General features: G+C 25.6%; 3 protein-coding genes across 6 annotated transcripts in view; 1 reads left to right on the top strand and 2 right to left on the bottom strand.

Annotated features, from left to right (window-relative positions):
• Positions 1-12,436, bottom strand: part of LOC145835414 (uncharacterized) — a 15,458-nt gene extending 3,022 nt beyond the window's left edge. For 3 of the 4 annotated variants that reach the window (XM_082942989.1, XM_082942990.1, XM_082942991.1), the window contains exons 1-8: positions 10,233-12,436; positions 8,856-8,990; positions 8,223-8,345; positions 7,866-8,017; positions 7,353-7,396; positions 3,941-4,000; positions 1,969-2,020; positions 268-447 (exon numbers count right to left, since the gene is read on the bottom strand). In XM_082942989.1, coding sequence (XP_082799115.1) covers positions 268-447; positions 1,969-2,020; positions 3,941-4,000; positions 7,353-7,396; positions 7,866-8,017; positions 8,223-8,345; positions 8,856-8,990; positions 10,233-12,419 — 2,933 coding nt within the window. In that variant the 5' untranslated portion in view covers positions 12,420-12,436. The remainder of the gene's footprint in view (positions 1-267; positions 448-1,968; positions 2,021-3,940; positions 4,001-7,352; positions 7,397-7,865; positions 8,018-8,222; positions 8,346-8,855; positions 8,991-10,232) is intronic. The other variant, XM_082942992.1, reaches the window with a different exon arrangement.
• Positions 12,437-30,090: 17,654 nt separating this feature from the next.
• Positions 30,091-54,282, top strand: LOC145836611 (uncharacterized). The gene is made up of 8 exons (XM_082944400.1): positions 30,091-30,212; positions 33,209-33,370; positions 37,103-37,184; positions 37,591-37,649; positions 37,796-37,895; positions 38,254-38,318; positions 44,828-44,976; positions 53,839-54,282. Exons 1-8 carry the CDS (start codon positions 30,091-30,093, stop codon positions 54,009-54,011), a joined length of 912 nt encoding a protein of 303 aa, XP_082800526.1. The 3' UTR covers positions 54,012-54,282.
• Positions 54,283-61,459: 7,177 nt separating this feature from the next.
• Positions 61,460-69,974, bottom strand: LOC145837051 (eukaryotic peptide chain release factor GTP-binding subunit ERF3A-like). The gene is made up of 4 exons (XM_082944817.1): positions 69,731-69,974; positions 66,084-67,273; positions 62,705-62,792; positions 61,460-62,473 (listed from the first exon to the last, which is right to left on the bottom strand). The coding sequence occupies exons 1-4, from the start codon at positions 69,959-69,961 to the stop codon at positions 62,321-62,323; spliced, it is 1,662 nt and encodes a 553-aa protein (XP_082800943.1). The 5' UTR covers positions 69,962-69,974; the 3' UTR covers positions 61,460-62,320.
• Between the last annotated feature and the right edge of the window lie 2,115 nt (positions 69,975-72,089).

The raw sequence follows: 72,089 nt of genomic DNA, 5'->3' as shown, positions 1-72,089 counted from the left end.
ATTATAAATTGTGTTGACACATTTGCTTTAAAAAAAGAGTACAAATCTAATTAAACGACATTCTGATTACTATAAAATATTTTATGTTTCTGCAGAAATAAATAAACTGAAAAGTGTTTTTAAAACAAATAAAGAAACGATAACTCCAAATAGTCATCACGTCATTTCAAAAACTAAAAAACTTACTGCTTGAGGGTAATGTAATAAAGATTGTACTGCTTAAAAAAAAAGTAATCTGTTACATCAGCAAGTTGATACAGTACTTACCTTTTCTTTTTCAGCAACTTTTCTTTTTTCCTTTGTTTCTTAGGCACCGATTTATCTCTCTTTATTTGGTGACTGCCAGCGTGGGGACTGGAGTAGGTGTGTTCCTCGTTCACTGGATGATTGCTAATTACCAGCTGCTGGTTAAATCCACTCGATGATGATGTTTCTGTGCTTGACAACCTTCAAATAAAAACTCGATCAACTTTACTAAAGATTTTCCTCGCACTGAGTAAAATAATTCATCACATGGTAGTTCAAGGATTTTTTATATAGGAATTACTATAAACAGAGTTGCCAAAGGTTTTTCGTAAGCTTCTTCCATGTTTAAAAAAAAACAAGTTTTTGCTTCATTTTAGTATAAAATTAAACTTAAGGTCAGAAAATTGTCTTAAACAGTATAAAAATAATGAAAATACACTTTAAAACTACTTTAAGGGCATAGGGGGGAGTCCGACAATTTTTTTACTAAAAATAACATTGGATGTTATATGAAAGCTTAAAGTACATACACAAGCCAGTTTTTATAGAATTAAAAAATATTATTTAACTTTTGAGATATTATATTTTTTATAAAAAGCTTGCAATACAAACGTATGGACCGCAAGTTTTTTGGGGTCAATTTTCTCGGAAATTTAAAAAATCACTAAAAACCTATCTCCTCCTTCATTTTTAGAGATAGAGACCTAAAATTTTCAGGAAACGTTCCTTTTACAGTTTAAATGACTTTGAATGTTGGAATTTGAAAAATATTAAAAAAATAAAAATTTTATATATAAAAACCAAAAAAAATAGGTAGTTTTTTTTAATAAAAATTTCATTTTTCAAAATTAAAAAAAATCTTGCATTCAATCTTTTTAAAATTTAATAATACACTTTCTGTGAAAATTTGAAGAAGATTGCTTAAAAAACGAAGGAGGAGATAGATTTTTAGTGAAATGGTCTTTTTTCGCGTTTTTAGTTTGCGCCTTCCATTAGGAACCTATTGAGGTCACTGACTGAGACTGCTCATATCTCAAAAAATACTTTGAATTTTTTCAAGCGGATAAAAATGTCTGATAGCTCAGATAAAACTCTATAAAATAAGATCAAATTGTAAAAATCAAGGTGGACCTCCCCCCATATGCCCTTAAATGTGTTCTTTTATCCTTATTATAGGATAAATTTTTCAACTAATTGAAGTTAATTCATGTAAAAAAAGTTTAAAACTGTTGCTTTTTAGTGATTTCTGTTCAAAATCCATGTTTATCAAGGAATCAAGGTTTTATGACAACCCTATATGAATGTATTTATTGAGAAAAATGTTTTAATCATGAAACCGACAACTGTTTTTTCATATTAAATTCTTAACTTAACTCAAATTTTACAATTTAATTATAAAAGTTCCCAGAAATTAAACTTATTTACATTGTACTATTAATACTTAGTAATGATATTAGGACTTGATAAGTGTTATAAATATAATAGTAATAAACTAGATTTAAAAGTAAGTAAACGTTAATTATTTACTTTTAGTATATATTATTTTAAAGTAGATGGTAACAGATAAATTGGAAGCTAAAAATTTTATATAAAACGACTAACAACCACACTTTAGTATATTCAATCTCATTACAAAATCGAAATATATAATAATGTAGATAGTCCTAAAAATACCAAAAACTTATATTAGAATTCAAAAAAAAAACATATATAAAAACAAACCTGCCAGACGTATTATCATTTTCAGACTTTTCTCTACTCTGTTGTGCTAGACCTAAAATTTGCACAACGTTGTTAAATTACTTGTATATAATAATAGTGTTATACTGTATTATTAAGACCAAGATGACAATAAAATGACTCTAAACTGTTTCTGTATTAGACAAAAGTTTTCAATAAGTACATTAAGAACTTTAGATAAAAACATTTATCTAAAAATTTATTATGTTCCATTTCTTAAAAACAGTAAAGTATATATGATGAAGTTTTAATATACATAATTCTTTTAGTCAGGTATTATTGTTAAATATATATATCATTTTATGAAGTCATGTTGGTCAATTATAAAGGCATTAAATAGACAGGGTTGCCAAAAATGTTAGTTAATTTTTTTTAGGTTTTCTAAATTTGTTCCAGGTTAAAAAAAAAATTTTGGATAACTTTTGATATAATTTTGATAGTAATTAAATTTAAGGGAAAAACTGTCTTAAATAGTATGACAACATTAAAAATATACTGTAAAGCTACTTTAAACGTGTTTAAAGTAAGAAAAAATAAAGATTAATATTTTTTATTTATGATAGATTTTTCATATCTAGTCAAAAATTTTGCTAATTTACATATAAAAATAGTTTAAAATTAAAAGTTTTTTATGGTCTTTTGATAACTTTTGTTCAAAATTCCACATTTTTTCAATATTTTTTGCCTCTATTGTCAAATTTCAGAATTTTCATGATACTACGTTTTTTGGCAAACCTGAATATAAAATTTAATAAGTTCCTGCAAGTAAGCATAATAACTTTGTATCCTATACTTAAATCAATAAGATATATCTCTTTGAATTCAAATATTTAGTAATGTACAAAAATAAAGATTAAACTAGATTAGACATTAATTAACTACAAATATTTAATTTATTAAAGTATAAGTTAAACACTCTTTTGTAGATATTAATGCAATTAATATATTATCGTCAACTTTATATTTTAATACAAATTTTTGTTTATGGTTATTATAACATCATTAAGACTACTTCTAAACTAAAACTACAGTATCTAAATTGATCAATCAAGTCATTATGTATAATTCATTTTTTGAAACAATTATAGAAAATATTTTTATACATACTTTTATTTATGTATTATTTAAAAAGCATTTTTTAAATATACTAAAACTAAACATAATCAATAAACTTTACATAAAATGTCAAAAATTTTCTTTTTTTTTAATTTTGAAAGTATGTTTATTGATGTATAGTTTTCAATGACTTCTTTATGAGTTAGAAAATTATTATATTTTAATTCGCTACAAACAACTTTTGTCTATTCTGCAACAAAATACGCAACTTAAATTAAGTTACCAAAATTTAAAGTTCTTTAAAAAAATTACTTATCTTTGTAAAAATTTCTACATAAAAAAATATTATACTCAGTTTTCATAAATGTTTGAAGGAAAAACATATTTATTAGCCTTTTGATGTTAATACTCTAATGAAAATAACATATTTAAATCATAGTAGCATAGAAAGTTTATAGGTTTTAATGATTAGTTAGTTAAGCATTAAAATGAACTGTTTTAAGTATACTGTTCAAGTACAAAAAGTTTTAAGAAAACGTAAAGTCTTAAAAGCTAAAAGTTGAAAATTTAAAGCTCGAAAAGTTTTATTGCAAAAAAAAATATGTCTAACTTTAAGTAGAATATTTTATATAAATAATTGTACACAATCAGGAAAGGTTAAACATCAACTTTACGAAAAGAAAAATAAAAAAATTGAAAACTACTAAACAATAATAAATGAATAAACATTCGAAATAGAAAGTCAATCAACTTTTACCTCAAAGTTAAATAAATACAGAATACAACCAAAAATTATCCTTTTTTCTTTACAAATAAAATTCACAGATAAAAGTACAATAGAGTACAAACTGAAAATAAACGGAAAAATGTAAGTATAATAATATAACCAAACACTTACCACCAAAAGACATCAATATGTGCGCTGCATTTTGTGTAGTCTCTATATCTTCTTGCTTTTCTAAAACGTTTACAGAAGCAATGTGTAAAGAAAAAATACGCAGAAAAAAATGAATTAGACAATAAAACAATATGTGAATATGTTAAAATAAAAGATGTAATCAAAAAGTTTTATTTTTCTGTTATAAAAAAAGTATTTGATATAAAAACTAAATCTTAAATTCTCAAACTGTTCAAATCTTCTCTAAAGTTATAAAATCTGGTCACTGCAAAACTAATTTTATTATTGAAGCATGTTGTAGTTTGTGTTGAAAAATTAAGTGTTGTTATAGTTTTTGATACAAAAGATCTTCAATTATAGCCAGAGTAAGCAATTTATAAAATTATACTTTATTAATGATGTAATGAATATTTTTTTATATACTACTTTTTTTATATTTAAAAATTTATTAATCTTGCCAAAAAATTCCTTTTTAGCTAACCATTCTAATTTAGAAAATTTGAATTTATATTTACAATCAATATACACTTTTAAAAAAAGAAATAAAATACAAGTTATTTAGTATATCAAACCTATTTGAAAATTTATTAAAACAAAATGTTAGAAAACACTTCAATAACCATTACAGAGTTAACAAGAGCTCCTTAGTAACTGGTATGTTGCTATGTAAGCTCATATGCAAACTAAGCGCAGTCACCAAACATACAATGGTTGCTAGGTAACTATGTCATTAGTTATTAAAGCCAATCTGGTTAAGTTAATATATATTATACAGATACTCGAGTGTAGAATTTTATTTCATGTTGCATAAAATTTTTTTATATCTCAAAATTAATAAGAAGTGACTGATACTTACTTACTGTTTTCTTTAGTAGTTTATGTAACATGAAACAGAATTTATCTAATTATTCATTTTAAAAAATATTTATTTTTATAATATACGTACAATTTCAGTAGTTAATTTTATTAAAAACATCTTAAGTTGCATTTTGGGTATAATTGACTAGTATTTTATTTATAGAAGTAAACTATTACTTTTTCGACTAATGACTAAATTTATGTGATTAAGTTTAAAAACACTTCTTATTAACTGTTGAACAAATTTAAAATTCAAGGAAATTGCTAGAGTCTGACTTCAAAATAGTTATTTTATATGAAATATAGTTATAAAAACCTATGTAACTGTATTTCAGAAAAAAAAATCATACATCATGTAACTTACTGAAAAAATTGAAATACCTACTTTTTATGTTATTATTGTTTCCAAGCTTAAACTACAATTAGAAGCCACCAATAGATGTAACAAATTACAAATACATAACTATTATCTACAATATTAGTAAATACTTGCATTAATGTATATGGTTGTACTAGTCTTGTATGCATAATTAATTTACGAGTTACTGTTCCAGACAACAAGATTTACCGGCTGTATTGGAAAATAGAAATTCTTTTAACTTTAAACAATGATTAATATTTAGCATAATTTCTAAAAGTTTAGATGCAACTAAAAATAATAAATAAATCTATAAATAAGGGAATAGTCTTGTGTGTTGTAAGTTTGTTTGATGTGTACATGCTTCAACTATTTTTAATTGCTTCAAACTAAAACTCCACCAGAAAAAAAAAAGACAAAAATCTAAAAATGGAAAAAAAAACATTTATACAACACAAAAATAAAAAATGATTGAATTTGATGAAATTAGTTTAGCAATAGAAAACTCAAAAGTCAAAAAAAAAAAGAAACTGTATAATTATAACCATAGAATTTATCTTATTTTTAGTTTTTTAAACCTGAAAAATTTCAACTCTTTTTAATATTAATTTAACAAAACTTTTAAAAAATAAGATTTAATTAACTTAAAAACGATTTTGGAACCGTATCAGATAAACTTCAGATAAACATGTAAGCTAGTTTAAACAAATAAAACATTATGTAAATGATTTTAAATGAAACTAAACATATTAAACAAATACAAAAACAAGTAACTAAACAATGTAAAACTAATTAAACGGTTTAAAGTAAAAGTATACTCAAAATTTAAATCTAAATCATAAATTTAAAATCAAGTAAAAATTTAGAAGAACAAAACTTTTAAACAAAGCCAAGTTTTTCAAATTATAAAATTGTGTTAGTGAAGCAAAATCAAGTGACTACAAAGTCATACAATATATCTACAACACAGCAACAGCAAAAAAATCCATGCAAAATAAAAACTATTGTTTTTTTTTCTATAGCTGATCTTCTGATACATTTTTTTTTCTAACTAACTATTTTGTATACTATTCAACGAAAAGCTCTAACTGATATACTTGTGAAAACTAAATATGCATAACTAAATTTCGCTTTAATAAATAGGTAAACACATGCTTATAGTTATATTTCAGTCCAGAACAATCATGTTAAATATATATCTATATATTTATAATTAAACGAAGTATAGAAGTTACGTTAAAAATTGTCAAGTTTGAATAATAAAATATTTTAAAACTATTTAAATTTAATATATTTTAGGCAAATAAATTAAAATGTTTTGAAATTTAACAAACAAAGCTCAACTAAATTTCAACTCTGATCATAGAAAGTTTACTCTTTATATTAAAAATTATCAGAATATACTTTTACAACAGTGCTAAGTGACGTCAAACGTAGCGAAATCAAGTTAAATCAATAGTTATACTTCTTAATCACGATCTAATATTATTACTTGGTTATAAATATAGGTTTCATAACACTTTTATTATAAGTATGTCATGCCATACCATCCATTTATAAATTCAAAAAGCAATTAAAACATTAAACTAAGTAGCCTAAAGTTTAGATGATTTAGTTGTAACACAATAACATTATTGCCAAATGTGAGACGAACCTTGCAAGATCCAGAAAACATTTTTAAATAAAACCTAATTTAATCAAATTTAAGTTAGTAGTAAAAAATAGCCAGTAGTTGTTAAAACTTATGTTACTTTTTTTACTGCGAAAGTTTTATAGTAAAGTGTTCAAAATACTGAGTTTTTAAATGACGATTTATTTTTTTATCAATTTGCACCTAAAATTACACTTAATAATTGATCAAAATATAGCAAAGCCATAAATTATTTCAAAATTTGGATATTATATATTGTAGTAGTGCTTTTAATAAAAACAAAACAATAAGTTTAAAACAAATTTAACACTATTTTGTAATGTATACGAAATAAATACTATCGCTTGAGTTGAGTATATTAATAGCCTTTCTGTTGAAACGCTATAAACCAACTCATTAATTAAGCAGCTCTCAATAAAAATACTGTACTTTTCTATACAAAACTAAGCAACGAAAAATTTCAAAAAAAATCTTTATCTTTTCTGACGTACTAAGATTATTTATTTTGCATGCAAAAAAAAAAAACAATGTTATAAATAACTCACTAGTTTGAATTTTTGCTAGAAGTTTGTCATTCTTAATTTTTGCTCTGTAAAAATTTATTGATATTTTTAGTTAAAATTAAAAATGATAAAATAACAAATTATCAGATGTTAATTCAAATACATTTATATGCATGTTATACACAGAAACAACTGGACAAGGTATAAAATATGTTTTTTTGTGTACTAAATTTGTCAATATTTATTTATTTAGTAGTTATAAAACTGGAAATAAATATAATTAAATGAAAATCAAATATAAAATGCTTAAAAAATACCCATAATTTAAACTTTTAATGAACAATAAGTTATTATCTACCAATCTAAAATAGCTTTTACACTTGAAAAGCTGTATTGATTTAATTATTTAACAATAAGGTAAACTTACAAATTTATTTTCTCAGAAGAGCATATTAAAATAAATATCAACAAAATGAAAAACTGTTTGATGATGTAATATATATTTATAAAGAAGTTTTTATTTATGTTTGCAAATAACAACTGTTTTATACTTACCCCGGCAGAAGGTTGACAAGATCATTAAGTAGTTCATCACTCTCATACTTTTCAGGATGCAGAAAAGGATAGAAAGGACTTCTTTTCAGACTTGCCACCATGTTCATGCGGTATGCTGGATTGATGCACCACAACGCGCCTTTCACAGAATTCTGTAATAGTTCGTTTAAAGTATTCAAGACCTCCATAAAGAAAAATAAAATAGACTTTTATTGACAACAAACTCTTTTAATTTATAAAAGTTAGTCACTTTAGCATAAAATGTACTGTTTTATTTAAATTTATCAAGATAATAAATTTGACATTAAAATAAATTAATTCTATTATGTAAAAAAAAATTAATAAAATATAACTTACTTTAGGAAGCTCTGCTTTCATAAAACTTCTACCAAGCGAAAGATTGTGTCGAATTGAATTTTTCCAACCTGGTTTCTTAGTTTTAAAGTAAGGAAAATGGCGCAATACCCACTCATAAATTTTCTGTTATATAACTTCTATTATACTTCTTTCAAAATACATTTCATTTTATCAATACTTCAAATGTATTGTTAGTAATTACAACTAGGTAAAAAAACATATAAACATTTATGAAACTCAAAAAAACATAAAATTCTTTAAAATAAAATCAACTGTAAAAAAACTGCCATAATCAATCCCTATCTCCTTAATGTTGTTACTTTTAATTACAGCCTAATTATAAAATTTAGTTTTATATTACCTAAGTTTTACTTAATGTAGCTTATTTGTAAAAATGTTCTAAAATGACTCAGAAAACTAAAAACAATGTTGTCAAAATATATTTTTATGTACTCTATATCTGTGTTTTAAATTTAATTTATATTTGAAAGTTACAATAATCCTTTAAAATTATACCCTTATTTTAAGATTTTATTTCCTACCATTTTATATTTTGTGCATAATACACTACAAAATTATTAACTTCTGAAAGCATATTAAACTTATAAGATATTATCAAAAAAAACTATTAACCTTTACTGGAAGCTTTTTTTCAAATGAATCTTCAACAGCCATAAAAATTAACAAGCTAAAAGAATATGGTGGTTTAGTTTTTTTGGAATCATAGTTGTCATGTGCAGAATATCTGGAGTTCACATCATAGTACTCCTAAAATAGTTGAACAAATTAAGTCATCTATCAAAATTAATTGAAACAGTTTTAAAACATATTTATTCTGATAAAATTTTTAACTATCTAGAGTTACATGAGCTTACAAAATAAGCACAAAAATAATAAATTTCTAAATAGATGTGTAAGATATAATTTTCTTATGAACAGTTAAAAATTGTTTATCAATCAAAACTAAGGAAGTGCACAAGAAAAGAGTATTTATTTATGGCGATAGGAGGTATTTCACTATTTTTACAACTTGATAAAATTTGAAGAGTCTCAACTAAATTACAAGTTGCTTTTTACAGACACTTAACTTTCAAAATATTTTTTAGGTAATTTCTAGATTTAAGGGCATAGGGGGGGGGGGGGGGGGTAAACACCCTTTTTTGGTATTTGATCTTATTTTATATAGTTTTTACTAAGCTACAAGATGCTTTTTACAGATTTAAAAAACTCAAATAATTTTTGAGATACAGCCGGTCAAAGTTGGAGGCAACAATAGGATCCTTATGGGAGGCGCAAACTAAAACGGCAAATAACTAGAAATCACTAAAAATCTATCTCCTCCTACGTTTTTTGAGATAACTACCTCAAATTTTCAGGAAATTTTCCTTGCAATTAAAAAAAAAATTCTGTCAGAACAGAATAAAAATTTTATAAGAAAAAAACTTAATTTTTTTTATTTTTTATATAAAATTTTTATTTTTTAATTTTCTAAAAATTTCTTCCAACAGAATTTTCTAAATATATCAAGGAGAACATTTCCTGAAAATTTGAGGTGGTTATCTCAAAAAATGTAGGAGAAGATATATTTTTAGTGAAATAGTCTATTTTTGCCATTTTAGTTTGCGCGTCCAATAAGGATCCTATTGTTACCTCCGACTTTGACCGGCTATATCTCAAAAAAAAATTTGAATTTTTTAAATCTGTAAAAAGTATTTTATAGCTTAGTAAAAACTATATAAAATAAGACCAAAAACCAAAAAAGGGTGTTTACCCCCCTATGCCCTTAACATATTGTACTGTCAGACTTGAACCAGCTATTATCAAAAATTTGTTTTAATGTTAAAAATGTCTAAAAAGCAAGTTGTAGCTTAATTAAAATTCTACAAAACAGAATAAAGTTTAAAAATAAAAGATTACATTTTTTTATTACACTTTATGTAAACTTTAAAAAGTAAAAAACTAAACTGTATAAAAGTAATTTAAACTGTAAAGAATAGTAATATAACTCACTCGACCCCAAACTTTGGAAAATTTGCTTAATAGGTTAGTGTTATATTGATCCATAATCTTTTCTTTCAGATCTTCTTTGCACTTTAACTCTGCATCTGGATTACATTTTTTGAGCATAGCATTTACTGTTTTACTATTTTCAAAAAGCCAATCTAAATTTGTCAATTCACCAAAAGCATCTTTGAATGGTAGGGGTTTATTTGACATAGAAGAAAATTCTTCCTTAATATTTTTTGAAGTCCAACTATAATCAAAGTAGTTGTTGTGAGCATTTTTTAAGTTGTATGTACCAGGTTCTTTCTTTATTTTAAAATTTCCAGGTAAGCAAGCCCTAGCATGTTGAACAACTGTTGGCGCACCAACTTTAAAAGTATCTATCATTTTACTAGGTTTTTCTTTTAATTTACAACTTTTATTACCAATAATAAGCTTATTTGAAGCTGTGACTATACCAGGAAGGTGTGTAATTGTATTGTTGCTTTGGCCATTTATTATTGGTAAAGATACTGTATTTCTGAATGATTTAATTTGACTACCAGTTGTAAATAAACTAGAAGTTTTTTGTATATCAATAAGCTTTTTAGGAGGCACAGACCCAAAAGGTACAAAATTCTTTTTCTCTGTTTTAATTATTTTAAAATTATTAGTAGTATGAACTTTAGGAGAATTTCCAATTGGTGTACATAAATTATTTTTAGAAGCTGGTTGGATTTTTAAGGCATTAGTAGTAGAAACTTGACTTGTTTGATATTCTACTTTTATTATTTTTCTATTTGTTGGTCCTTTAACAGACTTACAAAGCTTTATACCAGGAAAAGTTAGAATTTTTTTCTTAGTTTGAGCTACTAAAGGTAGTTTTAGTATAGTTTGTTGTTTACCTTTCAGATTAACATTGATTGGTTTCTGTACTACTTTAACATCACTATCGATAAAATTTAAATTAGTAAGAACGTTACACTGAGATGAACTACTTAAAGTGCTACCAGAGCTATTGGTAGTTATTTTTGAAGCTCCTTGATTAGGTGACATAGTTACAACTTTAAATGTCACTATTCCATCTGAACTGTTAAAGTTTTTTGCATCTGAATTTTTTGGTTGAGACTCTGTAATAGAATGTTTTAAAACTTTTTTATCTTCATTTCTTGGTAGAATCAAGGCTGTCTTTGCTGAACTTATATCAAGCTTTGCCTTTTGGGTTTGTAAATTTTGAAGTGATAGTAAATTTATTGCTGCTTCAACTGAATTTGGAGTTTGTTTAGTGCTTGACTTAGAAGTAACTGAGTTTGTACTAGAATTTGAATTAAGCATAACCTCATTGATGTAACTTTTATCAGTTGACCCTTTATTTGTATACCCAATATTTGTTACTTGTGTGTTTTTTGCAGTAGTTAAGTGTGGGCCACTGTGAAAAACAACCAAGGGACTATGTGAAGTGGTAGCTAAATGGTCAGTCTTAGTTTTGTTTTTGCTCAATTTATTTAATGTTTGATCATTCTTAACTGACTTTTGAAAAGAAGTTATTTTTTCCTCTGTCAATTTATCAACAATAAGTTCTTTACTTTTGTCTTGCAAAAAAGATTCAGTCTTACCAGATAAAATTTTATGTGCTCTAGCCTGAACAGGTGTTGAGGTACATAGATTTAAATTAGACTTGTCAACTCCTTTTTGTAATTCTGTAATCTCACAGCAATCTGAACTTAACTTTTTATTATTAGCTTGAGTGGAAATATTTTTTTGTTCTTTAAAAGCTACGGTCTTTAAAATTCCATCTAATAGTAAGTCTTGGGAATTATGAGGACTGTTATTCATAACACTGCCACTATAACCACTTACTACATGCTGAGATGACTTACTATGGTGAAACTCTAAATGTTCATCTTTTTCAGAACAAAAATCAGCGTTGCTCTGTCCAAACAATCCATTTCCAGACTTGCTAAATACATCTTGTACTGAATTTAGTAAATCTGTGCTGTCTATACTAAGACCTGAAGTATTCAAGTAAGACTCAAGATCAACTGTGTCATTTTGAGAACTTGTTTCATTATTTGGTGTGTTAAACCCAGATGACTGTTGTGGTTGCTTGAGATTTGTTTCTGTAAGTAAATGTGGAGCAGTTTTAACTGGCTTCTTTGTTTGGTCATTTTCTTCCTGCTTTTGACCTTGTGCAGTTTTATCTTTATTATCCATAAAGATGTTTTAATGCAATCTAGTAATCTAAAAAAATGATTGTATAAAACTAAGGGCTGTGATAAATATAGTATATTAAACTTTAAATGGGGATTAAGGGCATAGGGGGGCCGGCATTTTTTTTTTACTGAAAATAACATTAGATGTTATATGAAAGTACAAACTACAAGCCAGTTTTTATATTATCAAAAAATCTTATTTAACTTTTGAGATATTGTAATTTTTATAAAAAAATTCCAATACAAACATATGGACCACAAATTTTTCAGGGTCAATTTTCTCAGAAATTTAAAAAATTACTAAAAATCTATTTCTCCTTCATTTTTTGAGCTAGGAACCTCAAACCTTAAGGAAATGTTCCTTTTATGATGTAAAAGACTTTGAATGTTGGAATTTTAAAAATAAAAAAAAATAAAAAGTTATATATAAAAAAAAAATAGGTAGTTTTTTTATAAAAGTTTTGTTTTTCAAAATTAAAAAACTTCCTGCATTAAATCTTTTTAAATTTTAATAATACACTTTCTGTGAAAATTTGAAGAAGATTGCTTAATAAATGAAGGAGGAGATAGATTTTTAGCGAAATGGTCTTTTTTTGCCCTTTTAGTTTGCACTTACCATTAGGAACCTATTGAGGTCATCGACTTCGATAGCTCATATCTCAAAAACTACTTTAAATTTTTTCAAGCGGTTAAAAATGTCTGATAGCTCAGATAAAATGCCATAACATAAGATCAACTTGTAAAAATCAAGGTGGACCCCCCCCCTATGCCCTTAATACTTCAAACTTTTTTATCAAAATTTGTAAGTGTCAATCCTAGCCCTCATACTCTTAAAATGTTTATGAGATATATATTATAAAAGAAAATGGCTTCATTTTCAGATTTTAAACTAAGCTTTCTGAAATAGTATTGGAAAAAAAAATCAAATAAGGATTTTCTAAAATAAGTTTATCATCTAGAAGGCATTGTTTATATTGAGATACTTTTATTATTTGTTTTGGTTTTAAGAAAACAAATAGAGAGATCTCAACTGCTGGAGGAGAAGTAATATATTTATTCTTTCACAAAATTTATTTTACAAACTAAGTTTCGGTCAAAGACCTTGTCAGTGCTAAAATAAATCTAAAAAAAGATATGTGACAGTCATGGCAAATAGTATTTAAACAATTAAATTAAAATAAAACCAAATTATTACTGAAAATTTTTACTTAAGAAACTAAACAAATCAAATTTTAATATTTATATTAAATATTAATATTAAAATTTGATTTGTTTAGTTTCTTAAGTAAAAAATTTCAGTAATAATTTGGTTTTATTTTAATTTAATTGTTTAAATGCTATTTTCCATGACTGTCACATATCTTTTTTTAGATTTATTTAAGCACTGACAAGGTCTTTGATCAAAACTTAGTTTGTAAAATAAATTTTTGAAAGAATAAATATTTTAAGATACTTTTAATCCGATTTTATTCTAATCATTTTATCTTTATAAAATTTAAATATATCAGGTTTGCATAAGATTTTTTTTTTAATTCCAAGTTTTACAGTTGCCACTCTTTAAGTAAAAAAAACTATCCTGATAGACTAAAAACTGTCCTGAGTGACCTTAAACTATCCTGAGTTATCTTAATTACTTTTTGCGTTTTTTTTTTTTGCTTCTGGCTTAGATGGACAATGTTACTATTAGAGTAGTGAAGAGATATTCGCACGACTAAAAAATATCAACTTCTCAAAATCACATTCTTGAACAAATTTGGTTATATAAAATAACAAAATATTGAAATTTAACACTAAATTTGTCATATGATTTTTAAAACATATTGAATCTGTTCTAAGTTTTTTATGAAAAAACAAATTTATCCTGAGTCAACCTGATTTTAAAAATTGATTTTATGATATCCTGAGATTTAGAAAAGTTTAAAACATCAAGAGTTATGCTGAGTGTGCTGCAGCCCTGTTGTAAGACAATAAAAAACATAAATATGAGCTGATCTCTAAAAATTAACTACAGGGTTGCCACTCGTTTTTTCAAATTTTTTTCTAGGTTTTCCAAATTTCTTCTAGGTTTTTAAAAGTACACATTTTTGGGTCTATTTTTAGTTTAAAGTTAAGTTTAAGGTAAGAAACTGTGTTATTTAGTATAAAAACATTGAAAATATACTGTAAAGCTACTTCAGATATGTTTTATATTAACAAAAATTTTTGATGATGACAAGAAAAAAAAATTATTTAATAGATTTTTCAAGTCAAATCAAAATTTTACTACTGGACATGTGAAAATTGTTAAAATTCCAGGTTTTTAGTGATTTTTGTTCTAAGTTCCAGGTATTTTCAAAATTTCTAAAATTCCAGGTTTTTTAGTCTAAATTCTCAAATTTCAGATTTTTCAAGGTTTTTCCAGGTTTTCAGGTAAAGTGGCAACCCTGTAACTACTGTCAAATTAGCTTAAATACTTAAAATACCATAATAACAACACAATCTTTAAAAAATAAAGATTCAAATAAAACTAGCCTGATATTTAGCAAATATGTTGAAGCTATCCTAAATTTCATTAAAAAAAAAATTAAACAAGTCAGCCTGCTTTTTTTTTTAATTTCAAGAAGCTTGAGCTATCTTGACTATCTTAAGTATGTGGCAGGCCTAAAATTACCCAATTAATTTTGGAAATTTCGAACTAGCCTGATTTAGTGGCTACTATGGTTATTGAAGATAAAATTATAAAAAACAATAGAACAAAATCTATGCTTTATATATTATTTTAATATTTATTTTGCTTTCTTTTAATATGATTTTTTGTTATTATAAACACCAAAAAAAAAACTTTTTCAAGCCTGCTTATCACTTTTAAAATAATTATTGGCAACAAAAAATCATTTTTAATTTAACAATTAATATTTAACAGTTCTTTCCTATTAAATAATTAGAATGTTTCTGAATTAATGGAAAAATTAAGTGATTTAAGTTTTTATAAGTTAGTACATGTAAGACTTGAAAATTTATTATAGAATGACATAAAATATTTGAACTATTGAAATGTTAATGTAATATAGATACTGTGGTTTAATTCTTCAAGTTGTAACAGAATTTTTATACCTTAAACCAATGATCTTCTAAAAGTTCAAGAAATTTATTTTAGGTAAAGAAATAAGGTGAACAAAACTCATTTTATAACTTATACGTGATTTTCCAGATTTTATACAAGGGGAGTTTGGACATTTACAATAGATATTACATGAAAAATTTTAAGGTAGCCCAAATTTTTAGGGAATTCTCAAGTTGGAAATTCACAGATTTTTTTATTCTATTTAGATGTGCACAAATTTGATTAAAATTAAGACCACTACCCTAAACTAACAAAAAAAATTCTTTAGTACTTTAATTTATTTTCTAAAATTTAGTTCTTTAAATAATTTAAGATAAAATAAACTGGTTATATATTTTATTAGTGCTAACAAACTCAAGTCTTAGTTAATTATGTTTTTGAAAATTTTATCCTAACTACTAGATACTTTTTAAATTTATATTTTTTTAATGAAACAGTTATTAAAGCCAGAAAACCCAACAACTTTCTCATATAAGGTGCAAAGTAAAAAGACTGTACCCATGATTTTCTTTGGTTTTAAATAGTTCTAATCATCTTTTGAAATCAATTTAGTACAGTTTTTTATATACAATAAAAACTTTTTTTTTTTTATATATTTATTTATTAAATATAATAGTATTTTCACATATATATTTACAAGGTTGTCAAATTTTTTTGAGAAATTTCTTTCAGGTTTTTAAATTTCTTCCAGGTTTTTAAAAGTACTTGTTTTTGGGTCCATGTTTAGTTTAAAGCTTAGTTCAAGAATAAAAACTGTGCTTAGTAGTATAAAAATACTAAAAAGATATTGCAAAGCTACTTTAAACGTGTTTTTTAATAAAAAAATTTTGATGATGACCAAAACTTTTTATATATATGGTAGATTTTCATGTCAAATTGAAATTTTACTACAAAAATGTAAAAACTGTTTAAAATTCAAGATTTTTCAGGTTTTGTAGTTATTTTTGTTAAAAATTACATGTTTTTTATAGCCTAAATTGTCAAACTCCAGGTTTTCCAGGATTCTAGGTTTTTTGGCAAACCTGTATTTATTATAAAATGTTTTTATCATTTTATCTAGTTTCCATTATTTTTTAAAACAATAAAGGAATAAATGTGGTGTATAGAGCAGTATTGCAACTTTTTGAATAATTGTAAATCTTTAAATCAAATTGTTGTAATTTGTATGGTTTTTTATAATAAGTTTTCATAGCAAAAAGGTAAAAAATAGACAGTCAATCTATTTGGTCCTAGGACCTAGTGCACAAATAGAATTAGCAATGTTGAATGAAAATATATTTTCAAAAAATAAGTTAATAAGTCGTTAAGTGGCACACAATAAATTTATGGATTTATATTTAAGAACTAAATAAAAAAAATTGAATACTTTTCTAGATACTCTTTTTATCAACATTGCTGCAAATATTAATCATTTTTCCTCAATATTATATATAGGGTTGCCAAATGTTTTTGGCAAATTTTTTCCAGGTTTTCAAAATTTACTATAGGTTTTTAAAAGTACACATTTTGGGTCTATTTTGAGCTTAAAGTTAAGTTTCAGGTATAAAACTGTGTCAAATAGTATATAAACATTAAAAAGATACTGTAAAGCTACTTAAAATGTGTTTTTAACAAAAAAAAATTTTGATAATGACAAAAAAATTTTATCATTATGGTAGATTTTTTGTGTCAAATCAAAATTTTGTACTTAACATGTATAAATTGTTTAAAGTTCCATATTTTTCCAGGTTTTTAAGCCTAAATTGTCAAATTCCAGGTTTTTCTAGGTTTCCAAGTTTTTTGGCAACCCTGTATATAACCATTTGTGTTCACATTTTAATGTTAACTTATATTCAAGGCAACTACAAAACTGAAATTCACAACTTAATCATAGTTTACAAAAAAAGTACTTATAAATTACTTATAAAAAATAAAAGTGTATCATATGATTGTTTTAACAAAGTCATAATAATGAATTTCTTGAAAAACTCTGATTATTTTATTACATAACAAATAAAATCTAGTAATATATTTTCAAAATATGGCATTATGCCTGTAAAAAAAAATGTAATTTTGTTTTATACATGCAAATCAGCTTACTAAGAGTGTTTTCTATGATACAATGTGGTTTCATATGCTTTTAAATATTATTTAACAAGCATATAATATTAAAGTAGAAACAGTTTAGTACAAAGATCAAAAATATAACATTTAACAATTCTCACATATAATATTGTACTCACAATAATCAGCATTAAATAAATGAAAAGAGCTTGTGACAAACAATAAAGCATTTCATTAATAATGACATTTTGGACTTTGTTGTTTTACCCGCTGTAAGCGCTATGGATCGTAAAAATTAAAGACAAGGCAGCATCTTGACTTATAGAGCAAAATGTGATAAAATGTTATTTCAATACAGAATAATTCAAAATATAACAAAAAAAATAAAGCAAAATATATACAAAGAATTTTTCGGTAAAATTGTATACATCAGTTTGACTTGTTTGAAAGTATACGAATAAAAAGCATTACAAATAAAATTGCAATTATTATATATTTTTTCTTAACACAACAAAAACTTAAAAAGCTTAGTATAGACTAAAGGACTAAAGGTAACTATAAAATGTTCATTTTTAGTTTTTTAAAAGTCCTTTTATATTTTATCTCGGGTAGCTTGGAAAAACACCGCTAAATTACCTTAATTTTAAGTAATTTTAAAAGCTTTGCACTTAACATTTTTAAAAAAATTAAATTTGTTTTTAAATTGAGTTTTTAAATCTGTGAAATAGTGATTTCTACTTAATAAAATAAAAAAGATCAAAATCAGTAAATTTATTTTTTTAAATATTACATTTTTTAAAGTCGGCTGCAGTAGTAAGGTTTTAAAAAAATTTTATTTATATAATTTTGCAAATGGGTCAAGTAAAATCATCCATCATTACAGTACATTAAAAAAAATCTAAACCGCTATCCCTGACACATTTTACTTAAAATATTGAATATTAATATATTACTTCAAATCAAACTTGCCCAAAATTATAATAAATAAATAAATTCAATTTTAAAAAAAGCAAAGAGAAGCAAAAATTTAGCCAATCAGAAGAACCTTTAAATTGCAGTTCACAGTATTTTTAGTAATCTTAATTCTTAATAATGGATTTATACTCTATTATTAATTTTACTATTTCGTACTATAATTTTTTTAATTATTTTTACAATTAAAATATTTCCTCAGCTCAGACATCTGTTTATCATAAATTAAGCAGTTTTTGGTTGAAATTTTTATAATATTTGGTGATTGAAATTCACCATGTAAAAATTAATTATATGAGACAACTCTTAAAATTTGATAGTTTTTATTGGTATTTTTATTAATGTAGTATTTTTTATATATTAAAACTATAACTCAACTCATTAGTTTCGAGAAAAATAAGTACATACAGTAAAGCTTTTGTTTTATATTTTTAACGACTAAGTCATACGTTAGGTTCTAAAATAATAAAAAAGTATTAATATTTAACAAGAAATTTAAAGTTAGTAAAATTAAAATGCTGCATATGTTTTTTTAAATAACTTAGTCACTTTTTTTAATGTAAAAAATAATAAATAAATGTTACCGCAGTCGTTTTTAGATACAAAGTTTGTGTTCTTAAGTATGTTTAAAAGGGGTAAGTGTTAAATATGCAAGAAGAGACACTTTTGCTCAAAGACACTTTTTCACGGCATTTATTTTGTCCCAGGGGTCACTTTTGCACAAAGGATTACTTTTGCACGAAGACACATTTGCACGAGTTGAAATTTTTTTTTTAATCTTTTTTTTATCAATTTTAATTTTTATTGTGATTTTTTCACTATCATTGTTACCCCTAACTGTTACCCTCAATCAGTATTTTTTTTTTGTTGATTAGTTATTATTTCAATAATTAATTATTAACAATTCTTTTAATAAATAATTATTTTTTAGTAATTTTTTATTTCTCTTTTTACTGTTTCTGTTGCTCCTATCCCTTATCCTCGGTCGGTAGCTTTTTTTTCGTTTTTATTATTTTTATACTTATTCTTTGTTTATATTCAAGCTGTTGTCTTTTTATTTTATTTTTTTATTTTTTGTTTTTGTTTTACTAACACTGTTACCCCTAACACTTAATTATGGTCAACAACTTGATTTTTTATATTTTATATTTTTTTTTACTCTCGTGCAAAAACTACCCTTAGTGCGAAAGTTTCTTTGTGCAAAAATGTGTTCGTGCAAGAATGTCCCTTCGTGCAAAAGTTTCCCTTTATGCATATTTGACCCTATGTACAAAAATGAATGTTTTTAAAGTCTGTAAGGTATGTTTTAAACTACAAATCTAATATCTTAAATCGAAAAATCAACATGATGAATGCTTTTAAAACAAGTTATCAGTCATTCTAATTTGACAAAAGTACCAAAGTAGCTATACTTTTATGCTTTTATTTTTAACTGATTACTTTTATAAGTTTTCCTAACGTTAACTTAGTTTTACTATTTACATTAAAAGGTTTTAAAAATTCTAAACAAAATCATTAGTTCAACGTAAAAATGTGTTTAATGTAAATCTACAACTTTTTCAAGAGCTACACTTTCAGGTTTCAGAAAAAAACGACCGAAACAGTAGTTTCTTGCCAAGCCATAATTTATTTTGGATATAAGACAAAAAGAGCTATAGACTTTTTAGTTATAAGCAAGATAAATTTTGTGTATAAAACAATTGAATAAGAAACTACAAAATCTGTCAAGATGAAATACTTGATTTAATAAGGTACTAAAATTAAACATACATATTAATAAATATGTTTTACTGTCTTTTAACTAAGTATACTTATTAAGAAAACAAAAAAATTTCACAACAGCTGTTTTCAATATACTATGGCAATAAACATATTGTATTATAACCGAGCTATGCAGGACGCCACATTACTCCAAAATCTTAAAAGGTGACGTTATACTAGTCTTGTGTTTTTATCGAGGTTTAGGATGGTGCTTCATTCTGAAAAAAGGCTACCCTTAAAAAAACTTTTTTATCTCTTCAAAATTTGTAACAAACTTTTTTTATGTCTAACTTAATTTTTACCTCATGTTTAAGAAAATCGAAGATAAATTCCAAGACAGACTTAGTTAAAAGCACTGTGTTTAGTGCTTAAAAGTTTCCGGCAGTAGAAGTTCAATAATTTTTCTAATTTTTTAAAATCCTAATGCTAGGGATTTTGTTAACACTAAACACAGTCTTTTTGTTAAGTCTGGTCATAAATCTAAAAAGTTTATTTAAAACCACGAGTAAATTAAAGAAAGGTTTTTGTCGACAATAAGCTGTTCTCAGAGGTGTATCACTAGTTCTTGGCAAAAATTATTTTAAGTAAGCTCTTTTAAAATGACTATTAAACGGAGCTTCGTTTTTAAAGAGTTTTTATCAGAAATCAGATTTGTTTCGCTCAGCCGTGTCAGTCTTCAAATCTCTAAGAAGATTCTTTACTCTATTAGCGTTATTTTTCGCTTTTTGACAAGTGTGATGTACTGTCTCATTCTCATTATGTAAGGAAGTATCTTGAAATAGTCTGTGATGTGTATTTTCATTAAGGTAACAACACACGTTGTATTGACACTATTTGGTATTTATTTATATTTAATCGAAAAGCTTTTTAAAAACCACAGTTTAAAAGACTACATTAAAAGCATTTATTAAAAAGTTTAAGCTTCTGTTGTAACCAAAAAAGTTATTTTTTTAAAGGAAAAAATCTATAATAAAATAATTTTTGTAATACTATAAAGTTCAAGTAAATTAAACACGAAGAAATTAAATGCTCAGAAATGTGTTCTAATACTATAGAGCAGGGACGTAACTAGCTCAAAAAAGTTACGAATCTGCAAAAAATTAAAACATATGATATGATGCGGGAAACGTCCTAGCGGAAAAAAAGCAATTAAAAATACTTCTAACTTTATTGAATTTAATATGAAAACATGCAGTTATGTTAATTCTTTAAAAATAAAATGTTGTAGTATGATTGATAACTGTGTACAAGGCTATTTATTTTGCTCGACACCTCCTATGACTCTTTATGTGTTGCCACGTGTGTAAACCCAAAACTTTCTTTGAGTTAAGTATAAGAAAATCAAAATTTAACTGGAAAAAATTTGTATTGTTTTTAAATCAAACATTTAAGATAGTCAATAGAAACATCATTAAATTATGCAAATTTTTGTAATCAAAATTGTTTGATTTTGATTTTTGAAGAAAAGCTACAGCTTCGTTTAGAATCAATTTTGCAATGCAGATTTTTGACAAATTAAATCTTTAATGCGCTAAATGTATACAATTTAGATGTATTTAATTCGTTTAACTTTTACCACACTAAAAATGCTAGAGAGTACATACCAGTGGCGTAGCGTGGTATTTTGGTCAGGGGGTGCGCAAATTTTTTTTCTCAAAAAATCCCCTATATTAAAATTTTTGGCCGCAAATTTTCGGGGTCAATTTTTTCGGAAATTCAAAAAAATTACTAAAAATCTATCTCCTACTTAATATTTCAAGTAATCTTCTTCAAACTTTAGAAAGTGTTCCTTACATTACAAGAAAAAACGTTACTTATGAATTTAGTTAATTAATATATATAAAAATTAAAAAAAAAGTTTTTTTTTTTCAAAAAAAAATTTTTACCACAAATTTTTAATCACAAGTTATGTATTTTTGTTATTGTATATAGAATAAACTGTTATAGTTTCAAGAAGATTGCTTGAAAAATGTAGGAGGAGATTGATTTTAAACAAACTAGCTTTTTTTCGCTGTTTTAGTTTTCCCTTCCCATAGGTAACCTATTAAGCGGCCCGACTTTGACTGGTCATATCTCAAAATATAATTCGAATTTTTTAAAACAATAAAAAGCATCTTAAAGCTTTAAAAAATCTTTAATATAAGATCAACTTCTAAAAAACATGGCTTACCCCCCCCCCCCCCTATAGCCTTAAACTACAAATAAAAAGTCAACTAGGTATAACAATTAATACCTTAAAACATTTTTCTCTGTGCAATTTCTAAATAATGTTCAATACCTATTTTATATCAACAAAAAAAAAATTCTTAAACTCAAAATAACTCATACTTTTAGTTCGTTGCAGCTTTTAATATACTATCTTTATCTTTTATATAAAAATGTTAAATCTTCAGTATTAAAACTAGAGTTTTAAATTTTTTAATTTTTTTTAGATTAAATCTAAAGAGCTAGTTTTTTTTTTAACTTCTACATTTTTACCTATATTACAATATAAAACTGTAAAAGTATTTCTTAACAAATGAAGAAAATCTCAAATATAAACAAAATTTAAAATAAAAATTTCATACCACTTGAACTGCAGTCTTGATTAATAGCAATATCTGGTGTTGGTCTGCTATTTTTCAATTCAAGCTTCTGAATTTCAAATAATTTTCCTATTTGATATATTTTTAGACTCGCAACAATCCATACAACATTACTTTGCATATTTTTTTAAATAATAATCTAAAAATTAATGAAAACAAATGTTTACTTTTTCTTTAGAATTATAAAACATGTTTTACAAAAAAAAAACAAAAAACAATCAACTTTGAAGATATCAGGATTACCTTGCCACTCTTTGAGTCAAAATAACTGTCCTGAGTTAGTTTTAAAATGTCATGTGTCATCATAAGCATTTTAAATCATTTTAAAGAACTTTTTTATTGATTTTAAACTAATAGAAACTAGGCTTTATAACAAAGCTTTTAAAACCACTAAATCTACCCTGAGTAAAAAAAAATAACAATTCTATCCTTAGTCAGCCTGAGCTAAAAATACTTAAAATATTCTGAGTTATCCTGATTTTTACTGAGTCATACTAAAGTTTTCCAAAACTTCATAGAATCCTGAGTTATCCTGAGTAAATGGAAAATTTTACTAAATGTTTCTGATACAAAAGAAAATTTTTAAAATATAAATTATTTAAGTTAAACTTTTTCAATGCTTTTAAAAGTTCACAAAAAATATAGCTTTTCACTTATCTTAAAATCAGTTTTTCTAAGATCTTTAGGGAATAGCATTTATTAAATACTACAAACAGTTGGTAAAAAGATTTTTTTTTTAAATACCATTTAAAATTTGATTTTAACTAAATAAATTTAAAATCAATCAATTATGTCTTTTAGACTTAAATTAATTGTAAAAGTTCTGTTTTACAAGTTGCTATAAATTTATTCATGATGTGACTAAAGAAATTTTAAAATAACTTGCTACAAAAATTAATTATTTTTTAAACTTTATGACTGATAGAATAACTAAGTTTGATTTGTTTGTTATCTTAATAAAGAGAGAAACTACTTTTAATAATAATTTTAAGTTGAGATAATTTAAACAATACTTTTTGTATAGTGAGATTAAAACTGTAATCACAGTATGAACTGTTTATTTATTATTTATTTTAAATTATTCTTTTCAGTTTTTTTTTTTTTAAATTATGTTGTTAAATTTTTTTATTCTTATTAATAATTTATTTTTATTTTATTAGCAGTTGTTTATTGCTATTTTTACAACAATTTGTTTATTCTTGAATCATTATCACTATAAAACAGGTTTAGCTTTATAGTTTGTTAACATTTGTTAACAAATGTTAGCATTTGTCCTTTTAAAAAAATCTGTCATAAGGTTATACTACTGCGGTGCACTAACTAGTTGCGTACTGTTTGAGTTTAAATTCTTATGAAGTGAATGAAGTTATAAATTTTTTCCTTATGGAGTTTTTCATCAACATCGGTGCGCATTTGCAATTACGCACCGAATCAGTATACTGGGTAATTTCCCTAACTTGTCACTAATTGGTATTAGAAATTTCGTTTTACTTTTCGAATACTAGAAAAACATAGTTGAAAAAAGGCAAATTAAGCAGAAAAAATAAACAATAAAGAATAAAGATATTGCATTTTTTTTTACTCTTTTTTTTTTTGGGTGGCACGCATGCGCCTGCGTCCCTCCCCACGCTACGCCCCTGGTACATACATGTCGAAATTATCTCTCAGAAGTGCATAACAAAGTTTAAATGAATACTTAAAGCTAAGAAAGCAGAGTCTTTTCAAGCTGGAATAAAAGCAATTTTTTTCGCACATTTGCAGAAACGTACTAATCTACGTGCCTGCTATAGAATATAAAATGTTAAATACATGGTCAGAAAATCATACATAACATGCTTTTTTTAACTATCTTAAGCTATGATAACAAATGAATACTTAAATTTCAAATAACACAAACTTATAATGTGGGTTGAAAAAATGAGCATAAAACAAAATTAAATAAAACAATCAACTTGGTAATAAATTTATATGAAATGGAAAATTTTAATATTAACAATAAAATCTTTTAATAGTAGAAAACCAATTTCGTAATTTCTTATATTTTTTGAAACATAAATTAAATTTATATTAAAGCGATTAAAAACTAATCGCTTACAGAAGCAAAAAATCATCCTGTTTCAAGTTAAAAATTTTTTAAACTGTAAATATATGTATCTAGAACAGGGGTCGACAAATATTTTGTTGTCGCAAGCTAAATATTTAAAGTAAATATTCGCGGGCTATAGTTGTTGTTTTAGTTTTTTATCTTCATATAATAGACCTGAAAAATTTATTGTAAATTTTGAATTTGCCATGAAATGTTAAAAAAAAACTTTTGCGCTTTTCATTTTAAGTCTCAGATATATTTTGTTAGTTTCGAAACTTTCTCTCGCAGGGTAAATTTGCATGTTCGTTGGCCGCAGTTTTCCGACCCCTGATCTAGAACATAAGGTTAACGTATTGTAAACACAAATAAAGAACTATTAGAAAGATTAGTAATTTTAAGAAAAATATTAGATAATATATAAAAACAAACTGTGCTATTTTTATACAAAACTATCTTGGAGTCGGATTTAGTATTATTTTGAAAAGTTTGTATATAACTAAGTAAATTTTATCATTGTTTACTATCAGTATATGCTTATTGAACTTTTAATTATAATAGTTATATATTATATATATTCTGTAATAATTACTAATTTACTGTTCAGTCAGATTTTAAATATCTGAAAGCCACCATAGGCATTCAACATACCTGTTTGACATGTAGAAATTTAAGAACTATGCTGTAAACAATATTAGCATACTTTGAAAAGTATAAACTCAAGATTAAAAGTAATAGTTATTGAGTTTCTGTTAATTGAGTAAGTCAGAATTATTTTTTATTACTTAGTTTAAATTCCAGATTTAAGTGTAAATATGATATTTTTTGTTTAAAAAGTTTGGATTTTGAAAATTTTATAGTATGTTAGCATTTAGCAATATTATATTCTTAAAAATTTAAAGTAAATTAAGTGCAAAGTAAGTTAGACTTTTACGTTTTTGAAATTAATGAATACGTTAGTTTAAAACATTGTTATGGATTACTATCAAAACGTTAAATATCTGAAACGCTTTTTAAGTTTAAATGAATTTAATAAGTTTTTAACAAGTTTACAATATAGTTGCGCTAATTTTGGTCAGATATACCAAAAAGAGTCGTGCAGCATACTAGTCATCTTAAACAAATGTAACTTTTAAGTATTATATCTTAAAATAACTAATTGATAAGGATTAAATCTGCATAATAGTAAAATAAAGAACATAATAGAAAAAATTTACTGTGACAGTCTACTTTTTAAGTTGTTTTGATCTTTTGTTTATAAAATAGAAAAAGACGGATATAGTTGCAAGGTTTTCAAAATAAAACTGAAAAATACCATTTGAACATAACATTTTTTCTTAGGCCACACTAGATTTTAATTAGGAAATATAAGTTCTTAAATTTTTGAAACTTGGCGTAGCGAGCAACACGGTGCTTAGTTTATACACTTAATTTTTATTTAAAATAGAACAGTTTAACCTTTATTGTATGTAACATAAGTGTACTAAAAATAAAACTTGATTGCTAAAAAAAAGTCAATAAATGCTTATTATATTCTAAATAAATCCTGTCTAGTTATGTGAGAATATTTATATATTTTAAACTTGTTGACAACTGCTATTTCGAGATGTAAGTGTGTATATAAATAGTATTATAAATCAATACACAGTTTTTATAAATACATTGTTTATTAACGTATCTTGTTTTTCAAAATTTTAAAGCTTGTCGTTGTTGATTTTAAGCAAAAAATAATTTTGTGTTGTATTAAAAAAAACTTAGCTGGTTAAATAAATATATGTGAACAAAAAATTATTTGATCAATCGACTAAATCAAATTAAGACAGTATTTCAATAAGACTGCCGCATGGCCTCAATACCTTAATAATTTAAATAAATTAACATTAGTAAATACTTGTTCAAAAGCTTCATTTGCTCTATATAAAACATAACTACTGTATTAATAAATACCTTTTGCTAAATTATAAACTATTTTTACACTTTAAATGCCTAAAAACTTATGATTTACGTTACTTAGCTTTTTGTTTTTGAACTTAAAATCGAAAATAAAAAAGAAAACACATCAAAATATAAAAAAAAAAATTGAAATTTTGTTTATGATGGTCGATATAAATAATTGTTTTCAAAATTATAAAAAAAACTTCTTGTAAGATATATTGTGATTATTTATTAGTGATAAACTTTATTTTGTGCTAAAATGTTCTAGCTTTACAGTTCTTCACGCGCTGCCAACAGCAAAATTTAAAAGTAAAACAATTAGGTTAAAAGAGATAAAAGCAAATTAGTCAGTTATATACTTTCAAACTTCCTTTACCTAGATACAATAAAGCTACAAAAACATGTCATTTTACAAGTCTAATGGGACTTGTTATTAAATTAGTAACATAGACTTTATAATAAAAAAACAATTAAACTAACTTGCTTATGCAAATAAAGTTTTGTATTAGTTTTAAATAATTTAAAGTATTTATGCATGTCATTATGATGTACTGCATCAAGTAATACTCTGTGTAATTTTAGTTTATCTGGTTATAAACAAAAGTTATGAAGTTAAGTGTATGTATTAATTTGCCCCTAACTATCTGAATCTAAAATAAGTGTTGTAAAATGTATTCTTGTTTAAATTAGATAAGTTCTACTTAATAATATTGATTGGAGACAGAAATTCATTTTTCAATTTATTTTGTGAACTTAAAATTTTTCAATCTAGACTTGTCAAAAGTTCATATAGATAACTAAACATATTTCTGTAAAACAGTAAACTTAATTAAATTGTTAGATTATAGGCCATAATAGGTGAATAAATTTATATTTACTATCTGATGCTATTATAAAGTTGTTTAACAAAATTTAAGGTATAAAGCTTAAGTACCAGAAACTGAAAGCATTTAGGGTATAGGGGAGAGGTCCACCTTGATTTTTACAAGTTGGTATTTTATAGAGTTTTATCTGAGCTATCAGACATTTTTAACTGCTTGAAAAAATTCAAAGTAATTTTTGAGATATCAAAGATATCAAAGTCGGTGACCTCAATAGGTTCCTAATAGAAGGCACATAAAGTGTATTATTAAATTTTAAAAAGACTGAATGCAGGAGTTTTTTAATATCTTTAAAATTCCAACATTTAAAGTCTTTTAAACTATGAAAATTCCCAAAATTTTGAGGTCTTTAGCTTAAAAAATTAAGAAGAAGATAGATTTTTATAATTTTTTTAAATTTTGGAGAAAATTGACCTCAAAAAATTTGTAGTCTATACATTTGTATCGAAAATTTTTATAAAAATTACATTATCTCAAAAGTTAAATAAGATTTTTAAATTCTATAAAAACTGGCTTGTAGTTTAAACTTTAAGCTTTCATATAAGATCCAATGTTATTAAAAAAAAATGTCGGACCCCTGCCCTATGCCCTTAATAGCAATTGCTACTAACACAATCTAATATGAAAGCTTGAAGTACAAACTACAAGCCAGTTTTTATAGAATCAAAAAATATTATTTAATTTTTGAGATATTTTGATTTTTATAAAAAGTTTCTGATACAAACATATGGACCAGAAATTTTTTATGGTCAATTTTCTCCAAAATTTAAAAAATCACTAAAAATCTATGTTCTCCCTTATTTGTTGAGCTAGAGACCTCAAACATTCAGGAAAGGTTCCTTTTATGATTTAAAAGACTTTGAATGTTGGAGTTTTGGAAATATTAAAAAATTAAACTTTTAGATTAAAAATAAAGGCTGTTTTTTTTCAATAAAAAAGTTTCTTAATTCAATCTTTTTAAAATATATTAATACACTTTCTGTGACAATTTAAAGAAGATTGCTTTTAAAATGAAGGTGGAGATAGTTCTTTAGTGAAATGGTCTTTTTTTGCATTTTTAGCCTTACATTTGGAACCTATTGAGGTCACCGACTTTGATTGCTCATATCTCAAAAACTACTTTAAATTTTTCCAAGCGGTTAAAAATATCTGATAGCTCAGATAAAATGCTATAAAATAAGATCAATATGTAAAAATCAAGGTGGACCCCCCTATACCCTAAATATAACAGTATAATTATATATCCTAAGTATAAATATAGTTTATTTCATTTATTTTTATATATTTATTTCACACATGTAACTTTCTCTTATCTGAAATTTTATATATTCATTTTATTCTTTGACTATAACTCTTCATATTATTTTAATTTTAATTATTTTATGTGTTAAGTTCCAAGTTTAAATGGAAACCCGTATTCTAATCACAGATAAACTGTGCTTTTTTACCTACTCTGCTAAATAGAACGGCTAGAGGTCTTTTTACTGCAGGTTTATACTTAGCATATAACCACCTTGTTGTTTTATTTTTTAAATTTTAACTTTCATGTTAAACACAAACCCGTAATTTATAACATAGTTTAATTATTAAATATTTAAAAAATCTGTATAAAATCTTTAATTTATATACGCAACTGCTCCTTTCTAAAACAATAATTAATTAATTATTTTACTTATTATATAATATATATGTAGTTTAAGTCATGGTGGTTTTATGTATGGCGCTTTAACTAATTGTTGGTCAGGGCTTTGAAAGGTTAATTACAAGTTTGATTTTGTGGTTCATTTTTTTTAATTTTTAAATTTAAATTCAGTCTGCTTTCTAATTGTATCTAACTTTAATTTTGATATAACTAAGATTTAACCATTACAAACATTCAACAAATAAAATATATATTATACCAATTTTCTGTGGTTTTTATTGCCTTTACTATTGTTAAATTTATTAATTGATTAATTAATGTTCGTTGTTTTACTTTTTATTCACAATAGATCACATATTACTTTTTTAAATTAAAGCGCTTTACTACATTTTCCAAACATAAAAAATGAATTATCTAACTTTGTAGTATGAATTAACTAGCTAGTCCTGATGTTCATATATATTGTGGTGTAATTATTAGATATATTTTTTCAAAAATTAGTAATTACTAAATATTTAGAATTAGTACTTCCTTCATTTTAATGTAAGTAGTTTATATTATGATTTGTTATTTAATTTTTAAACAGTTTGAGTATTTTTCAGAAATAGAACAGTGTAATTTTGTTTGTTATATTTGTACTGTAAATTTGTATGTTTTTTTGTACAAAATGAGTGGACAACCAAAAGCCGAGGAAAAAATCAATAAGAGAGCAAAGGATACCAAATCTCGACCAAGTGCTTCTAAGCAAAGCCTTATTTCAGGCCACTATATTGAAACTCTAGACCAAAAGTTTGTTATAATATAAGTATAAACTGTGTTTTATTAAGTTAAAAGATTTTATTACCAATATACATAATTTTTTGGACAAGTAAAAAATAGTTTTATAGTTTAATTTTAAATTTTTAAACATAAAAGTATGTTTAGAAATTTCTTATAACTATAAGATACTAATGCCATACTGTTTTTATAAAGTTGTAGTATAGTATATAAGATTATGGTTAATTACTAATTAAGAAAAACTTATAATAGTATAATTAAAAGATAGTGATAATAATAATGAATTTAATGAAATCCCATTTCAACCTATGGTTAATTTAGTAAGCAATGACCACCTTAAAACTCCTTTGAATGTGTAATTAATTTAAGGGCATAGGGGAGGGTAAACACCCTTTTTTGGTTTTTGATCTTATTTTATATAGTTTTTACTAAGCTACATAATGCTTTTTACAGATTTAAAAACTTTAAAATAATTTTTGAGATACAGCCGGTTAAAGTCAGAGGCAACAATAGGTTCCTTATGGGAGGCGCAAACTAAAACGACAAAAATAGACTACTTCACTAAAAATCTATCTTCTCCTACGTTTTTTGAGATAACTACCTCAAATTTTCAGGAAATGTTCCTTGATATATTAAGAAAATTCTGTCATAAAGAACAGTTTTTTTTTAGTTTTTTTGTTATAAAGTTTTTATTTTTTAAATATATCAAGGAACTTTTCCTGAAAATTTGAGGTAGTTATCTCAAATAAAACATAAAGTTACTCTCAAAGTTACTTCAAATTTTGTAAGATTTATCTAGTAGCTTAGCTATTTTGTAAAAAATAAGACTAGAGAACACAATTTACTAATCCCCCACCCCAATGAACTAAATTCTAGCACTACTAACAAAATAGCTTTTGTTTTATAAAATTCTAGTGATTGCAGGACATATGTTTATTTATTCTTTACAGGGGCTTCGCGTGGGGTGTTGCACTGCTGCAATTGCATCACCTTAAAATTTTGTAAAAAAAAATTAAGTATCTATAAAGTTTTTGTTATTTTTTAGAACAAAAGCTCTTATTAAACTCCAATTTAGAAAACGACCATTTTGCTCACTTCACTGCCGCGCAAGCTCTTAGCTAACTGCCGCAAATGAACTCAAAACAGCAAAATTTCTTCAAGAAATACTGTAAAATCAATATCTTGCGGTAACTAAGCTAAGTTGAAAATTCCCTGAAACAGTAGAGGTTTAAGTATCCTTCCACAAGTTATTGTAAACAAAGAAATGAAAATAAATCTAAGCAGAGTCAACTCGAGCAAAAGCATTTCAAGCAGAGGCAGCTCGAGAAGAAGCAACTCGAGCAGAAGCAACTCGAGCAAAAGCATCTCAAGCAGAGGCAACTTGAGAAGAAGCAACTCGAGAAGAGGCAACTTGAGAAGAAGCAACTCGAGCAAAAGCATCTCAAGCAGAGGCAACTCGAAAAGAAACAACTCGAGAAGAGGCAACTCGAGAAAAAGCAACTCGAGAAGAAGCAACTTGAACAGAGGCAACCCGAGCAGGAGCAACTCAAGAAGAGGCAACTCAAGTAGGGGCAAATCGATCACCTTCAACTCGGATTTTTTTTTTCTGCGACACCTATAAGAAAAATACCACGCAACGCCACTGATTCATTATATTATGATTATAGACCATTACACATAAAAATTTTGTATAACAGTATTACAATTTATTATAATACCTTTTGTTACTAATAGCTACTAATATCAAACCTAAGTTTTTAAATACATGGCAGCAAACTATAAAGTTATAATTGCAAAAATTTATACACTTATTAGTTAGGATTGTAAATAAATTTCCAAATATTTTTATTGCCACAAATATTTGTTCATTCTATAAAATTTTTATTAAAATAAAATGTAGGGTGATATCAAAGGAAAAAAATCTACTATCAAATGTAAATTTAACAAAGTTTTACTCTTTTCTTCACCATCATCGGTATTCATAAATTTTAAATTGAAATTTGCATTCTTTAACTTGTGGCTTGGCTGGAACATAAGTATTGTTTTTTTTAAATAACTAATATTCTGAATACACATAACCTCATTTGGCATCTAATATTACCCAAATTATACATTTATATATACACTACTCTTTAAATCTGCAACACGAGAACAGCAAGTGTAGAAAAATTAATTTGTGTACAGCATTCTGATTTTTTTGTTACCTAGTTGCCTTAATTCCAAAGTAGAATCTTTAAAAGAATTCAAACTATGATAACTATATATATATATGTTGTTGTAGGTTCAAAATTTTATAATAAAAAAATTTAACTAAATATATTAAAATTTGATAATTGTGAATAATAACTAAATAACTAAATATGTTGATTTTAAATGCTTTTCATTTCGTTTATGATCTTTGCATGTATGTATAACTTGCATGTTTAAATGGTTCAACACAAAACAATAAGTGCAAGAGTTTATGTATTAAACTAATAACTATTAGAATAAATACAATATAAAATAGTTTCGAATCAAAAATTAATAACTAATAATTAAAAATATTTATTGTTTTATTTATTTTGCATGCACAGCTTATTAAAATAATAAAAACCTGCAAAATTTTAAGTTTAATTCTGAAATTTTTACTACCACATTTTATAAAAAACTAAAAAAGTTATACAAAAGTTTAAATTTTTAAATCAGTTCTTTAATTTTTATTTAATTGTCAAACATTTGTTTTTTAAAATGTGCTTTGTTGATAGAATAAGTAACTTTTTTTTACAAGTAACAGCTTGGTAGTCAGATTAATTTCAAAAAAGACATATTAGATCCAACAAGGATTTTATTTTTGCTGTTAACTAAGTTTTTGCAGTCTTGGTAAAACTTTGCTGTATAGTTGTGTTTTTTTAGAGCTGCAGACTTTTTTTTTTATTAACTTGACTTAATTTATCTAAAAAACTTGGTTATAAGCTTTATTGTTAAAATAATTATTAAGGGTTAATACTAGAGTCAATTACACACAACAGGCGTAAAAAAAATACTGGGGGTGTAATGGAAACAGAATATCAACAGTTTGTTAGAAGAGAGATAAGCAAGCCAGAAACAAGTTCAAAACAAAAAAATGAACAATTATTAACATCACTCCATGGGATTTCTCAAGGCCACCTTGAACAAGATATGGAAAAAAAGTATGTGGATAGTTGTTTTTTGTTTTAAGAGCTGAATGTGCAAGTGACAGATATGTCTAAAAAATAGTAATTTAGTTAATAGTCTTATTTTAGAGTGTAATTTATATGTTTGTTTGTTTTATTAAATGTCAGTGATGATTATGAATTTGTAAGATTTATAATTTTAGATTTTTAGAACTGATGGAAACTACTTAGTTAATTTTTTATTTGTTATTAATGGCTAAAGTTGTAGATAGAACCAAAGTAATATAGTTTATTTAAAATATGTTACCAATTTTGTTTTATAAATATATTTTCAATACTTTTAAAATAAATAAAATAGTATGTTTTTTTATCTAAAGTTTTTGATAGTAAAGTTTTAAGCAGACCTTAAAATACTTGTCAAAACAAATTATTTTTAGTTTCTCCTAACATTTATTTCAAAGCAGAGTCGTTATAAATGATGTTTCATTAAATTTAGCTGTTTACTTTTTCTAATTTTTTACTTTAAATATTCAAGACTAAGACAACTAGATTTTCAAAAAGTAAATTTTTAAGATGCATAAACTGCTTCCAACCTAAAACTACTTTGCTCATAAACTTATATAGTTTATCTTATAGTATCTTAAACTAATTTACGAAATCTCCCACTTGTTAGGTTCTGAAAAAAATTTGCCTGGAATCCTGGAAAAACCTAAAACTTGTCAATTTAGGCTCAAATAACGTGGAAAAACCTAGAATTTGAGAAATTTTGAAAAAAACTGTAAGGAACAGAAATTTTTAACAAAAAGCACAAAAAACTTGAGTTTTTTACAAATTTTCATGTTAAATGACAAAATTCTGATAAAAGATACAAAAAATTTATCATATAAAGTTTTTTTTAATCATTTAAAGTTTTCATTATTATAAAACACATTAAAAGTAGCATTACAGTATCTTTTCAATAGTTATATACTATTTACAGGGTTGGCACTTTACCTGGAATTTGAGAAATTTTGAAAAAAAACCTGGAATTTTGAACAAAAATCACTAAAAAAAACCTGGAAAACCGTGGAATTTTAACAAATTCCTATGTTCAGTAGTAAAAACTCGATTTGAGTCAAAAAATCTATCATATAAATATAAAAAATTTGTCATCATCAAAAATTTTATTTATTAAAGAACATATTTAAAGTAGCTTTACAGTATCTTTTCAGTGTTTTTATACTACTTAACACAGTTTCTTACCTTAATCTTAACTTTAAACTAACAATAGACCCAAAAATGTGTACTTTAAAAAACCTGGAAGAAATTTGGAAAAAATAAGTGGTAACCCTGTATTTATCACATTTTTTATACTTAACTTTATACTAAAAACGGACAACAGAACTTGACTTGCAAAAACCTGGAAGAAAATTTAAACACCTTGAAAAAATTTCCAAGAAATCTTTAACAACCCTGCTCTAAAGATTGACTGCAAGGTAGCTAATTAGTTTGAATTTACACAGTAACGTTTTAAACAGTTTTAGTAGTTTAAATATAAAATTACATTTGCTTTTATATAAAGCCAATAGAAAACTATGAATTTTTTAACTATATAAAAATAAGTTTTTAAATTTCGCTATTTAATTTTACTGCCTTTTGTTTTACAGTTAGTGCAACTCAACTAATTTATTTAAACAACACAGTTTAACTTACAGTAGCTCATTATTACATAATTTATTACAGTAGTTAAATGTGAAGGATAACTTTCAAGAATACTAGCATTTTTGTGTGTCTTGTGTTATTCATTTAACTACAGATGCATGTCATTCCTTTACTAACTTCTTATTTTATAATTTATTCAAAAAATTTGTATGTAAAATGTTTATAGACAACCTTTTGACAAAAAGCATTAGAAGCATTCATATTTTGTAATTAATTTAGCGTGATTTTAACTTATTTTTATTAAGGTAAAATTTACCAATCCTTCGATTTATCTTTACACAAAACCAGCAACTGTATACCCAACTGCTATAACAAGACTTGGTCACAAAGAATTACAAGGTGGGCTATAAGTTTTTGGTCTAGTTCGAAAATGGTTTATTAAGAAAAATTATTTGAAAAATTATTGAAAATTATAAATAACAAAACAAGAATAATTACTTATTTATTTTCTTCTATATATGTCCTTAATTTTGATAATGAGCATAACTATTTCTCTGAAACTATCGACCAAGTCACGCAGCGTTTCTTGAAATATTCTAACCCATTCTCTCAGAAGAGATGTCTCAAAAATTTGGTGAACAACAAAAGAAACTTTGTTTTTGACAAAGATAATACCAAAAAATCCACTAAATTCAAAACAGTTTTTATTGAGGTTATAGATTATATTTATAATTTATTATTAAAAAAAAACGATTACAATGTTTCACCGCTAAGCAGATTTTCAAATTGTAAATTTAGTTCAAATAGAATAATATTGTTGGAAGGTGAACGACTGACTTTAAAAATCTGTTTTAGTTTTTCAAAAGCTTGAACAAAATTAATATTAATAAAAAAATTAAATTGATTTTGACTCAATGTGAACACAAATCAGAGGTAGTTTCTAAGATTACAAGATTGCTGTCCACACCATGAGAGAAAATGGCTTTTGTTGGCAGAAGGGTTTTTTACAAACTCATTAATAACTGCTGAACACTAAACATACATTCTGTCATTCTGATTTTCAACAAAAGCTTCAGTTGTGAATGTGTTTGATAAAAAGTTATACTTTGCTCTGCCAGACCAACATTCAAATCTTTGCTCCTTCAATTCATATTTGCTTTTAGACAGCCAGATATTATCTATTTTTCATCGTGTAGAAATCAGTTGAAGTTATTTTTGATATTACTCTGATTGAAGTCACACTTGCAGTTTTTATTTAGCCATTTGCCCTGCAGATCTCCTTCAGTTTTTCCTTAATCTTTAATTAAATCATTCTTTTTATGAAGATGTTTGTAAACAATGAAGCAACTAAATTGTTCACAAAACAACGTCTAAGATATTGACAGTTTTAATTGAAAATTAAAGTTTACACTTTTTTGATAAGATAACTAGTGGAAAAACTTCGACTATTTTCTGCAAAACTGAGATGTAGAAAAAAACTCAAAGTGTTATGTCATAGTCATTGTGAGGTTCCTTATGATTTTGTAGTATCCGCTTGTTTGATTAGTAGCAATATTTAAGCAAAACTGAGTATAAGTTAACTTTTTTTTGACTGTACTCACAAACCTATGTTGCAATTCTTCTAAATGACTTAAACCCACTGATTAGACTCAAAACAGCGGTTTTTTGTGAGTTTGCTTGATGAACTTTAATAAGGATAAAATCGGACGTAAGTTGTCTTGGATGCTGTTGTCTATGATTATTGTTAAACAGTAGTTGATATAAAGTACACCTTTGATTATAATAAGTTTATGAAAAAGGTTAATTATTGTTTACTAACCATTTAATCATAAGTTGTTATTTTATAAACTTGTGCGATCTCTAATTTATTTGAACTAATTAGTTGAGTTTCCACCCTCTTATTAATTATGTCATCACTCTTTATTTAAAATATATTCAAAATGCTCATATACTACTTAAAATAAATTGATATAAATTTATGTATTTTATGAAAACTAAAAACTATAAAATTAAAACTTAAATGTTTATTATTCCTATTTCATCAATGAAAACATTTAATTTTAAATGTTAAAACCATTAATAAGTACTTTTTATTTACAATTGTTTTTTCTAACTTATACCTTTCAGGCGTACAAATTTCATAAAAAAATCAGACACAGCTTACATCAAGTATGCTAAAAGTGCAAATTTGGACTTTTTATATGATGATGTAAGTTATTTTTAATTGTTTTCGGTACTAAAACACTTTGCTTATAATACTATTTTACATTTATATTATTAGTTTTAATACATCTTTTAAGAAATTTTTTCGGCTACGTAAAATTTTAGTAAATAAATTTCTATAATTTGATAACTCTTGCATGGATAATGTAAAGTTTTTTAAATAATGATGTTTTATTTTTTTATAAAGCTTTTAAGTGTTTAAATTAGTGTTTTAAATAACAAAAACTTAAAATATGTTTTTTTTAATGTTTATCTTGTTTTTATAATACTATTTATGCAAAATGTAATACTTTTGTTATTGACTTTTAGTTATAATTTATATATTTTTAATTAAAGAGTAAAAGTTAAAAATAACCATAAAATGTTAAAGTTTTATTTATAATTTTTTTAAGAGCCACAAACACCACAACTTTGAAGAATCACGTTATGGAGCACATCTAAGTAAACCAGGGTATGCATTTTTCATATTAGACATGCGCATTTAAAAAATTGTTGCATAAATTATACAAATAAAATGGTCGTTGTTACTTTGAAGACTTTTGAGAACAAAATATTTTACTGAAATTTTCGGTCAAAAATGAAATTTAATTTTCTCAGTGACACTTCACAAATTAAGCCAGCCGTGTCAGAATATTTAAGTTGTGCACGTTACGGTGGAAGTAGAAGAGATCTGATCAGGAGAACTTCAGAGACTGCTGTTAGTTTATAAAAATATAAACTTATAGCAACAGTTCCCAAATCGATAACGTTCAACATTTCATTAGTTTATACGTTAAAAAAATATTTGTTGAAACATTAGTGTAATTTAATTTAAACCTTTATTATTTGTATATCTCTAATGAAATTAATAACTTAGATGTTATTAAAAGATACTTTTATAAGTAATGTTTGCAAGAGTTTTGGTATGTATATTTATTTTTAGTCTTCCAGTGCGCACATATCCTCTAAATTTTTATAAATTTGCTTTTTGGTATAGAATTTAACACAGCAGCAGATAGTTTTTAAAATTTAGCTAAAAGTTGAAAACTGAGTTTTCTAACAATTTTACTATCCAGAGAGAAGAAAGGGAAAGAGAACAAGAGGAGATGAGTAGAAGAAAAGAGAAAGCAGCTACAAGCATGTATGTTGATCCGGTTATGTTCACTTAGTATAACAGCATTTTTATAAAAATTATAAGTCTTTTGGACTTTTTATTAAGAAAAATTATCTGTTAGCATACTTATTTTCAAAACAAAAAATGGATAGACAACAACTAAAAAACGAGAATCAGTTTACTTTTTTTTATAAATTTAAAAACGTATTTATCCACATAATTTAAAAATTTACATTTTTTTTTTGATTATTTATAAACAAATACATCTTAGTATTTATTTTTTACTGGTTCGACTAAAGAAAAATCTCAAAATTTTGTTTTACTATATGTATGTAATATATTATGCTATACTTTTAAATATTTGGTTAAAACAGATTTAAGCGTAACAACCTAATTAGCCATTATATAACATTCAAGTTTATACAACATATTTTTTCATAAAATTTAAATACATCATTACTAATATTTTATCAGTTATTGCATAGTTGGTCATTTTAATAATTGTTGTATTGCAGAATGATAGTTTAAAAATGAGTGTTGCGGTAAATTTTGTAATGAGTTATATTTTTACATATTTTGCTTATAATTCTAAATTAAACAATAATAGTTCTAAACTTATGTATAATTAATATTAAAAAACAGGTTTTGTTTATTTTCATAATTTTTTTTAGATATTAAACTATAAAGTTTACAGTAGGAAGTCCGTCGGCTAAAGCTAACTAGTTTAAATATTGCGTTGTATTTATGAGTCAAACCAGACGTTTTGTTCATGAATAATTTATTTTCATTTTTCGATTGTCTGTAAAAAGAAAGCTTGGTTGAAAAATTTGATAATTTTTTAAAACTTTTTTCTCACTTTTTAAATATATTGTAAAACTTGCGTTACCTAAATTTGTAAAAAATAGTTGATTTAAACTCTTAAAGATGTTTTACATTAATATTTTAAAGTATAAGTAGTATGAAAAAGTTTTTGTTTGTATTCCTTGATAAGCTTTTTAAAAGTTTTTACTCAATTTCACTGCTCAATATGTTCTGTGTCTAATCTTTATAAAGTAGTTAAAGTTTATTTAAATAAAAGGACTTATAAATGTTTATTAGTGAAAATTTAATTTTAAATAAAAAGTGTAAATACTGTATATAAATGTATATAGTTCTAGCTTTTATAGTTCTATCTTACAGTTTGTAACGTTTTGTGTATATAATAGTTAGTTTGAAAATTTTTACACGATAGTTAAATAAGAAGTAGGTCATTTATATACTAAGTTTAATATATCATATTTCTTTTACTGCTTTATTAAAAATTGTTATCATAATTTTTTAGTTATCGTAAAATATATTTGTGCTTGCTCTAGTCAAATATGCGTTTATATTATGACATGTTGAATGGTAAACTGATTATTGTTAGCTTTTTCAACTTCTTAATAACATTAAGTCGTTTAAAAGCTTGCTAACTACCGGTTAAAGACTACTAAATTAAAATCTTTATAGCTTATCTATCGTTTCTAAAGTGCCTTATTGCTTGCATAAAACAAAAGTTTATGTAATAATTGGTAGCTTTTTTTTTGTGTTATTTGTTATTACTTCATTGAGTTTACAAAAAAATAACACAGTATTAAAATTACAAACACGCATATATAATATTAAATATTACTAACAGCAGTTTTCCGGTTAACTTGATTAAAATATCAATGCAATCTACTCAGGCTGTTATTATGTTTTCAAAAAATACTGGCTGTTTTTTTTTTGAAAACTTGAGTTACTTTGAATTATATTTGTAAATATTTTGGAAAATATTTATTTTAATAATTTTAAGTGCATATTGTAAATGAAGTTCTATCTATGTTTTTGATAACTTAGAAATATTTATTAAAGTTTTTATGATTTTATTGTATAGATATTTATGTATAAAAATATATGTACATATAAATATAGTAATATGTATAAATAAATATATATAAAAACAAATTATACAGTAATCTTCCTTTATTCTACCAACATATGTTTCTGTGTGTCAACGAATCAACACACTTCAACTGGGTTGTTAATAGGAAAGATAACTCTTATCTTTCCTATTATTATTATTATTATTATTATTATTATTATTATTGGTTTATGGTCCATATGATGGACCTAGGTATCAAAACTTAGTCCACTTAAATAGAAAGACACATAACGAAAAAATAATAATAACACAAAAAGTTCAATTATAAAACAAAGATAAAGACATGTTTTAACATATAGTGTATAAAATTTATAGATTAACTAAAAAAGCGATATTTTTAACCACAAACTTATATAATTTAAATGCATTGACTAACATCAAAAATAAAAACCTAAAGCACCAAACACATTAACAGTAGACTGGCTTGATAAATAATCATTGCACATATTGAAAAAGAACTCATCAATTATAGAGTAAAGGCGCTGCTATTAAAATTAAACTATGGACTAAGCTAAATCTCAAAATTAAATCAACGGTTGATAAAATTTTTATTAATTTTACTAACAAACATTTTATTTATATCAAACTTTTTTAACTTTAATCAAAACTCTACAACTTTTTTGCAAGAAACTAATTCGTTTGGAAATTTGTTCCATATTTCAACTGACCAATAAAAAAATGAATTATGCCAAGCCTCATTATTGAAATGATGTTTGCATGAAAATTTTTTCTATTTCCTCTCAGTAAGTAATTAGTTCTATAAGGTTCAAAAATTGATACTATATTAATTGTAGTCTCAGGATTAACTAGTTTCAAAAAGTAATAAGGTCAAATTAAAGTCTTCTGTAAACTAAAGGTTTAATACTAAGTTTTGTTAATCTATCAAGATAAGATGTATAACAAATATTGCAGAGGTTGAAGATTAATCTGGTATATTTTCTTTGAACAGATTCTGTATGGTTAATATCTTTTTTAAGTATGGAAACTAGATTGGTGTGTTATATTCAATTTAGGAGCTTTTTAAAACTTTAAAAGATGTAGTTGATGCAATTCGTTTAAGGTAACTAATATGGTGATTCCATTTAAAATTTTCAGCAACAAAAGTTCCAATATCTAACAATTTAGTTGAAGATAAGTTTGTATTGTTTATTTTAAAGTCAAAAGTAGAGATAGTAGTCTTTTTTTTTGAATATTTAGAACTTGAAATTTACTAGGGTTTTAGTTTAATTTTCTTTTCTTTAGCCCATTGTAAATTTTATCTAAGCAATTCTGTAAAGTTGTGTTCGATTGGCTAAATTTTTTTGTGTCATCTGCGAAGACGTTAAAGTTGCTGGTAACATCAACTTCTTAAAGCTAAACCATTTATGTAAATAATAAATAGTAGTGGGCCAATAACACCTCCTTGAGGGACTCCATTAAAAATAGGTAAAGATTCTAAAAATGCGTTATTAATTGCTACTTTTTGAGTTCTATCATTTAGAAACTCTTTGAGCTAACTAACTAGACTGCTATGAATTTTGTATTGCGATAATGTGTTAATTAATTTAATTCGAGAGACAGAGTCAAAAGCTTTTTTGATATCTGTATAAATTACTTTAGTAGACTTATTGCTTAAAAAAGACACCAACCAAGAGTGTAAGCAATCTAATAATTGAAAACAGGATGTTCTGTTAGGGTAAAAAATTAAATAGTTTAGGTGAAATAAGGTTATTTAAAAAAGACAATCGAGCACCTTTATAGAAGTTATATGTTCAAAGATTCTGCAAAAAAGTTGGTCTGTAATTTAAAGGGTTGAATTTGCTACCTGTTTTGTATATTGGTATTACATATGAAATTTTACATTGTTTTGACAGAGAAGATGTAGCCAGAGAACAATTAAAGATTAGTGATATTGGAAAAACTTTAGAATAAATAGTACGTTTAATAAAAAACGAAAGAATATTATCTAATGATCTTGTTATTTTATCTTTTAAATGATTGACAGATTTAACTATTTCATCATTGTTTATAAAAGAAAATTGTATTTCTAGACAATTTTTATCAATAAGTTCATTTTTGTTTATCATCATTAACAAATACTTTTTGAAAAGCCTTATTAAAAAAAGAGGCTTTATAAAAATCAGATAATATTTCGGCAGTGTTTTGTTATGCAAATCAGAAAAAGCAGGTGCTATCTTAAGCTTAAATTTTACATAGCAGTAATTTTTTGCATTTATGATGTGGAAATTTTTTTTTCATGTTCCATATTAAACATTATAATTGCTTTTTGATAATCATTTGAAACTTCTGTATCATCTGCTTTATCTGATTTACATTGTTCATAGCGTTTTAGTTTTTCTATAGTAGGATATATTTTTGATTTTCTGTGATGTTTTGTTAAAGGCACAAGTTGTTTGATTGAAAAGTTTATTGTTTTTATAAATTGTCATAAAATTTTTGTAAGTTTTTTCAATTGTTATATATAATTTTCCAATTTATTTCTGACAAAAACTTATTTATGTTTTCAAAGTTAGCTCTATAAAAATTTGGGTAGAGCGATCGAGCAGTTGGCTTTGTACCCTATCAACACTAATGCCAAACGAAATAACGCTGTGGTCATTAGTATCGGTTGAAGGCGAATCCACCGAATAAGGCTTAACTCTATCTAAACCCATATAATTACAAAGCAGTAAATCAAGAACCTTACCGTCTTTATGTGTAGGTGAATCAATAAGTTGTGTAAAAAGATTATCTGAACAAAATTTAATAAAGCTAATGTGACAGTCATTGTAGCTGGTGCTTGGAATATTCCAGTCTTTTTGGTAAGTTGAAGTCACCAAGAATGTAAAAAGGAAACTCTTTTGGAATAAAAATTCTGATTAGGTTGATCATTTTTGAAACAATTATAAGAGGTTTAGAAGAACTTGGAGGGATGTAGTCACATAAAAATCTTATTTTTAGTGCATTAAGAGTCAAATCAAAACGGATAAATTCAAAATCATCAAAGGAAATAACGTTAGATTTAACTTCAACTATTTTAAGAGAGTTTTTTTAGTTAACAGCAACGCCTCCCCCCTGCTTAATCTATCATTGCGGATAATGTTATACCCTAAGGGACAAAAATTTGGGTCAATAGCATTAGGATTTAACCATTATTCAGTAAAAAAAATCTAAACTTTTTGTACACTTATAACATTCAACAAAACTTATTTTATTTAAGATAGATCTTATATTTGTATATGAAACTTAAAAAAAAGAATTATTAGAGTTTAAATTATGACAACTAATTGTGCTTGGACTTTAGTACATTCACTAAAATAAAAACTACATTTTTTCTTTTGCTATAATTTTTTTTTAAATTTTTTGTGTTGAAAATCATTATATAAGAGTTTAAGAAACTTGACTTACTAGGCCCAGAGATCCTGGGTGTTGAACCGAAAGGGCTGTGCAGTGTTTTAGACTATTCTGTTTTGTTTAATCATGTACATAATGTTCAAATTTATGTTTTTAGCTTCTGCTTTCAGTTCAACTCTTAATCTTCTAAAATGTCCAATCTCTGATTTTGTATGCTTAACATCAATATATGTGTTAATTTCTCGTCCATGATGGAATGTCTAAAGGTTTCTTAGACTCAGTAATATTTTCTAGTAGATTTGAGTTCTTAGTTTTAAAATAATTGGTCTTGTTTTAATGCTATCATATTTACCCACACGGTATAAAGTATTTAGTTCAGTCTCAGTCAACTTGTTAGAACCTGAGCTATATTGAATTAAGTTAAGATCTTCTTTATTATTTTCAATTGTGTAAACTGATGGAATGTTACAATTTTCAGGAACATAAAACATTATGACCCTTAAAATGTTTTTTGTTTAGTTTTCTTTCAGTTTCAGCATTTATTTTTTCTGTTACTAATATCAATTTACTGTCGATGTTGCTAACGATGTCAGGTTGTTTTGTAATTGAGTTATTTGATCTTTCTGCATTTACTGAGTATTTCATTTCAAAGTTCTCAAATTTTAATGTAAATGTTAAACTATTGACTGACTTTTGTTGAAAAGCTTTAATTATTAACTACAAGCCAACTTTTTAAACTTTGAGATATAGTAATCTTTATAAAAAGTTTCCGATACAAACGTATGGAACACAAATTTCTTATTGTCAAAGAATTAGTGTAAAAATTTAAGAAGATTGGTTATAAAACGAAAGAGAAGATTCTTTTTAAGTGAAATAGTTTTTTTTTCTGTTTTTGGTTTGTGCCTTATATAAGTAACTTATTAAACACGCTGACTTTGATCACTAAAAATTCGAAAGTAAATTTGCATTTTGATTAAAAATATCTTATAGCTGAGATAAGACTCTACAAAATAATAAGATCACCTTGTAAAAAACAAAAAGGACCCACTATGCCTTAATTTTAAAGTTTTCTTGCAAAACTAATTAGCAAATTTATATTTGATTATAACTATAAAACTTTTGAAATTTTTTTTTATTATACAAAGTCTATTCTCAAATTATATATTTTGAGTCTTATGTACAAAACACAGTAAAAATATTGTACTTGAAATATAAATACCTTCAGTTTTTTTTTTAATATCATCTTTATTCATTTATTTAGAAATCCAGACAAAAAAGACCGTCCTTATCCCTATAGGAATTTCGATACTCAGGACTATTTTGTAAAGACCCCGAGAACTGGATTAAAACCAATTCCTGGTGCAAGTAAAGATGACAGATTTGCACCTAACATACCGCCTTCAAAACCAGGTACTTTAATTAGTAATGACTTAATGAGATCAGAACACTCATAACAGTTTTTTATTATATAAATAAGTTTTATGTATATAAGTATAAATAAGTTTTTGACTCACAAGTTTAATAAACTATTCTTGATTTTAACGTGATATTTTTTCAATTACTAGATATAAAAAATACAGAAAAAAAAAAATTGTGTAAAAATAGGTTAAATTTGAACACGATAATGCTCTATACGCTTTACATTTAAAATAAATTAAAGGTTTCCTAAATAAATTACAAGCGGAGTTGTTGCACTATTTAGTTATCCTAGACAGTTTTTATAAAAACCATAAAAGTTAAATTACGTAACTGTTATAAATAGTAGTTTTCATTATTAACAGTTAAAATAACTTTATATTTATAACTGTTATAATTAACATAAAAAAGTAATTTGTTATCCTGTGTACCAGTGGCGACGTGTGTTTTTTGTAAAAGTTGATGCAGATTATTAGTTACTTCATAAATAGGTTGTAGGTTATAAATCTGAATTTTATACTTAAAGTATTTGTAATATAGCTTTAGCTAGCATAACCTCTCTTATTAACGATAACATGATAAGGGATAAGTCAGGAGTCAGCAGTCTTTTGTAGGTAATGGATCAATTTTCCTAAAAATAATAAGAAGAAATACTTTTAACACATGGTAGCTATAAAACTTGTAATCCTGGAAAAACCTGTAATTTGACAATTTAGGCCAAAAAAACTCTAAATTTGAACAAAAATCACTAAAAAACCTGGAACTTTAAACAATTTTTACTATAAAATGATGAAATTTTGATAATATACGAAAATTTATTATATACAATATAATTTTTTGTATCATTTAGGATTTAATTTGAAATTAAACATGTTTATGTAGTTTTTCAGTATCTTTTCAATACTTTTATATAACTTAAGACAGTTTTTCACCTTAAATTTAATTTTTACTAAAAGTGAACAAAAAAACGTATACTTTCTGAAACTTTCAAGAAATTTAAAAAACATGGAAAAAAAGTTCAAAAAACCTTTGGCAGACCTGTTAATACTAAAAATTTAATAAAATAAACAATTAATATGTACTAGTAAGAAGTAATTATTTAACTAAGATTCTGATTGTAAGTTTTCACACCATCTTTTTTTACTGTTTAAGAACTAGCATATCTAGTTTAAATTTCAAAATTTTGCTGGAATATCTAGATTATAGCGTAACTATCAAAAATCGCTACATAAATGCATGAGACTTTTTTTTGTTCTTCATTTGAAACTCCAGAATGGTTAGTGTAAGTTTCAAAATGAATTCCGTGCTCTCCTTCATTAGTTTTTATGCACCCTAGAATTTTCAAGTACCCCAAAATAATTTTTTGCAAGTTAGTGTACCCCGTATAGATCACTGTTCATTAAGTTCAATTCATATAAAGAAATGTGTTTAAATCGAAAATAGATATTAACACTGGGTAGCTGTCAAATTCGACGAGCGTACAAAATTGCACGAAAATACTTTTGCACGAAGACACTTTTGCACGAGGGAATAAAATTGTACAAAGGTTTTTCACGAGTTACAATTTTGCAAGGAGACATTTTTGCACGGGTAATTTTTTTTTTTTTGTTTGTTATCACTGTTACCCTTACCCTCGGTCGGTAGCTTATTTTTGTTAGTTTATTTTTATTCATTCATTTTTCGTTTTATTTCATAATATTTGTTTTTAGTTGTTTATTTTATTCTCGTTTAACTATCACTGTTACCCCTTACCCTTAGTCAGTAACTTTTTTTCTTTTTTTATCAATTTACATTTTAGTTTTTTTAATATACATTTTTATCTTTTTTTTACTCTTATGCAAAAATGACTCTCCGTGCAAAATTGTAACTCGTGAAAAATTGACCCTTTGTGCAAATTTTTTTCGTGCAATTTTGTTCCTTCGTGCTATATAGTCTCCTCGTGCAATTTTGACCCGTTCCCATTAAAACTATATATATTATATCATTGAAATGGCGTCTATCTTATGACAAGGAACTTGATGAACTTGATTTAAAAAACCAATGGTATCTTTTCAGTAATTTTGAACTATCTAAAAAACATTTTCTATCTCAAGTTTAATTTTATGCTAAATAGAAACTAAACTAAAATAGTTTAACTACTAAAAATCCTGGAATTAAATCATAATTCCTGGAAGGAATTCAGAAAACTTGGGAGAAGCTTCCATAGAATTAGTTACAGAAGTTCTTTCGAAGTTATGGTTTTTTATCAATCTAAAGATATTTTTTTTTATTCAATGTTATTCTGTTTGCAAAATGGTTAGCCCTATTTTCTGGGGAGCGGGTCAGAATACCATGGCTTCACTTTAGCACGATGCATTTATTTTGCACAGCGTCACTTTATCACGGCCTCATTTTAGCACGGTGTGTCACACTAGCACAGTGGGTTACTTTGGCACGGTGCGTCACTTTAGCACGGCGTCAGTTTATCACCGTGCGTAATTTTTGCACCATTTTATTCTCTTTTACTTTTGCTGCTTAAAGCGTCTTATTTTAACAGCTTTTTTTTTTGGACTAAGCGATATTTTGCACAAACTAGACCTTTATTTTCGAATTTATCTATAATACATTTATAAACATAAATATTTAGAACTCTGTAATATATAAAACACGTGTTTTTAAACTAAATTCAGGAATTAAAAGTAAAAACGTATTAGATTCGTAAAAAATTCAAACTTAATTTACAACTTTATTTTGGAACTATTTTAGTACTGTTTAAATGTGGTACAAAGTTTTTTTGACAACGGTGTAAAAGTATAGATCACAAAGTTCAATAAACAAATGTAACTAAAAAGATTAAGCAAACACTAAGTACTTTAATTTTTTTTTTCGAAAATGTAATTAGTTTTACTGGTATAAATATTAAAACAGCTTATTGTTAATTTAAGTTATTAACAGTTTATAAAGTAAAAACATTGCAAACTTAAAATCAAAGTTAAATTTACTTCTGTTATAAAATTTCTAATTATACTATTTTAAGTTTTGATGTTAACTATTAAAACAGAAACTTATTTTAATGTATTGAAATTGTATCTACTTGATACATTAGTTTCAATACTTAAAGTTTCAAGTTCATAAACAACATTAAATGAATGTTTTTGTACAGTAAGTTAAGTTTGAAAAAATACGCTGATCTTCTTAGTTTAAGAATTTATGCATTTTGGAAAGTTTAGAAAGTTTTTTTTAGGAAAATATTTTAAACTGTTCGTGGCTTAATTTCACCATACAACCTTTTTATAAATCTGATTACTACATCCTTTAATGAAAACCATCCATATAATAAAATATTCAACCGCAACACAAAAAATATCATACAGTTATACAAGTAATTTTAGAAGCAAAGTTATAGCACACAAAAATAAAATATTAAACAAAAACAATATAAACGATTAAAGTAGCACAAAAGATAAACTTTGCAACTGCCGCAAATAACCTTGCCCTTTAAACAATCAATGTCTTGTTTCAAACATAATATATAGAGCAACAATAACATCCAATATAACAACTAAACAGTGCTTAGGATCTACAGGAAATACTTTCAAACAAAGATATATGATTCACAAATTTTCATTCAAAAACATTAACAAAAGGCATACAACAGAACTGGCAAACTAAGTTTGGAATATAAAAGATAACAACACAAACTACAAAATTAAATGGGAAATACTAAACAGGAAAAAAATCAAAATTCAATACTAAATTTGGCTACAAACTTTGCTACTTATAAAAATAGAAACTGATAAATCAGACAAGAACATAATACTAAACAAGAACAGCGAAAGACAAAATATATGAACTCATTACCAAAAATATTTTTTTAGCAAAATTAAAACTAACTAAACATTATTTCAAAGTAAAAATAAGCCGCAAACACGAATAGCTTAAAATACTTTTCTTGTACAGTTTAAAACGGTTTTCTGATAAAACCTTTCCAAACTTTTCAAAATGCATAAATTCTTAAACTAACAAGATCAGCATATTTTTTCAAACTTAACTTACTGTACAAAAACCTTCATTGTTACTACGTCATGATAGTTATAAAATTTTTAAACTCTAAATTTCTGTTAATAAACTTTAGCTTTACTGATGAGTATATAAAGTTATATATCTCATATACGAAACGGTCGTATAAACCTACTATTTTTATATATTCAAATGAATATTTTGCTCGAATTCAATTTGTCGATCACTATCGACCAAAACTTTTTTAGAAACTATTGATATATATATATGTATATATATATAATTTATTAGGAAAATGCGATTTTAAAAATTCTAGAAAATATGTTTCATAAAGACAATAAAAATCGTATTTAGTTTTCAGCTGGTTCATTTCAAAATAAATAGCACTTTGTTAAACAGAGATGGGAAAGTTATACAAAAAAACAAAAAACAGTATACGTAACTATTGAATATTGTTCACAGCGTTCGTGCGCATCAGGCTAAATCAGTTTTTTGGAAGAAGTTAAAATACATCAGGCTAAATCTTTTTTTTTTAGAATCTCAGTTTTTATCTGTTCAAAGGCTTGAAAATTCTTGATTTTAAAAAAATTGAGAAATTTTTCTAACATTAAATTGAGATGTAAATTAATTTCTGAATATAAATTTAGTTATTAAAGACAAAACCAGTCAGTATTTGTTAAAACAAATGCTTGAAACTTTTTGAGTTTTTAATAGAATTTTAAGTATCTTTTTTTATCTTGTTTTGGGTTGATTATATACTTCATAATTATGAAAGTTTATTGAGAATTATACAGTTTAAAGATTACAGTTGGGGTGCACTACAATTTAAATTTGGACGATTCAAATTCCGACAATTTAGATTCTGATTTTTAAAGCAGAACTCAATTATTTTTTTTTTCACCATCATGATTATAATAATCAGACCTATGCGTGAGTTTTTTTTTTTTTTCAAATTCAAAATATTTGTCCAGATATAATTTGAAAACTTTAAAAAATAGATATTTTTAATATTCACTTAATAAATTTCAATTATAAGAATACTTAATAGTTTTTATTCATAATCATTTTTATTAATCAGATCTAGGAACCTATTTTTATTTTTCTCAACTTCAGTTTATATTTAGAAAATATAGCTTATTTAAACAAAATTTAAGAATTTGAATTGTAGGAATTTGAATTGACCTAATTTGAATAGTCATGTAACCTAACAGTTGAATTCAAAACAACTTAGCTGTTAGTTTGAATTTGTTTATATCAGCTTTGTTTTTTAAAGCTTAGATATTTTAATTGTTATATTTCCTAAATTAGAAACTCAATACCAAATAAACTTTAGACTAAAACTTATAGCAGTTTATTAATAATATGTTTTACTGTTTTTTAAAAGTTTTTGAAGTTATTAAAAGACTAACACATTCTGAACACAGCAGCTACTTAATAGAGAGTTTGTAAGTAAGAATTTTTAGTCTTAATAAAAAAGAACACTGACAGAAATTTTTACTTGGTTCAAAAATTTGTAACTTATAAAAGAGGCGTACTAAAATGGGTACTTGATGAAAGTGTGTAACGTAAATGCGTACTTTTCAAAATATGCATACTAAAATGCGTATTTAAGGGCATAGGGGGGGTAAACACCCTTTTTTGGTTTTTGATCTTATTTTATATATTTTTTACTAAGCTACAAAATGCTTTTTACAGATTTAAAAATTTCAAAATAGTTTTTGAGATATAGCTGGTCAAAATTGGAGCCAACAATAGGTTCCTCATGGGAGGCGCAAACTAAAACGGCAAAAATAGACTATTTCACTAAAAATATATCTTCTCCTACGTTTTTTGAGATAACTACCTCAAATTTTTAGGAAATGTTCCTTGATATATTTAGAAAATTCTGTCGGAAGAAATTTTTAAAAAAATAAAAAAATAAATATTTTATATAAAAAATGAACAAAAATAACTTTTTTTTTTGTTTTTTTGTTATAAAATTTTTATTTTTAATATTTTTTAAATTCTGTTCCGACAGAATTCTCTATATATATCAAGGAACATCTCCTGAAAATTTGAGGTAGTTATCTCGAAAAACCTAGGAGGAGATATATTTTTAGTAACTTCTAGTTATTTGCTGTTTTAGTTTGCGCTTTCCATAAGGATCCTATTGTTGCCTCTAACTTTGACCTGCTATATCTCAAAAACTATTTTGAATTTTTTAAATCTGTAAAAAGCATCTTGTAGCTTAGTAAAAACTATATGAAATAAGATCAAAAACCAAAAAAGGGTGTTTACCCCGCTATGCCTTTAATGAGAAGTGTGTACTTAAAACAAATACATAAGAGGAAGGTGAACATCAGGCTAAATCGGTCAAAATTGTGAAATATCAGGCTAAATTTTTAAAAGTTTGCGCACGAACCCATTGTAAAGTACAAATATTCGGTGCTAAAATTAATCTTCCATCTAAACAAAAACCTAAAGTTCACAAAGCTACAATAAAGTGACAATGAAGTATTTTTAGATTTATTGTATCTTAAGAGAAGCTTTTTCATATGTCGACACGAAGATACGAATCCACTCCTCTTATTTAAGCAACCTTATTTAACATTTTTTTTTTGTTTTTATAAAACATATGTTCTGGGGTTATTAAAATCGCATTTTATTAATAAAATATTTTAGTGCCTTCAAGTGGGCTCTGTAGAAAGTGATTAAGTTTAGATAATCACCTTATTTTCTATATATATATTAACAAAACACTAAGTTTTTAAATACAATTGATTCACTATTTTGTTTAACAGAACAGATCTTCAGTTTGTTTATTGTGATAATATCTTAAAACAGAAGTCAAAGTGTAAATGAAATTAAGCAGAAACTTAAAGGATAGTTACGTCAATAAATAAATCAATAAAAGATATAAGACACACTAGTTTGCATAATGTTCAAAATTATTTAAAATAAAAGCTTGAAAAATGTGTACAATTACTAAAAAGTTCATTTGGTTTATTTAAAGCTAGATTTGAGTTTAGTTTTGAGATCTCGTGTTCTTCCATATTGCAGAGAGTGCAGCTATGTTTTAAATTTAGTTTGTTTTTATTCGTGCTAAAATTTCCTAATTAATGCTAAAAACTTCACTTTTATCCTTCAAATCCCAGATATATTTCGAAAGCGTATTTATAGTCTGTATTTACTGTTGCTAAAAGAACATTTATGCCGTGTGTACCTACTTTTAAACAATAAACCTGATAAGCCAACATACTGCTTATTTTTCTCTGATGTTTTTACCGTCACTCTATAGATAACATTTTTTAATAAACAATTGCCATCCACCATGCATTTATCTCTGCAGTTGCATTGCTTTCGTTCCTCTGCCTTATCTTCTAACAATTTGCGATTATAAGACATTATCTGGCTCTTCATACTTGGCATGCACGAGTACGAAATTTTCAACAGTTTTCTATTGAAAGCTTTATGGTACGGGTGCGTTGGGCCAAAGTTTCGGCTAACGATTTCCAGGAACCGTTTACCGATTTTTGTCTCTACTGACAAACAAAATGGTAGTGTGAAATACCGGATATTTTTTCTTTATATATAAATATATATATATACTGTAAAAAACAAGAATGCCCGGTAAATGGAAGTTGCCTAATGGAAAATTACTGAAGACCGTCCATATTGTAAAGTTTTTAACAGGAAGACACTAAAAGTGTCCTATTCCTGCATGCCAAACATAAAACAACTTATAATGGCACACAATCGAAAGATGTTAGACACGCAGGACAAAGGAGGCGAATGTGTGACTGCAAAAAACAATAATGCCCGGTAAATGGAAGTTGCCTAATGGAAAATATTATAAATAAAGCGACAGTCATAACTGAAAATCAGACTAAGTTTTATGTTGGCTCGACTGGACTATCGTTGAAGAATCGCTACATAAAGCACAAGTACAGGTTCAAACACGAAAAACATAAAAATACGACAACATTATCGCAGTACATTTGGAAACTAAAAAATTACAAAGTCTATTTTAAAATTCAGTGGGAAATACTAACAAGAACGAAAAATAAAATTAATTTAAAAAACGGATGTAAATTGTGCAATGCGGAAAAATACAAAATTTTAAAAGTTAAAAAATCTGAATCTCTAAACAAAAGAAACAAATTACAAACTGGCTGCATACATTATTGAAAACAATTTATCTAGAACTTTATTAATAATTTTGTCTAAAATCAACTAACTATTCTATTACGTAATACCTAATTTTGTATAATTTTATTGCTGTACTTGCAAGTTTGCTTTTTATTGAATAAAACCTGGCCGAAGACGCGTATTAAACGCAGAAACAGCTGTCCTAAGCAAAAGTTTATTTTCTGTAAATTAACTCTATATGTATATATATATACTTTTGCGTTGTATATAGCCTAAAATAGTAGTAGATTTCTTATCTATTATATGTAGTTATTATTTAATACACATTCACCAAAAAATTATTTTGATAAATAAATAAAGTAAACTGTATTAAAACGACACAAATATTGTCTGATTAGTTTTATTTAGACCAATTCTTACTGCCACAAGTTATAATCCTGTTCTACGTTTAGTCTAGAACTTCTACAACGATTAGATATTTTTTTTAAATAAAATAAAAACGAATGTTTACCTTGTTTTGCAATCATCGTTTTTGTTCCAAATGAATATATTCTACAAAAACTTCTAAATGTCAATATATTGCTTGCTCAGCCTAGAATTCATACGATTTAATCTGTATTCATTGTATTTTTTTTTCTTAATATTTAAAATTGAGCTAATAATTGTATCTACTTAATTTGTTTTTATAAAACTATACTTTATTTCTTCTGTAATAAAAAAATATGTCAGGTATTGAACATGAGGAGTTTCAACGCAATAAAGCCCGGATGCAAACATCGGCTGCTCCCTATCAAACGGATGATCTGACGGTGTGGCAAAGGGGAGGAAACTATCCTTCGTCCAAGACCACTCTTGAGGACAGATTGAAGGGACGTGGCAATCGCAATCGAGATGGACTTTAAAAATTACAATATCTGTTGTTGCTTTTAAATTATCATAATTTTCTTTTTCTGAAATCATTTTTACACTAGCTCAGAGTTTTTACCCTATATTTAAATATATAATACTGCATTTTATCTGTAACTTAAGCTAGTTATCTGTAAGACTTCTCCATCCTACAAGCAGCTGTAGTTATTACCGATCTCTTTTTAGTTTGAGCTGAATATTTCTAAACATACATTTTTTTAAATAATGAAGACAATTACAATCTGTCCAAAGTCGTAGTAGTATTTCTGCCACAATTTTTATTTGAAAAAAAAAAGATTAAAATCATTTCCATGGCGTGTTGCTTTTAAAAGTGTTTGAGTAAGCCGTGACAAAATAGTTTGCTGTATGCATGTCTGTCTGCCAATATTTAAAAACTGTCATTGATTTGATACTTATGCATGTTTATTCGCTTTTGTTTTTAGTCTTATGTTTAAGAATAAATGTTGTCAATCTATTTTACACTGGTGAGTCTATTAGTTTAATCCAGCATTTGTTTTTTTTTTTTTTAATAGATTGTAGTATTTCAAGTATATTTTAAAACATTTGTATTGTCAACGTTTTTCTCAGCTAAATTTTACACGATGTAAATTATTATGCACAATTATAATTTTCATAGCGATTTTTTTCTATATTAATTTTTTTTTATTGTAAAAGTCGAAATAGAGCTAAGATTATCTCCCAATTCAAAAAATTTGAGACTATGCTCAATTTAGAATTTTTCTACTTTGTAGAAAAACATAAAAATAACAGTATTATTATTAGGTAAAAAGTCCAAAAAATTAAGAAACGGATATTTAATTTTAAAAAATTTATCTATTCTGATTTAACTTTTTTATAATAAAGCTACAAAAAATATTCTTTCAACTTGCAAAGCTTGTATACAACTTTTATTCAATTCAAAAAAGAGGCATGTTTTAACTAAAATTTAATTCTTATATTGGAAACAAATTTGAAAAAGGAGAAAAAATATGCAATACTAGGTGATTTTCGCTTTGGAGACGAAATTCATGTTGCAGGACAATAATCAACTCATTACTTACCTCACGCATTTTATGCAGCAACTATAGATAATTAGTTTTTCCATTTTTATGACATTGGTACTGTTCATTTGAATTTTTACTTAGAATTAACTTATCTTGTAATAACAAACCTATGGTTTGGTTTTTGCATTGCAAACCTCATCTCTGTAAATAAAATCAAAGAAAATATCGGCGAAAGTCTAAAAAGTCTAACTTACATATGCCGTGAGACAAGCTCAAGATAACCAAAAGGTCTAATCAATACCACTCGATAGAATTGTAAATCAATGTAATAAAATATGTTCGATATGTTATATTTATAAATTTTAATTTGTATTCGAGATAAGGTGATAAGTTCCTAAAGACTCAGGCTAACAAAACTCGTAAGTTTTTGTTTTTATTGTGTATTTTAAAAAATTTTAACACCCTCACGTAAAAATACTAAACAAAAATTAGATAATAAACTAGGATACTATAACACTGATAGATCATCACACTAATAAGTACGTTTTAATTTTAGTATTTGTAAGTACATATTTGATTGGTATTTGCGCTTGAGTATAAAAGATTAACATAAAATATATAAAAAAAATCTTGAAGTAAAACAAAAACATTTATATATATATTATTTTTCACTGCGTAAAATATGTGAAATATGCAGATTAAGTTAAAATAATATTAAAAAATTATAGTGCATTTTAATAGGAGAAGCTTATCAAAACAAATTACGAATCTCCTTCAAAAAATTGAAGACTTTATCTTAAAGTTGTTGTTTTGTCCTGGACATGACATTCTGGTGTACGTCTAGATAACCGAAAGGTTTTTTCGTACACCAGATCCTTGGGTCAATTTTTTGGGCGCTTATTTTTCCGTTCAATAAACAATGTATATATATATATACATGTATAATATAGGTGATTGTTCAAACTTGACCACCTTCTACAGAGCCCATTTTAAGGGCTCTTAAATAGTTTATTGAAAAAATAGTATTTTAAAATACTAGTACATATGTTTCATGAAAGCTAGATGCTTTAATTATGCTTAAAAGAATTAACAGCCGTTTTGTATGCGTTAAAAAAGGAAGGTCGTTTAAATAAGAGGAGTAAATTCATATCGTCTTGTCGACATATGAAAAAGCTCCTCTTAAAATTCAATAAATTTTAAAGTATTTTGTGGTCACGTTGTTTTCGTGAATTTTAGTTGTTTGATTAGTTAGGTGAAAGATCAATTTTTGTACCGAATTTTCGTAATGTACAATATTCAATTCTTACGTCATTTTTTTTTTGTAGAACTTTTGTGTTTCTGTTTACCAAAGTGCTTTTTTTTTAATTCAACTAGCTGATGATTAAAGCATTGAGCTTTATGAAATATATGTACTAGTATTTTTAAATCGTATTTTTTTAATAAACTATATATGTATATGTATATTTAGATGTATTTAATAAGTTTTATGGTGATTCAAGAATCATATCAAGATATTTTTGTTCTTCAAGTTGTTTTTTAAAATTTGTAACAACAACACCCTTATATAGACTGCAAATTAATAATACTGTAGACAGAAAAACTTAAACTGAAACCTAACAATTATCACAAATGAGCCTGGTTTTTATAATTTTTAAATCTAAACTCTGCTCTGCTCATTTGTGTAAACTGTTTTCGAGCTTAATATACTAAAAACTTAAAAAGATATGACATACAAATAAATATTTTGACATAAACAAGATTATTTTGAACGCATTGCTACAATCAATAATCAGATAATAGTTGAATATCTACGATTTCTTACGTTCCCTTTTTCTGCTTCTTTTATTTATAAGATAACAAACTGCACGAAGTTTTTGAATATTAGAGCTAGCAGGAACGAATTACTTTAAAATAAGTTACAAAATACAAACGTAGCATAGTCAATTTATCGTAACTCTTTTTTTAAAGTCAATCAAAGGCTAAACTTTGTTCTTAAAGTAAAAAATAATACTTATAAGCTAAACTATATTTTATAAACAGCTTATTTTGATGGTATATTTATAAAAAACATAAAAATAAACTCGTCCAAAGTAAAAAAAGCCGACATTTGTTTATCTAAAAAATAAAAACGTAACTAAAACAAAGTAGACAAAAAAGAAAAACATCAATATTTCTTCTTAGAGATTATTTGTTTCATTAAAATGTTAACAAACCATGTTGGCTATAAAAATTATATTCTATTAGGATCTTCAAAAATGGTAACACAAGTATAAAACAATATATCATGGCTAAAAACAATAAACGTTCTTATTGTATTGAAATTGTTTTAACTAAAATGGAAGCAATGACAATACTGACAATACACTTTCTGTTTTCAATCGAATCAAAAGTTTAAATAAACTATTGTCGACGAAACATTTACTATTAAAAAAAAACTTTATTTTAGTTTTATAGAATTTTATCTTAATCAATGACTTTACTTAAAAGAAAAACAAAATTATTACAAAAGTTCTAAGTACACGAACATTTTATTTATTTAATTTATTGCTGAGTAAGTACCTTTCGTCTAAACAGAAACAAAAGTCAGTCTAAATTTGAATTAACTGTCGACATGTTTTGTGTACTGTGCTATGGTTAAATAAAAGTGTAAGAGAAGCCAATTTACTATAATAAAGACTGGATATTTTTGTAAACTTACGAAAATTTATTGAACTACAGCATTTTTCTTAAAGAGCCCCGCACTAAAACAAACGTTGAAATTAGACTACCATTTTTTTTTTAAGTTGATGATAGTTTTAATTATTGACTAAAACTTGAAACGTTCACTTTAAGCCGTTTTTAAGTTATTTGAGAGTTTTGTTACGAGTATATTTAATACCTTTTGCTAAATATAGAAATTTTTTAGCAAGTTTGAAATAAAAAAGATTTTGTAAGCCAATATATATTTTTGACCAGTAATTTTTTTGTTCATTGACTAGTACTTTTTTTTTAAATTTAAACATTAACTATACATTTTCCTGGACAACACGGTAAATGGTATACGTGGTGTGCGACTCGATAACCGAAAGGTTCTTCGTGCACCAGGTCCTAGGACCAAACATTTTGAGCGTATTTTTTTATCGTTCAATAAACTAAAAAGTATCTATGATTTATGCATTAGTTTTCTTATATAACGTTTAACGTAAATTAATTACATAAAGTAACTTAACACAAGTAAAATAACACTATTATAGACAAAGGATCGTTCTCTAGAATAAAAGTAAAAGTTTTAAATTAGCTATTAACATAAGAAAAATGATTGGGTCTAAAGTTTGAACATTTTTATAAAACTCCTAAAAAAAGCTGTCAAGCTAAGTTCACGCTCGTATTTTCTTATTGCTCGTAGAATCTAAAAGTTTATTTAATTTCGAATTTTAAGAATCAATTTGCGCCTTAATAACATATGCTTTTCTTTAATATTACTTAAAAGACTTAGGTTTTTTAATTGATCAAAAAATTATCCTATAAAATTTTAAAACACAACTGTATTTTTTCCTATGATTTTTTTTGTTCTGAAGTAATTTTAAGTTCATTATAAAGTAACTTTTATAGTATAACTTATTCAGTAATACATAACATGGTTGGTTAAATTCTTACTTCGGTAGGCTAGAGGTGCATAAGCCTTTTGTACAAAATATGCCGAGTTTATTAATCCTGGACAAGAAATAAACTGTATCTACTGTATGATTCGGTTGATGAAAGAATTTTTTGTACATCAGTCCTTAGAGCAAACTTTTTGAGCGCTTTTTTTTGTCGTACAATAAATAAATATTAAAAATAAGACTTAAGTGTCTACTTTACTTTTGTTCAACTTTATTATAATTTTATTTTAATTACTAATACCAAGTTTACTATTCGTGAAACTACAACCACTAGTTACTCTCAATTTGATTTTCATTATTCAACTTGTAATTTTAACCTGAATATATCCTTTAGTAAAAATTTTATCGTTTAGTACAAAAAATACTATCTGCAGCAGGCAAATATTTTAAGTTAATGCTTTCGAGTATTATCTGAATATAAATTGAATAAATAAAGTGGTTCGTCTAATTTCATCAAATTAATAGCTATAAATTATTATTATAGGTAAAGAAATATAGTGTAAAATTTTTTATATGATATTTCTTTTCTAAATATGTAACTGTTTCCGGCCGGATTGTAATTCCGGTAAATCAGTACTTTTTAGATTCTAGCGCGTTTACAGCTTCAAACCATGCTTTAAAAACTCCGTATGCGACAAAACTTTCAAAATTAAAGAATTTTCGCTTAGATTAAATTTAGATATCTTTGAAAGTATACTGTCTTCTGTTAAAGAAAAATCATAAGAAAACTTCTTTTCACATCAATATTTTTATTTTCTATTTCATAATTAAAAAAAAATGTTTAAAAGCTTTCCTTTTTAAGTAGTTTTAACAAAAAATATTTCCTTTACAAAAAATCACTCTTTTTTCTGTTACTTTTTTCTGAAGTTTAAGGTATTTTGAGCAAAGTTTTGAAAAATTTATGATTTGATTTTTATACTTTAAGGTTTAGTAGATATTAATATAAGTAAAAAAAAATGTTCCTAAACAATTCTAAATTGTTCTATTATTTTTAGATAGTTTTAATCAACGTACTCTTCAAAAACAAGCTTTAATACTTATTTTTAACATCTTAATAAATACTTAAAGTAGAAATAGTGTTATTAGTATACTATATTTAACATTTCGAGACGGGTGAGTGTTGTACAAAGTCACTTTTGCACGAGAGTAAAAAAGCCAACCAAGGGTAGAGGAAAGGTAATAAAGAAAAAAAATGTTTATAAAAAAGTTACCGACTTTAAATAGGGGTAATAGTGATAGTAAAAAAAAATCTGTGCTAAATTGACGCCGTGCAAAAGTGGCCCTTAGTGCATTTATTACACCTACTTTGAACATTAATTTGCTATGCATTACCAAAAATGAGTTTTACACGCTTCATTTGAAGAAAAATGATAAGCAAAAACCAGGGATCAAGTGCGAACTTCTAAATTTTAAGACATTTTCTCTAGCCTTATTGATCGACCCTTTTGAACTTATAAATAGATGAAACGTAGTGTTCTATTAGATAACTCTTACGGATTAATAATAGGACTTTTTAACTAATCTTTTTTTTTTCATAAGTTTTTTGTAAAATATCACAAGAAATTGAGTTGTCGAAATTTTAATTGACATGTATCCGCTACTCAAAATTTAAGTCTTTAATTTTTTAGTCCTCTCTTCCTTAATCCAAAATTTTTGAATAAAGTTATACTAAACAGCTTTTGATTCACTAACTTATCTTTAAATCTCAGTATTTTTTTGCACTGAAAAAAAACTCTGATACTTCGTGAATAATGCCTTAATTATATTTAAAAATACTTTTTTCTTATTGAAAACAATATTTTGTTTAAAAAATTTAATAATTTTTTCAATAAAATATCTGGAGTCTTTTAAATATTTTTGTAAGTATTTGAATTGACATTTTGCTAACACTAGTCTTGTAATTAAGATGGAGTTTTAGAAGACTATACGAGTTAGACTTAGTTTATCAAAATCCTTAAAAAGTCTGACAATCCTGAATAAAATTTCACACTTTTTAATATATTACTAGCAGGGTTTTTTTTTTGGATTTTTGAAGCATAGACTTTAAGCAAAATTATTACATTTTATATTTACAAAACATTTACTTTTAAAGTTAATGATTTCAGTGATTACATTAGGTTATTTTATATAATTTATAATAAAATAATTTTGAATTCTTGGCCTTTTTGATATGATTGTTAAACTAACATTATATCAAATAAAAAATATTCTATTTTTTTTTTTTTAATTCTCATCTTGCACTATTCCATGATCACAAATTAATTCTTACAATGATAATATTGAATTATAGAATTTTAAGACCTTCTACATATTTGTTTAAATATTAGACATGACAACTTTAACATTACTTTTGAAATTTTTAAACCAAAACCTTTCTTGTATAAAACTTATACCAATATTTTTTATTACCTATGATACCAACTATAATGATCAAGACACCAGGTTTTATATTATGACGGCTTAGTTTCAAGAATTTTTCTCTAGTTTTAATTAAAAGCAAAGAAACCTAGAACATAGTTAGATTGTTAAATTTTATATATGAAATGTTTAGTTTTAATACCACAAAAAAAAAAGTTGTTTTTATAAATTTTATTCATAACAACTTAATTGACTTTTGTATAGTTGTAGAGTAATATAGTTTGTTAAATTAAGAGCGATTAGCATAACAATTGAATTCTGTAGCAAAACTTAAGCACTTTAAAAAACTATAAATATTTTTTTTTAAGCAGCTGCATTATTTATATTTTTTTCCAAACTAGTAACAAAATAAATAAAATCACATATTAAAAAAAGTAATACTGCTTGTGAATAATTTTTATTAACACAATAGAACGTTTACTAACTTTTTAATCCTATAATTTCGTAAACAAAAATAAGTAATAGTCAATAATTATATACAAGTGTTGTCTCAAAAGAAGAACTTCTTTATTTTTAATTTATCGATATCATAAGTCCAGCGTTCAATTAAATACTTATTTGTACCAGCTTGTTAGAATTTCTATTGAATAAGTATTGAAATATGATATATCCCTTAAAATATAAATTTACTAGTTCAATATCGTTAAAATTCCAATATTCGACCTAAAAAAATGTCTACACGTATAAATAATTTAGGCCATGATGGTGGCATCTGTTTATAAATACAAATTTCACTAAACCCAATTTGTTTCTAAAATTATGTCTATTATACTCTGTGGACAGGTAAACATAGCGACACCTTCTTCTATGCCATCCTTTAGTTCAATACCCAACTGTAAAGTTGAAATAAATCAACCACTGTCTGTCGCCCCGGCTCGTAAAAAGAAGCTACTTTTCAATAGACCGGTCCTTACATTTTGATATATTTCAAGTTACTTAAATCAATATTCTACGACAATTATAAAAAGCGTCTGTTAATAGTATATCTTATAGAAAAAATCAATAGTTAATAATCAGGACTATAGAATCATACCACAAATTGTTACAATAAATAAAACCCCTTGTTAATTAAAACTACAAGTAAAATTATATAAAAACTCGTCAACATAAAATTTCATACTTAAAATACTATTTTTAACTTAATCTATTATAGGCCCATACTTAACTAGTAAAACATTTAACTAAAACAAAATGGCTTGAGTTTCACTGGACTTTAAACGTTGGGCCGGGGCAACATCGTGGTTATTGTTTCAAGTTTTGTACCTTCAAAACTTTACCGAGCGCAATGGTTATATTTTCATCACGCAGGGCCAGCCTAGCCATCTTAGGCATATTTTTGAAAGTTTCCACACAAATGGGACCGGACACGCGAAGCCTGGCAACTACAGTTTGGTCCTAAAAATTTTAAACAAATATAGTTCTCAATTACTGTGATATGAACATAAATGTTAATAAAATGACAAAAACTGTGATAATTTATATTTTAAATGAATTTGATTCATTTAAAATAATAAAATGGATAATTAGTATATCAAAAAAAAAAATTATTTAAAAATATTTTTTACTTGACTAATTGATTTTACTAATATTCAATTAAATGTAATAAAATTCTTATAAATGACAAACTTGTTTGACAAATGGAACTTTCTTTTTGCTTCCTGTCTTTCTATCGATAGTGTACAACAGCTTTTCAATTGTAACTTCTTCAACAACACTGTCAGAAGCAAAATAATGCTTAAAATTAAAGACAAAACTTTTAATACCTTGTTTTAAAACTTATATCTTACAAATAAACTAACTTTTATACTTAAACTTAAAGCTTTTATATTTAATACAATTTCAGTATGAGAATAATTTATTAGTTTAACCTAAAACTTAATACTAACAATTATATTTACAAAGTACGCAGCTTAAATATATGCGATATGAGGTCCAACTTGATTTTATTTTGTAAGGTTTTAATTTAGATTTCAAAAATTCAATAGCTAAAAGAAATAATTAAAAGTAACTTTTGAGACACAAGCGGTCTAAGTAGGTGAGCACAATAGGTCCCTAATTGAAGATGCAAACCAAACAAAAAAAAAAGGTCATTTCACTAAAAATTATGCTATTCTTTAATTTTTTACCAATATTCTTCAAATTTCCACAGTAAGTTTATTACCAATATTTAAATTTTTTTAATGCAGTAATTTTTTTGATAAAGAAAATAATAATTTTAGATAAAAAAGGCCAAAAATAGCTGGCTTTTTAAATTTTTTAAATCAAAAAATTCATACATCTAAAGTGTTATAAACTATATAAGAAAAGTATCCTAGAAAATTAAGGTCTCTAGCTCATAAAATAAAAGATAGATATTTGTTAATTTATAAATTTTCAAGAAAATTGAAAACCATCTAACTGTGGTCTGCAAGTTTGTATGGGAAAATTTTTACAAAAACTAAAAAAATTTAAGAGTTCTAAGAAGAATTTATACAATTTTCTGTAATTTTTTACCGCTTTCAGTAAATTATTTGTTTTCATTCAATGAGTGGCTCAGTAAAACTCTCTTCGACATTTTTTAATTTTACAGTTTTTGTGGTAAGAGCCACATGTAAAACAACTTAAAGCTAAAAGCTTGAAGGATGCATCTTTATCTCCCATACAGTTTACTTTAGACTGTTTTCCAAAAGGGATACGGGCGGCAAGCTTTAAAGGTAAGCCAACCCAACCAAAGTTTTTTTGTGACCTTTAAATACAGTTTGGAGCCTTTTTAGGGGGTACCAGGAAATATAGTCAAAAAAATCCAAAACCACATATCCTCTACTTTATCAATATAGATGAACAAAATCCATATGACAGAAACTTAACTAAAAAATAATTTTCAAGGAAAAAGAGCCGAAATTCATAAAAATAGTCGGAGTTAAAACAAATATCAAGTGAGCTTAGTTTTGTAAAAAATAATGAATTAATGGGAACTTAGTAAACTTAGAAACCGTTATGATTATGTTACTCAATGCAGGATTTCATAAAGTTTCCTTTTGGGGGCGTTTTTGACTATTAGGGGGCAGTAATTAGTAAGGCGACGTAATAGTAAATGGGTTTTATTAACTAGTTAAGGGTGATATCTTATAAAAGTGGTGATTTTTTTTTTGCCAAATGGGAGTTTATGAAAATGATTCTGGTAAACCCTGTTCTAATGTATAAAATATAACTTTATGAGAATATTCAAAAACTGAAAAATTACCTTTAATTATATTTAACCTCTTTACTGACAATTAGTGAGAACAGCAGTGAAATTTTCAATTGTTTACATGCCTTGCTTTTGGATACACTTAGGGTATAAAAAATAATATGAAACAGATTAGAAGAGTGTTTTCCAAACCCAGTTTTATAATCGCCCACTTGCCAGAATTTTAACCAATAAATAAGTTTTAATATGTAATAGGCCTACTTCGTATAGTATTAAAACAACTGAATTTTATAACTTGGATTGAAAAATTAGTACACACCTAATCTGAATCTAGTTAAGAGAATGACAACCTAAAACATGTTTATTTTAAACAGATTAAAAATATTTAAAAACTCAACAACTTAAAAAAATATAAAGGTTTTATATAGAATATAGGGTTCGTGCGCAGACTTTTAAAAATTTAAACTGATATTTCACAATTTTGACCGATTTAGCTTGATGTTCACCTTCCTCTTATGTATTTCTTTTGAGTACGCATTTCTCAATAAATACGCATTTTATGTGCGCATTTCTAGTTTGAAGGTTTTGAAAAGTACGCATTTATGTTACACACATTCATTAAGTACCCATTTTAGTACGCCTCTTTTATTAGTTACAAATTTTTGAACCAAGGTAAAAATTTTTGTTAGTATTCTTTTTCATTAAGACTAATAATTCTTAGTTACAAACTCTATATTAAGTAGCTGCTGTGTTCAGAATGTGTTAGTCTTGTTAGTAACTTCAATAAATTTTAATAAACAAAATGTAAAAAATGTTATTAATAAACTACTATGATTTTTAGTCTAAAGTGTATTTGGTATTGAGTTTCTAATTTAGAAAATATAACAGTTAAACTATCTAAGCTTTAAATAACACAGCTGAGATGTCAACAAATTCAAACCAACAGCTAAGTTGTTTTAATTCGACTGTTAGGTTACATGACTGTTCAAATTCCTACAACTCAATTTCTTAAATTTTGTTTAAATAAGCTATATTTCTAAATATAAACTGAAGTTGAGAAAAATAAAAATAGGTTCCTAGATCTGATTAAAAAGGCTATGATTATGAAAAAATAATTATAAAACATTCTTATAATAAACATTTTATTTAAAGAATACTCAAACTTTGTTTTTAAGTTTCCAAATTATAAGTTGACAAATTTAAAAAAAATGCACACATAGGTCTGATTATTATAATCATGATGGTGAAAATAGTTCAAAAATAATATAAAATTTATAATTCAGTAATAATTTGTATTAAAAATCAGAATCTAAATAGTCGGAACTTAAATTGTCCAAATTTGAATCGTCGTGCACCCCAACTGTTATGTTTAAAATGTATAATTCTTAAAAAATTTCATAATTATGACGTATATAATCTACTCAAAACAATATAAAAAAGATACTTAAATTTCTATTAGAACCGAAAAGTTTCAAGCATTAGTTTAACAAAAACGGACTGATTTGGCTTAAATAACTAAATTTATATCAAGAAATAAATTCACATATAAATTTGATATTAAAAAAAATTAGAATTTTTTTTAATCAAGAATTTTCAAGCATTTGAACTGATAAAAACAGAGATTCTCAAATTTTAAATAAAAAAAACTGATTTAACCTGATGTTTTTTAACTTTTTCCATAAAAACTGATTTGGCCTGATGCGCACAAACCCTGATAATATGCATACTATTTTTTAACTATTTTAATCTAAAACTGCACATTTTGAAGTAGACTCAAAATTTACAAAACTAGATTTTTTTAAAATACAGCTAAAAAAATCAACTATAAGATCAAACCTGTGTAAATGCATGATTGCTTTGAAACCAGCAGAAATAATAGACTTGTATTCGTAAATCATAATTTGGGCATCAAACACAGCGGATGCTGCACACAAGTTGTCTGGGGAGCATAAAACAAAGCCTTTGGAAATTTCATCAATATCTACATCATCTAACTTTAATTTACAATTTTCACCCGCCTGAGCAGAAGCTACTTCCTCATCATTTACTAGTACACTACTGATTTTCACTTTTCTACCATTGGGTTGCATCACCAAGTACTGACTTTTAGCAACTACCCCACTTTCAAGCTTACCTAGTACAATAGTTCCCATATCTTTATACCTATCTACAATTGGGAGCCTAACTGGTCCGTTGCAATCACGTCTTATATTTGGTAGCTGATCCAGATAAGGAATAAATGGAAGACCAGTATACCAAGGATGGTTCTCAGGCTGTCCTTCATTTAAATTTGCCCCAGTAAAGCCAGAGCATGGCATGAAATGTACATCCTTACCGGGTCTGAAGCCAATTTTTTTCAAGAATGGACTAAGTTTGGTCACACAATAATCATATCTTTCTTTTGACCATTGTACTGTTGTATCATCCATTTTATTGATAAGTACTACAAGATGGCTGACACCAGAAACTTTTACAAGAACTGCATGTTCACGAGTTTGGCCACCACGTTCAAATCCTGTTTCAAACTCTCCTTTTCTAGCCGAAATAACAAGAACAGCAATATCAGCTTGGGAAGTTCCTCCAATCATATTAGGCACAAAACTTCTATGACCTGGGGCATCAAGAATTGTGAAATGCCTGTTTTCAGTTCTAAAAAAAGCTCTTCCTACTTCAACTGTCTTTCCTTTATCTCTTTCTTCTTGGTTTGTGTCAAGTGCCCATGAAAGATACCATGTTTCACGGTTCTTTTCCTTAGCTTCGCGCTCATATTTTTCTAATGTACGCTTGTCTACCATGCCAGTAAGAAACATAATTTGTCCTCCAAGAGTTGATTTACCAGCATCGACATGTCCAACAAACACAACATTTAGATAGTCTTCTTTTTTTAGCTCAACTATAGGTTTTTCTTCAACTTTGGGAACTACAACAGGAATTACTTCAGCTGTGGCTTCTTCTGGTTGTTTTGTTTCTTCAACTGGCTCGATTGCTTGCTCTACAACTGGTTCAGGTGCCTGCTCTTCAACAACCTAGGTTTTTTAATGCTATTTATGTTTTTTTTAACTATTTTTCTTTGTATAGTATCAATTATTATACAGATTTAACTTTCGCAGGGTTGCCACTCTTTGAGTCAAAAAACTGTCTTGAGTTTTTACAAATCCTTAAAAAATTATTTTCAAATTCATGAAAAATTCATTTCTTACGGGACATAGGGGGATCACCTTAATTTTTGCAAGTTGATTTTATTTTATAGTTTCATCTGAGCTATCAGAAATTTTTATTTGCTTGAAAAAAATTTAAGTAATTTTTGAGTTACAAGCAATCAAAGTCAGTGGCCTCAACAGGTTCCTAATGGAAGGCGCAAACCAAAAATGCAAAAAAAGACTATTTTATTGAAAATCTATCATCTCCTTCATTTTTTAACCAATTTTCTTCACATTTTCACAGAAAGTCTATTATTAAATTTTAAAAAGATTAAATGCAGGATACTTTTCTAATTATTAAAAAGAAACCACCTTTTTTTTATTCTTTTTCTATCTAAATTTTTTTTTTCAATAATTTTAAAATTGCAACATTCAAAGTTTTTTAAACTATAAAAGAAAAGTTTCCTGAAAGTTTGGGATCTATAGCTCAAAAAACGAAGAAGGAGAAGATAGATTTTTTTGTATTTTTTTTAATTTTAGAGAAAATAGAATAAAAAATTCAACTAATACGTTTGTATCGGAAACTTTTTACAAAATTATTATATTTCAAGAATTTAATAAGATTTTTAATTCCATAAAAACTGGCTTGTAGTTTGTACTTAAAGTGTAAGATACAGTGTTATTTTTAGTAAAAAAGTTGGACCCTCTTAATACCCTTAGCAAATTTGGTTGTAAAATAACAAAATAATGACACTAAATCTCATTAAAATTCTAGAAAAACATTGGCTTGAAATCTTCAGAAATCTTAAAACTATCTAGAGTTTTTTATGAAAAAAAACAGAACTATTCAAAATTATACTAAGTCACCCTGAGATTTCAAAAAATCTAAAAATATCTTGAGTTATAAGTGCTTTGAGTATTTTGAGTGCATGGCAACCCTGCATTAGGAACTATTTTTACAAATCAAAATGTCATTTTAGGTCAATAACATAAAAAAACATATATCAAACTAAAAACATTGAAAAAACAAAATTACTTATAGTTTTTAAAACTTTTAAATAGTATTAAATAAATGCATCAAATTTATTTGATTTCTTCAGTACTGTAATTAGATAACAGGATAGTCTTCATTGTTAATCACAAATTAAGTATTTTAACTGAGCTTTGGTCTGATTAATTAAACTAATAGGTACTTTAGATTGCTTAAAAATCGTCAAACCATTTAAATACATTTGTGCCACCAAAATTGAAGAGTTAAAAAAATTCTTTTTATAACAGAAAAATAAATAAGCAAAATAAAAACTACTTCACTTTAATTGTTTTCAAGTGATTAAGCAAACTTTTTTAAGCTCAGATAGCCAATATTGAAAATGATGAATACAACTACATTTAGAAAATAAATCCAATCTTCACTAAAATATTATTTTTAAAATCATACAACTAACATACTTAAAATTTCAAAAACAACTAGTAGTCCTAAAATATGAATAAAACTTCCTTTTTATTTGAGTGTTAATCATTAGTGTAAAGAAAAAATGACTTTGTAGAAATAATTTATTAGTTGTTATTACTAAAAATAGCTATTGTTTATTATTTAGCAATGCATATAATTAAAGGCCATAGGGAGGTTAGCCATGATTTTACAAGTTGATCTTATTTTATAGCGTTTTTACTTAGCTTTAAGTTGTTTTTTACAGTTTTAAAAAACTCAAATTAGTTTTTGAAATATGACCAGTCAAAGTTGGGCTGCATAATAGGTTCCCTATAGGAAAGGAAAACCAAAACAGCAAAAAAAAAAAACTATTTTATTTAAAATTTATCTCCTCCTACATTTTTCAAGCAATCTTCTTCAAATTTTAACAGTCTAATTTTTATACAATAACAAAAAATGTTACTTAAGACTTTAAGATATTTAAAGTAAAAATACCTTTTTTTCTAAGACTTTTTTTTTGTCATAATTTTTTTATTATAAATATTCATAAGTATTGTTTTTTTTTTCTAATATCATAAGGAACATTTCCTGAAATTTTGAAGAAGACTGCTCGAAAAATGAAGGAGATAGATTTTTAGCAATTTTTTGAATTTCCGATAAAATTGATCCCAAAAAATTTGCAGTCCATACGGTTATATTGGAAACTTTTTACATAAAATAAGATATCTCAAATGTTAAATGACATTTTTGAATTCTATAAAAACTGGCTTGTAGCTTGTACTTATAGATTTCACATAAATAGCAAAGTTTTTTTTTTTGCAAAAAAAAATTTTGCCTCCCCGTGGCCTTAACACACTATTATAATAAGCTTACAACATTTTAATCTACTAATATACTGAATTAAGAAAAACCTCTTTAGTGTTACAATCTTGTGCTTCTTGCACTTCATCAACTGATATATTTTCAACAGGCGCTGCAACAGGAGCAGGGGCAGTCCAGGCTCCACCAGGTACAAACTCTGCACTATTTAAATTAAATTGGAAAGGCTTAGCAGCAACATTCAAGTTAGAAAATGCAGATGTTGGGACATCATTTGATGGTGTATCTTCCCACGAATCTGGTACTTCTGATGATCCAGGCATGGTTTAACAGAAAAACTCTAAGATTCAAAAAATATTATTATTTGAGATTTTTTTAAAGTCATCCCATAATTAATGTATAGACAATTCGTGAAAACTAATTTGTTTAAATCTTAAACTGTCAAGTCATCCCAGTATTTTCAAATCCTTAAAAAAGTTAAAAAGTTTGCCTAAACCATAGATAGAAGATAGATTTTTAATGAATATTTGAAAATTCCAAGAAAACTTTTTGTTTCATACAGTAGTATAGAACTTTTTACCAAACTGAATATATCTCAAAATTTGATAGAATTTTTTTGTTCTATAAAAAGTGTATACTCTTAAACTTTCTAAAAAAAAAGTCAATATTGTATTTTTTAAACTTAGTTACAAAATAAAAGTGCTCACCCACTCTCTTAACCTTAACTAGTTATATTCTATTTTCAAAACTATTTTCATAGTTATTAATTGTTTAACTTAAATATGTCATGCAACCACAAAGACAACTTAGTTTCAAAATAATAATAATAAAAAAGTTTGAACTATATAATTTACTATGCATAAAATTTTTAACAGTGATTAACTGAGCTCAGTCTTTTCAAACACTATATACTTCATTTTTAAATCTCAAAGAGCACAACTGTAAATTTATGCTTTTAACACTTATGTTAATGACTGGATATGAAACATAACTTTGTTATATTTTGTAGAGCTAGCTGACAGGCAAGAAATTTCACATAACAGTTACAACTAACAATATAAAATTAAAATGTGAAATAGTAGAACATAAGTTAAAAACATAAATTAAAATATTAAAAACTGAAAATATTTTTTAGCTAAATAAAGACTAGTCTGAGTTCAAGACAAAAAACTTATATTTAATTGAGTTATAGATAAAGAAACCAAATACTTTGACAAAAATTTTCCAGCTAGCTTAAGAGTGTGACAACCCTGTGTTATGCAAGGTTGCCACTCTTTGACTCAAAAAAATATTTTGAATGACTAAAATCTTAAGTTATACCGAGTTTTTAGAATCTTTTTAATAGACCTTAATTATTTTTTTGAACTTTAAAAAAAAATTTCAAAATTGCAACAGTCAAGTTCCTAACAAAATTTGCTATTAAATACCAAAACATTGAATTTGAAACAATTATATCTCATTCAAGTTCTTGAAAAAAAACTGGATTAAATTTTATAAAAATAGGGTTGCCACTCTTTGAGTCAAAAAATTGTCTTGATAGAGAAAAAATTATCCTGATAGTGATAAACCATGAAATATCCTGAAGTTTTTTAAATTCTTTAAAACAAATTTAAACTTTTCAAAAAACTCAAAATCAAGTTCTTCAGTATATTGGTAAAAAAATTATAAAATATTGCAACCAAACCAACTAATTCTCATTTAAATTCTACATAAAAAAGTCCTGAGATTCCAAATATCTAAAACTATCGGAGATTTTTTATAAAAAACACAACTATCCTAGTCAGCCTAAATTGAAAAAATATTTGAGATACCATTATCCTAATATATTCAAAAACTTTAAAATATCTTGAGTGTGTGGCAATCCTGGAAAATTTTAAAACTCTCTGAGTTATTTATCAAAAAAACAAGCCTAAGTCATCTTAAGTTTTTTTTAATTTCAAAGTAGCCTAAATTTGTAAGTGCCACTCTTTGAGTCAAAAAACTGTCCTGAGTCATCCTAAGTTTTTTTGAATCTTCAAGAAAATTAGTTACAAAATAACATAAATTGCAACTAAATTAAATAATTGTCTTTCTAAATCTGTAAAAAACCTGTTTGAGATTTTTAAAATGTAAGTCATCCAAATTTAAAAAAACAAAAACTAAACTTTCAAGTCAGCCTGAGTAAGAAAAACTCAAAATATGCTGAGTTATTTTGAGTATGTGGCAACCCTATAAATTATCCTAAGATTTTCAAAAACTTAAACAGTCCTGAGTTATCTTGAGTATTCTGAGTGTGTTGAAACCCTAATTATGTCCAAAGCAGAACAGTTTTGAACTATTTTTTAATAACAAACTGATTGTTTTATCAATTTTAGCTCAATGCTAATACAACTTAACATTTTGTTAAGTTTTGAGATCTTATTTTAGATTATACTATCTACTATATCAAGCTTTTAAGCAGTTAAACTGCTC

This window comes from Thalia democratica, chromosome 5, assembly GCF_965202585.1.
Source record: "Thalia democratica chromosome 5, ktThaDemo2.hap1.1, whole genome shotgun sequence".
In the NCBI taxonomy this organism is placed as follows: domain Eukaryota; kingdom Metazoa; phylum Chordata; class Thaliacea; order Salpida; family Salpidae; genus Thalia; species Thalia democratica.
Note: the sequence above shows the minus strand (reverse complement) of the source record. Positions and strands in the feature narration are given on the sequence as shown.

Bases quoted from the DNA above. Each gene is read 5' to 3' on its own strand.
- LOC145836611 (XM_082944400.1), top strand. From the start codon at position 30,091: ATGAGTGGACAACCAAAAGCCGAGGAAAAAATCAATAAGAGAGCAAAG. The intron at 37,185-37,590 runs GTAAGTTATTTT...AATTTTTTTAAG, and splicing joins TGGACTTTTTATATGATGAT to AGCCACAAACACCACAACTT. The intron at 38,319-44,827 runs GTATGTTGATCC...TCATTTATTTAG, and splicing joins GAGAAAGCAGCTACAAGCAT to AAATCCAGACAAAAAAGACC.
- LOC145837051 (XM_082944817.1), bottom strand. From the start codon at position 69,961: ATGCCTGGATCATCAGAAGTACCAGATTCGTGGGAAGATACACCATCA. The intron at 62,793-66,083 runs GTTTGATCTTAT...TGCTTCTGACAG, and splicing joins GCAATCATGCATTTACACAG to TGTTGTTGAAGAAGTTACAA. The intron at 62,474-62,704 runs GTTTGTCATTTA...TAAAATTTTTAG, and splicing joins AAGTTCCATTTGTCAAACAA to GACCAAACTGTAGTTGCCAG.